Below are 72,089 nucleotides of genomic sequence, written 5' to 3'. Positions count from 1 at the left end.
ACTGCATCAAGATTCCCATCAGGTACACCTCCGTCCGCCATATTGATTGCACGTTTAGTTGCACTTCACTTGTGCGCAGCTTGCAATTTTGTCATCAATTACCCTCGAGAGGTTCGGAGATGCAGGCGAGCCGGAGATCATTGACTTTTGACCCGTTAATTGAGCTGTGACGTCACAACTGGGTGTGCCAGGGTTGTATACGACTCAATCAATAGCAATCAATTCAATCACGACAAATTTGGGAAACCAATCAAATCAATCAAGTCAGAGCAGTTTTCGGGAATTGATTCAATCGACTCAAACGCGACAATGAAAGGAATCAATCAACTCAATCAAACGACTCAAACCAAGATATACATTAGGTTTTTTGCCCCACCAACTTGGAAAAGTGTCCATAGCAGTCTGGTGTACCTACCTACCTACCTACCTACGGAAGAAACAAAAATATTGTCATTTAAAATTATAAATTGCCATGCCATTCAAAGTTTCTATGTAATAAGGAAGGATACCTAGTGATGGACAGGTGGATCATGATATTGAGGTTCAATGGGTAGAATTGGAGCAGAAGTTTCATTTAATGGGTGCAAAATAACCCAGTAGTTGACTTCAACAAACGCCCCTTAACCCAAATCGCCACCTTTCACCTAAAAGTTGTCAATTTAATTTTGGCCATATTCCAGCTAAGTCATCAGGCCATCTACCCCATGTAAATTGTAAAGCCCCCGTCTGTCTCTTATGTGAGTTATGCGGAGCTCTTCTGAATTGAGCCCTGAACATAATGAACCTAGCTAGGTTACATGCCACACTGACACCATATTGATATGAAAGTGTTGAAAATGTGCTATAAATTTGACAACTTCATTAGGTATGCTTTATGAAGACAGCAGGAAAGCAGGTAGGTCGCTACTTACCTGCCTAGATGTGTCACTGGCTACCAACAGTACCAACGAAGGTAGATAGGTTATATGTGAAGAATTCAAACATTTTATTGCAATACAATTTGAAACTGTTAGGACTGGGGGATAGGGATGAGCATTAAAATATATTTAAAGGAAATGGAAAGGACAGGGACTCTGGAACCACAGGATAAGTTAAGGACAAAGGAAGAAGAACAAGGAAAATTAAATGCCGTTGGTGCGACTGCGAAAAAAACAAAGAAAACGTTTTGCCAAGAAGTATGCTAAGCTTTTATAAATCCTTGTTCTTCGTCTTTTGATTTTTTGGTAAGATGACGTCATTGATTATCATGTAGTATGGTAGATCATCATAAAATAAATCGGTTGTACAACACCAATTTCGTTTTAATTATTATTTCAATTGAAATAAAACCACTTAATAATATTCGGTAAAATATCTTAAGGAAAATGAAATATATTAAATATGTTATGCCTAGGCTCTCAGGAGAAAAGGATCAACAAACGTTCTGCTGCAAATTAAACAATGCAGCAAATTATTAATGTAAACGTAATTAGCGAGACGAAAACGGCGCTTTTGTTTCAGTTATTTTTGTAGGGGTTTCAGATATTTATAGAGTTCAGTGGGTTGTTTCTGAGGAGATGTGGAGATGTGAATTAGTAATTAATCACACTTTATTAGTATATAGGGCCTTGCACTTTATCATCTGGATTAAAAAAAAAATTCCTGCTGAGTGCAGAAAGGTAGGTAGGTGCATCGCCACCGCCAGGTTCTATCACAGGATTGGAGCAGTTATTGCAGTTGAAAGTCAAAGTTGGCTGTTCATGTTTAGGCCCTGTTCTTTATTTGGCCATCTACTCCATATTGCAGTTGTGATGACAAGCAGTTTTCAGTGTAGTTTTGTGATCTTTGATGTCATCAATTGGTGTCATTATTTTTCGTCAACTAAAACTTATTTCAACTTTCCATTCAATCGACTCAATCATACGAGTCACTCTAATTTTCGGGAATCAAATCAGTCAACCAGTCGCTAAAGTCAAACGAGTCAGTCAACCAGTCATCTCGAAAAGTCAATCGACTCAATCCAATCAACTCAAAATACGCCCTGAATCAAATCAATCAATTCAATCGACTTGATTGGTATACAACCCTGGGTGTGACGTGACGTCACCTTTTGCTGATGTAAATTGACTTCCTTGCTGACTAGCTTTTGCACTTTTTCATTGAAACGCTTTCATAGGAACATCGATTTGCTGTAAACTGCTATTTCTCATGTTTTTTTTTGCACATAGACTGTTATCCATCGGCTGGTATTTTTATTGTTTCTGTTTATGCATTGTTCAGCATGTGATGAAAACGTATGGCTCCCATCCCATAGTCTCGACCAATGACCTCACACCAATGTAGCCAATCCGACCGGGAGGGATCGGCCAAATTGCATAATCGCTGGTACGTCATGCACAAAATTAGGCTGCATGCTGGTATGGGCGGTGTGATAGACAATGCAAACATTATGCAGTGGCGGATCCAGGCGGCATTTTGGGAGAGCATGTCACCGCGGCTCAGGATCGCCCAATAGTGCTAACTGCTAAACATTGGTAACAAAAGAGAAAGCAACTGCATTTTACTGGCGCTCGGCTGACCTATGCTTTTTAGAAGATATGCGAGGTGTGAATTTTTTTTACACTTCTCTGGAAAATTCTGTCCACATCTATTGGAGGCGCACTTATCTCTCTCAAACTTCCTCAGCCATATTACCGTTGAAACGTCTTCTTATGACCGCCACCAACCCCCACGTTGGTTGAAACTCTAGTTCTCCTAGCGTAGCTCCGTCAGCCGGCATACATTCCCAAACCACTGCAGGCGCGTAGCGCACCCTCCAAACCGTCCGCTAACGCCAGCCCCAGGCGCTCGAGCGCTTATCTCTGCACCACGCAGCGGCCGCCGGGCGGCGGCGTAGCCGATGACGTCACGTCCGAGCTCCAGTGACGTCATGCAGCGACCGGAAGCCGAGTTTCCGGCGAGAATTTCCGGCGCTGCAGTGGACCTCCTGGTCTGAGGAGAGATAAAACTGGTCAGCGAGATCGCCGAGACCTCTGTAACGGTGTAAGGTGACGGCTGGATGGTGGACATTTTAGGGTTACTTTTTGTCATACCTAAGTAGTTTTAGTTCAAGTCATACACCCTAAGCAGTTTTAGTTCAAGTCATATACGTCCGTTGCATTGTTCTCTATATAGATTGCGTTGCAATATGTCTCTCCAATTCGCCTTTTCGTTTTAGTTAAAGGGACCCTCCCACCTTAACATTAGATTTGAGTTGAGATAGCCAAAATGGGGTCCCTGGCTCACAATTATCGGTTTCGGCACTCACAACATCGAGAAATGCCTTAAAGGGACCCTCCCACCTTCAAAAAAGTTAATGAATTGGCATGAAAGTGATGTCGCTCGGTTCAGAAAGAGCAAAAACGAATATCTACCAAATTTCATCGAAAAATATTCACCGGTTTTCAAGATATTAGACTTTTACTTTTGTTTACTTTTTGGGATCTCCGCTGTTCCTAGCGACTTTATTTGAAAGTGCGGCATTTGTTGCGCGCAAAGCAGCATATACCACCGCGTACTACAAAACGTTTTAGTCAAACATTTAACGGACGTTCGAAAGCCTGATGACGTCATCAGATTCCCGTAATGGTTAAGAGATAGGGACCACGCTGGTCCCACCCTGCAAGTAAAGGGAAGAAATTTCTTGAACACCATAAAGCTGCGGGGGTTGCGACCAGGATAAATGGTGGTTTCTGAGCCTGGCCGCAAACTTGGCTATCTCAACTCAAAACTAATGTTAAGGTGGGAGGGTCCCTTTAAATCGGAAATATTGAATTTCAAAATTGCAGCATTTTGATTCAGAGGGGCTAATGCATAGGAATACCCCTCTGAATGTGTGACGTCAGCGCAGATATCTAACGATTTTTAAATGTTTGACTAAAACGTTTTGTAGCACGCGGTGGTATATGCTGCTTTGCGCGCAACAAATGCCGCACTTTCAAATAAAGTCGCTATAGGAACAGCGGAGATCCCAAAAAGTAAACAAAAGTAAAAGTCTAATATCTTGAAAACCGGTGAATATTTTTCGATGAAATTTGGTAGATATTCGTTTTTGCTCTTTCTGAACCGAGCGACATCACTTTCATTCCAATTCATTTACTTTTTTGAAGGTGGGAGGGTCCCTTTAAGGTGCTGCCTGTTCTGCTCGCTCAGGCATGTGATCGAGTTCAAAGGAGAACATGGTTTTAAACTTTTGTCAAAAGTTCAATATCGCCTTGCATCGAACATTTTATTTTAATAGTATACCTTGTCAATATACAAACGGTATACTAAAGCAGGTATTGGCGTTGGTCGGACATTCTGAACCGTGATACACTAAAGCTGCAAATGCAAGCACCTATACCTTTATGGCTTGCGGCTCAGAATTACGTGATGGATGCACAATTCCACATTGAGTGGCATGTGATGCCTGAGTTAGTATGATGACACATCGCTTGCGAGGACAATTGATAACACATAATGACTCCTGATGATAACTATCATCTCACGATGAAAAATAGATGACACCGTGTCCGAAAACCGCCCATTTGGGTACTTGGCAAAAAACACCCAATTGGGTACTTGGCTACATCGATTATGGCAACATACCCGGTCATGATAAATGCTGCGGCTTGAGCAGGCGAAATACCAGGCTGCAGTACATGCTACCTTCCCGCAGTCTTTCCCACGGTCACGTGATCACGGCATTCCCTTTAGACGTTTGTGGTTGTGGTTTGCGACTGTCCAGAGTGGTTTTCTTGACCTTGATGCTGCTTTACATGCCGACACGCTCTTGTCTGTCCAATGAATAATGAATGGCGCCCGTGGGCGGATATGAATGAGTAGCTGGAATCATAATTCGCAGAGATACAATAACCGACCGCACTTACGGTAAAATTTTGATACCATTGTTTTACCCGAATCTTCTTCAGCTGCTAAGTTTGTGACAAAAGGTGCATCAGCTATTGTGCTTGTATTTCCCCAATTTAAGATCCACTGAGGTCATAGCTAACGAATCATATTCATAATCCACTGCGTCCATTGTTGCGTTCATAACTGCCGAAGCTTCAGTCTTTAAAACCACCACACGCGGTTTTGCTACCGACGCCTACGTCCCACATTATCAGTTTCAGTGTCATGTCATTTACCGCTGCACTCGACCAGTGGCAGATCCAGGAGGAAGGGGGGGGGGCGTTTGGGGCAAATGCCATCCCTCCCGCGGTGCCCGAAATCGACAACATTTTGTGATTTTTCGAGAACAAAAAGAAAACAAAACAACTTTTATTAGGAAAAAATGCTATAAACTGCTCGGTAGTGCATAAGGGATCGAAATCCGGGAAGTTTTTGGAAACTGGAGAATTTTTTTGGGGTGTGCCGCCCCCTGCAGCGTCCAAGCCCACCCTTCTGGATCCGCCCAGATCTGCCAGTGCACTCGACTGCAGTTCTACTGCGATAATTCCGTCACCGCACGTGCGCTATCGCACCGTTCGCCGCGCAGCCATGACGCAGTCACAACAGCCACATTCAGCACGAGGCCAGTCCATTTGCATATTCAGTGGTGTTTGCTGACTACATTTGCTCACTGCAGCGCAGATAAAACATGGACGGGTGCATAGACCGGAGCGTTACAGGAAAATCCCCAGACGTTTTGCCGATGGATAGCTAAAATAAACTGTAAACACTGCACACAGCAAGCACACCAAGCAAACGTGCTTTGATCTACACTGAAAAAACTTACTCCCCATTTTCTAATTTTAGAATGCCAAAAAGCACTCCTGCAATCGAATAATTTTATGACCTGGCATAAGCGTCTAAAATGGGGAGTTTTGGGGAATAAAACTAGCATATAGAAAATATTTAGTATCCGAACGCTTATATTATTCGTGCTAGGGAGTAATTTTATGGCGGAGGATAAAAGTATGCTATCTTTGGATAAAATTACACCAGATGATAATTTTATTAACTTAACACTAAAATTACTCCCATTCGGGGAATAATATTGCCATGCCAAAAAGCACTCCTTTTTCGATAATTTTACCCCGGAGTAACTCCCCGGTAAAATCAAGCCCCGGTGTAAAAGTACCACCCCTGATAATGCGGGGTGATGTGATAATATTATGACCAAGTGTAAAATAAGGAATGCATTTAAACAATGTATTGAAACACCAACAATTGATTAACGAATGGTACCTGAGCATCAGCAGGTACATCTTAGTTTGGACGCACTTCCAGTGATGGCGCATTGCGGCCAACAGGGACGTAATTTTGCTTCCTAGTTGAGAAGCGGCGTCTCAACTGGGAGGCAAAGTTCGTCTCTGCCGGCCGCAATGCGAAATCACTGGAAGGACGTTCAAGGTCACAACTCACAAGGGCGTTATGGTTAACACTGAGGCTAACGAATAACATCTGCGCACAGAACCACCGCCACGGATGGCAGATAAAACGAGCGTGTATGGTTAACACTGAGGCTAACGAATAACATCTGCGCACAGAACCACCGCCACGGATGGCAGATAAAACGAGCGTGTATGGTTAACACTGAGGCTAACGAATAACATCTGCGTACAGAACCACCGCCACGGATGGCGTATAAAACGAGCGTGATCTGGGCTATGAAAGACGTACTGAGACTCATTGGCGTACTGAGACCGCCGCAGCTGAATTAGTAATAATACAGAGGCTCCAGTAGTGTGAGCCACACGTTGCGAATCACTTGAGCCACAGGTGAGCCACAAGTCACGAGTCACTTGAACCACAGGTGAGCCACAGGTCGCCAGTCATTCGAAGTGGGCATCTCCGATGCTGGTTCTACACTACCTGGGTAGCCTCCCACACCTTCTGTGATAAGCCAGATAGGTTTACATCGAATCCCACACTCCGGTAAAGAATCTCGAACAGGGCCCTGCAGGGCCCCGTGAACTTTGTGTAGAAGACAGCGTGGGCGGCCGTCATTAGGGCCACGGTCTCCAACCTGGTGGCCGGCAGTTGGCAGACCACCACACCGTCCACCGATAGTTCCTCACCTGCCTGACGAACCCCGTTTCTCGGATCCGCCAAGGTGCCAATGGTTGTTCCACAACCATAGGCAAGTAGAGCTAGCAGCTCGTCGTCTGCCGTGAAAAAGAATATTGCAGTCAGTTGGCATCAATGCATATCGTACAAATAAACGTAAAGAAAACCTAGGAGAGAAACAAGGAACCGCGTTCGTACAGTAGCTGGCTATGCCATCTACAGTATCTGGAGACGATTCTTCGCTTCTTCCTGATTTCTTTTCACTCTCAAAATCGTAGTACGATGCGTAGTACGTTTGCGTAGTACGATACACTCTTACAACTAAACGTGGTGCATAATTACAAAATGATTATACGTCGTTAAAATATTTCAGTGAAATAAGAAATTAGTACCCGATGTTCCGCTGTCATGGTTAAGTATGGAGTGCAAGTACAGGGTGGTCCAAAAAGGATGGAAACATTTTGAACTCGCATAAAACATGCATTATTGTATGCATTTAACTGAAAATGGTACCAAACGAGAGTACATTTCGTGGAAATTCATAACGGCATCACTCTCATCTCCTTTCCTTCGTTTTCAGTCTCTCACAGCAAATGTTCGAAGAGACTACTTTCGCGAGACAGGCACAGAGCGGCCGGTCTGGTGGCTGACGCGATAGCCCGACGACACATGTTCGCTGGTATGGCTCACACAGTCTTGGTGATCGCTCTCTTCAGGTCACAGAGACCTTCCTTGTAGACCTGGTCCTTGAGATGAGATGATAGAGAAGTCACTGCACAGCAGCAAGGTCACCGAAATGGTGTGCCCTCAGCGGAAAATGAGTCGTGGGTCCACTTTGGTTCGAGGAAGGGAGCGGCGACACCGTGACCGTCAATCAACAGCGCATACAGGCGGCGCTGAGGAAGTTCTGAGAGTGAGTCCAAACGAAGCATGGCAGCCTCATCATACACCTTATGTGGTTCCAGCAAGACGGTGCGCCTCCTCACATCGCAAAAACAACGCTCAAGTGCATCGAAAACCACTTCGGTGACCGGCTGATATCCCGCGGTGCCAGTCGGAACTGGCCTACCTGCTCATCCGACCTGACCCCTATGGAGTATGGATGTTTTACTGTGGGGTCATCTCAAGGGCCAGGTCTACAAGGAAGGTTCAGAAAGCCTCTGAACTGAAGAGAGCGATCAACAAGGCTGTGTGAGCCATACAAGCGGGCTATCGTGTCAGCAGCCAGGCTGGTCGCTCTATGCCTGTCTCGCGAAGGTGGTCATTTCGAACATCTGCTGTGAGAGACTGAAAACGAGAGAAAGCATATGAGAGTGATGCCATTATGAATTTCCACGAAATGTACTCTTGTTTGGTATCATTCCCAGTCACGTGCATGCAATGATGCATGTTTTATACGAGTTTAAAATGTTTCCATCCTTTTGGTCCACCCTGTAGGTATCAAACTGCATGTAACTGTGGTATATTTGGAGACAATGAAGACAACCATGAATGGAGACAACCTGAATGGAGACAACCATGACTTTTCAATATCACTAGAGTTAAACAACACTTTTTGACTAATAGCAAAACCAACGACGATTGCCTGTCCAAAGGTGGGGTACAACATGTTGTCCCGCCCGTCGTTAAAGTGCCACCTTTTTACGATTTTCGGTTTTAAAACGGTTTTCAGTAGACCTGACCCACCTATGACCTACCCTGAAGTCCGTTTCCCGAAATTCGTCCTAGTTTTCGAGATATCCGCATTCGAACTTCACATTGATGCCATCACAAAAAGTGTGGGAGATGGGATTCTAACATGGTAATGTTACATTCCCATATTCCACATATTTATGATGGCTTTAATCTGAAGTCCAATTGCGGATATCTTGAAAACTAGGCCGAATTTCGGGAAACAGACTTCAGGGTAGGTCATAGGTGGCTTAGGTCTAGTGAAAACCGTTTTGTGTAAAAAAGGTGGCAGTCTTCCTTTGAGCCAAAAAAAAAAATCATCAAGAAAATAAACAGTTGTCCTGCCCTCTGCTATTAATGTATTACGCCATTGGGATATGTGAAACGTCATTTCTCCATCGTGCAGGAAGAAGCATGCGTGGGAAATACCTTCCTACACTTGGTCTTGGCTAATGTTTTGGCCTGACCTCGTATTTATCGAAAATACCTCGGGCCTAACTTTACATTTGCTAAAAAAATCAGTCGGATCTAAACATTATTCCAGCCCTGGCCAGGAATATATTGTCTAGGTACGATGATCGGCTCCAGCCCAGTTACATAGAAGAAGAGTATCCCCCCCCCCGGCACGATGTGTTGCTAGCGGAACACCTCATCCGAAAAGGTGTGCTTGTGCCCGTTCAAAACTCACCGTCTTTGTCGGCCGGCTCCACGTTTATCATCGTCTGGGCATACTTCTTCGCGGTATGTCTGATTTTGTGCAGGATATGCTCCTTCACGTCCTCCTCGAGCCCGGAGCCCCATGATCATTCCCAAGTCAGTCCACACCTGGAAACATCGCAAAATCACATTAATGAATGGAATTAACATCAAGCAACATCAAGTGAACATTATATCATTGTGGAAGGTCAGGTCAGGTAAGTTACTCCAGCTCACAAAAAGTTTGAAAGCGCGCCACGTCAAGTGTCAACCTCTGGTGATCTTTTACCTGATAAAAATGACTGGAATGCTTTCGTCATGGTTTGTGACAAGATTCCCAACTCCGCCTTGAGCGTTTCGTTACGGTTACGTTGCTATAGGACCCGCCAAGTTAGATGGGAGAGGGGGGGGAGGGACTTCCCAGCAGGCGGTAGAAAAACCAGAGGGAGTGGGTTAAAAATTATACAAATTTTCCAGATGTTTTCCTATCCAATTTTGTTCCCTGATAGCGCGGATATAAAATGGTGCCACTAATTATATAGTTAGTTCAGTTCAACCATCCCCCGTTAACGAGTTTCAAAATTCCTTTACCGTTACATCACGCTGCCGCGCTGGCGGGAAAAAAGTTCCCATACATTCATAATACATAGGAACATGGTGATCATCTGGGTCACCTGGCCAGCTTATAATTGGGAAGTTTATAAAAAAACACGTTTACATGAATGTTTGAAGCCCCGTTTCTCGATAATCCACCCTTAAAAGGCACAGGTGTCAAATGTGACATTTTAACTACACCACGCTTACGCAAAGCCACTGTGACGTCACCGTGGCGGTCAAATTTTCCTACTGAACTACCCTGTTAGTAAAGGAATCTCGAGTTCAATCACACATAACATTAGACAAGACTTTTAAATACCGAATAAAGCAACACTTACGGCAGCTTCGCTGTACATATCCGGGAATATCTCCTTCATCTCCTCGCCAGTCTTCCGGTTTCGGTTGCTCGTGAGGCATATCCGCCGAGCCTCGAAGGATTCTTTGAGAACAGATGTCTTGTGAGTGACATCGGCGTGCTTTAGCTTGGCACTGAACTTGGCGGTTTCGGTGCAGATGTCTAGCTTCGACTTCTTCGTTTTGGGAAACATCCCCGGCATCCCCTCTTCAGCTGCCGCACGCTTTTTCACAACGATGCCCCTGGCTCGTCTTTCCGTGTCGATGACGGCGTTGCTCAGTGGCTTTCGACAGTTCTTGAATCTGTTCCGAAGTTTCTGTCGGAAGCTGTTCTTCCGCAGAGTCACCTTTGAGAAAGAAAAGAACCGTTTTTTTTAATTTCATGGACAGCTTTATCAGGCAGTGAACACTGAACAAGATATAAATACGTTCATTTAACGTGTTTTCTTCTATCGTGATATTGGGAGGATAGAAACAACAAAAAGTAGATGTCCGGATATGACCGTTTTAATACGATAGGCAATGGGCACTGGACGACTATGGGTAACATCGACCACAAGACAGGAAACATCAACGTGACACAGGAGGAAGCTCGGAGGACCCAATACGTAGCGGCCATGGGTGACAATTTGTCTTCCAGAACTTCATCATCGCGGAAATCTTCGTCCGCAAATCTACGTCAACGCATTTCTTGGATTGTATGGTCATACTACGGATTACTGTAAAGACATACTAACAAAACACAAAGTATACAGTAATTTCAGCTTACCTTCGAGGACTGGGATGCTTGCTCGGTTCTCTGACAGAAGGCCTTGGTTCTGACGACTTGAGCACAATGGCGATTATTGGCGGTCGCGAATGGTCGCGAACTGCAGAGACATTCCGAAAATATTATTCTTGGAATAATACTGTGCTGGACGAATAGATTAATCACTTTTAGATTAGTTATGTCACAACGGAATAGGATTATCAAGAAAGTGATACAGTATTGCTTGAAATACGCTCCAGAATACTCCCGAAGAATAATGTTAGTAATGCTACCACATAATATTACTCCAGGGTTATAAAATTATTGTATGGACATGATAGTTTTATCACGAAGGAAGTAATTTTTACACCTACATGAGAATAGTTTTATTCTGTCGCGTCAATTTATCAGCCGTAATGGAGTATAAAAATTACCATAATTACTCCACAGCGGTTTATTTTTATGCAGTTTTGATAAAAATACTCTAGCTGTCAATTTTATTACCATCTAATGGGAGTTCAGCACAAATATATTCCAATGACCTTGTTTATCACTGTGAAATAAGCTAAAATTACCCCATGCCTCTTTGACACTGATGTAAATTTATAACCCGAAAGAATAAAAAGGACATGTGATAAAATTAGAAGATAAAATCAGCACTTGCTAAAACACAAAAGAGATGATTATAGTACCAGGTTTAAGAATAACTTTCAAAAACGCCCTTACTGCAATGCAGAGAGTAACAATACGCTACAAAACATAATCATTATATGCCATTGGTGCGTGATTATTCGCCAAACTAGAGTGGAAAAACTCCAAAAATAACTCTCTAGGTGTAAGTTTTTTTCAGTGTATACCTGCAGACCTGGCGTTGGAGGCTGGATGTGAAGCTTTTTTTTCGTGGCCATATAGACACATTGGGAATTGGGATACCTATATAAATGGCAACGGGACGGTTGAGTATACAATTATGCATGAATACTACATAGATGAAGAGGTGAACAAATAGTAATATCTTTCTAGTTGAGGTTTATTTGCCATTGGGTCTACAGTGCAGGGATATAGAGGATTCTTCATGGCTCCGAGTGGAAGATAAGGATATCTTTTCCAAGCGGGTTACTGAAAAACCGAGCGACGAAGGAGCGAGGTTTTTCTGTAACACGCGAGGAAAAGATATCCGATCTTCCACGAGTGAGCCATGAGGAATCCTATATCTTTCTATGTTGAGGTTTATTCTTAATTAATAAAATATTATATTTAAATGCATTCATCTATGTAAAAATAGATTCAGAGTAGTTCGTTCTTATTTCATAAGTTTCGTCCATAAACAACCATTAAAAATGTCGTTCGGTTATTGACCCATCATCACATGAACTCTTGATTTTTCGCTATGAACCCTCGAGACCTTATCTTTGCATCTCAGAGGGATGCAGATATAGCAAATTCTTATCTTTGCATCTCAGAGGAGTGCGAGATAGAAATATCTTTCTAGTTGAGGTTTATTTGTCATTGGGTGTACAATGCAGGAATATTTCTATCTCGCACTCCTCTGAGATGCAAAGATAAGAATGTATTATCTCTGCATCTCTCTGAGATGCAAAGATAAGGTCTCGAGGGTTCATAGCCAAAAATCAAGAGTTCAACTGATGATGGGTCAATAACCGAACGGCATTTTTAATGGCTGTTTATGTATGAAACTTATGAAATAAAAACACACTACTCTAAATCTTTTTTTACATAGATGAATACATTTAAATATAATATTTAATTAATTAAGGATAAACCTCAACATAGAAAGATATGGGATTCCTCATGGCTCACTCGTGGAAGATCGGATATCTTTTCCTCGCGTGTTACAGAAAAACCTCGCTCCTTCGTCGCTCGGTTTTCAGTAACCCGCTTGGAAAAGATATCCTTATCTTCCACTCGGAGCCATGAAGAATCCTCTATGTGAACGAAATTCAGCTGTGCATTTCTTCTGATATGGGTATTTAATATTTACGTTGTTCGAAATACAGTGTAACACGACAAATAACTTATTGTGACTGGTGACGTTCAGTTCGCTGTTGGTGTGCCGTCGAAAATAAACACGAGAAGAAACTCGCTGATATGACTTTTATTGGTCACTGATACCAGTATCACTGTCATCGATATCACTATCACTACTCACACACGGAAGTTTCGAAATCAAAGTCCCGCGAACAGCGCATCCCTGATTATCGAATTTTTGTTTAAATATTTTTGATGGCGATGTTAGCTGATCTCATGTGTTATTGTGACCTTAGGTGACCTGGAATGACAATTTTTGCTTGTTCAACGTGAAAAGCGTATGTGGTAAACTTATGTGCCACATACGCCAATTGGCACTCTGCTCCAATCCTTATCCTCAGTCAAGTGTTGCTCTTCAGCCACACAATATCCTTGATTTTTATGGACTGTGGGAGACATATCGCACACTTGCTGACGATTTCCGGGCTGTTGACAACCTTTCTACGCGACTCTCGAAAACCGTTCTTCACTGTTGTCTATCCGTCGCCACCGGCCACCGTCGTGGGCCGTCGTAGGCCACCAACATGAAGTCTTTCACTGTCGCTTACTGTCGCCGGCGCCGACTGCGCTGTGGTGTGCCACAGACTTACTCCGACTGTCGCTAAACGCTAACCGTCGCCGGTTGTCGCTAACTGTTGTATACCACATAAATACACCGCTCCACTGTCACTGTCGCTAACTGTCGCCCACTGTCGTGTGTTACCGACATTCTCCCTACTGTCGCTAGCCATTGCTGACTGTCGCTTAGTGCTGTACACCACATGCACTCCCCCACTGTCGCTGACTGTTGCAAATTGTCGCTAACTGTCGCCAACTGTCGCCAACTGTCGCTGACTGTCTATAGCTGTCGCTAGCTGTCGCCAAGTGTCGCTGACTGTCGCCGACTGTCTATAGCTGTCGCCAATTGTCCCCCACTGTCCCCTACTGTCGTTAACTGCTGCCAACTGTCCATAACTGTCCCCTACTGTCTCCTACTGTCGCCAACTGTCACTGACTATCTATAGCTGTTCCCTTTTGTCGCCGACTGTCTATAATTGTCCCTGACTGTCGCTAACTGTCCCCTTCTGTCGCCTACTGTCGCCGATCGTCATGTGCCGTCGCGTGACCCGTACACGCGGCGACGACTGTGTTACTTTCGCCGCCGATGCCCCACCAACAACATTCTCCGTCGGGCCGGCGGCGCCTCCCAAACCGGTCCGGAGGCATTCGCCCGACGCTCCACCCACCAAAACATGATCATGACGGCAGTGCAAACGTGCACAGTGCACAGTGGACGGCGCACAGTGGGTGATTCAATGTGAAACTGGGGTCAAAGTGGTAGAGTGGGCAGTGGACGATGGACCACTAAAGGTAGAGCTTGAACTGGAACAGTGGATATTTATAAATTTATTATGCATCTTTACTCGACAGCGCACAGTTGATGGTGCACAATGCACCATAAGCTATTGGCAATGCACACTGCAGAATGGATTAGACGGTGCACAATGGAAAATCTTTTGCATTGTGCACTGTGCAGTAATGGAGGCAGTACAGAATAAACAATAAACCGTGGGGTGTGGACGATATACAATACACAGTAAGCAGTTACAATGCACCGTCAACCCTGAATAGTGCTTACTGCTTACCTAATGGACAGTTTGCATTGCAGATGGACTAGACATTGCAAAGTTGACAATGCACGCGAATAGTTAGAAAGTAGTCAAAACTACTTTCTAACCTTTCTAACCTTTGAAGGGACCCTCCCACCTTAACATTAGTTTTGAGTTGAGATAGCCAAATTGGTGGCCATGGCCTGCAAATACCGGTTTGGGCACTCACAACATCGAGAAATGCTTTAATTCGAAGATATGGAGTTTCAAACTTGCAGTTTTCGGATTCTAAGGGGCTAATGCATTGGTATCAGTGGCGCAGCCAGGATTTGGTTTCGGGGGGGTCATCGCCTCCAAAGCGGGCCCCCTAGTGTGCGGGCCCCCACCCATTTTTTCAGAATCTTTCCATATTTCATACGCATTCTGCTGAGCGGGCCCCCTTTACCTACACGATAACCCTGAGCGAGTTTGAATCGGAAAATTTTGATAGAACAATGGCTCGGTAATCACCCGACCGGTGTTCAATTTCTACGCGAATTGACCATGACAGAAATATGTTACTATGAGGTACGAATTCGTATCTTTCGAGGCCGAAATGTGCCCCTTCCGCAATATGCATAGCATATACGCTAACAGAGCTGTTGCCTGCTTCTATCGGACAATATTTAAGTAGTCCCATTTGCCTGTCCTAAGTCATCTATTGGCTGCATAGTAGATTGTATCGACAGAAATATGTTACTACCAGTAAAACGCCTTTTGGGCGAAGAACGAGCGAGCGAGATAGTGAGCCCTGCACGTGCGGAAGGGCGAGAGGGTACTTCCAACAGGCTTGTGCATTTGCAAAGCACCCTTCTAACCGGTCGCTAGCGGTGCGCCAAATTTGAACGCGATCGGCCCAGCCGTTCCTGAGATCAGGAAGCGGCATTCTGCACTGCGCACGTGCGAACGGGGTCCAAACTGACTTTTGCACGGCACCCTACTAACCGGTCCCCAACCGTGTACCAAATTTGAGCGCAATCGGCCCAGCCGTTCTCGAGATCTGGAAGCACCCCGCTGCACGTGCGCACGTGCAGTAGCACCCTAACCGCAACACATGGGATCGCATTGCCTGTTGGGTGCCTACCTGTATGCCAAGTTTCAGCGAAATCGCCCCAGTAATTACCGAGTTATTGGAATGGGAACAAATTTGGCACCTCTTTTTTTTGTATTTTGCACGTGCAGTGGGGGTCACCCACATAGATCAACAGTACCCGACCTTTGGTAGAAGGGATGCAGCTACCCTACAAAAATTACAGCGAGACAATCGCCCAAGCGGCCCAGTTCTCCCGGGGCCCCGGACCCATCCACGGGAAGCCCGGGCCCTATCTGCAAAGGGGGGCCCGGCCCCGTTCTCCCAGGGGCCCGGGCCAGTTCTCCCGGGGGCCCGGGCCCGTTCTCCCGGGGGCCGGGGCCCGTTCTCCCGGGGGCCGGGGCCCCATCCAACCGGGGATCCGGGCCCCGTCCACCCGGGGCCCGGGCCCCGTTCTCCAGGGGCCCGGACCCATCCACGGAGCCCGGGCCCCATCCACCCAGGGGGTCCGGGCCCGTTCTCCCAGGGGCCCGAGCCAGTTCTCCCGGGGGTCCGGGCCTCGTCCATCCGGGGCCCGTTCTCCCGGGGTTCCGGACCCATCCACGGGGGCCCGGGCCCCATCCACACAGGGGGTCCGGGCCCGTTCTCCCAGGGGCCCGAGCCAGTTCTCCCGGGGGCCCGGGCCCCATCCAACCGGGAGTCCGGGGACCCCGTCCACCCGAGGCCCGGGGCCCGTTCTCCCGGGGGCCCGGACCCATCCACGGGGGGCCCGGGCCCCATCCACTCAGGGGGCCCGGGCCAGTTTTATCGTCCGGTTAGATTAGGACCTCTCTCCTCCCTCCCTCCCTCCCTCCTTCCTCCCTCCCTCTCTCTCTCTCTCTCTCTCTCTCTCTCTCTCTCTCTCTCTCTCTCTCTCTCGAGCGGGCCCCTGACAGAAATTTCGGGGGGGTCAGCTGACCCTCTGACCCCCCCCCTGGCTGCGCCACTGATTGGTATGCCCCCTTAGAATTTGTGACGTCAGCGGAGATCTAACGATTTTTAAATCTTAGACTAAAACCATCGTTAACACGTGGTGGTATACGCTGCTTTGCGCGCAACGTCTGCCGCACTTTAAGGCTGCCAAATTATTGCTTCCAAATAAAGTCGCTAGTGACAGGGAGATCCCAAAAAGTAAACAAAAGTAAAAGCCTAATATCTTGAAAACCAGTGAATATTTTTCGGTGAAATTTGGTAGATATTCGTTTTCGCTCTTTCTGAACCAAGGGACATCACTTTCATGCCAATTCATTAACTTTTTTGAAGGTGGGAGGGTCCCTTTAAAGGGACTATCCCACCTTCTAAAATGTTGTTAAAACCAGTTAAATTGTGCCCGACTTTATAGATTGGATGACCAGGAACACGGTTCTGGCATTTATTTTTCATTAAACATCTTAGGCTTCCCATATTCCAAACACAAACTTTCAAATATGTGACGTCACAGCCCAAAATTACCTCCTTCCCCAGGCCACCTTACTGTCATAAAGCTGATTCTTTTTACTCTGTAGGCACCACAACAAAGTTCAGACCAAGTTTTAAGCGATTTTTCAACGAACAAACCCATTTAAATCAGAATGAATAAACGAGGTGACGTCACACTAACGGTCGCTCCATGTTGAAGATAGGGCCTTGTACAAGGCCCATTTTCAAATGAAGGGAACGAATTTCTTCAACACCAAGAGGCCGCGGGGGTTGCAACCTAGATAGATAGTGGTTTCTGAACCTCGCCGCAAACTTGGCTATCTCAACTCAAACCCCATGTTAAAGGTGGGATAGTCCCTTTAACCTACTTTCATACCTGGTCAAAACCAGAGATGATGAAACAAGATAGTGATCAATCTTCAGGTTTTTTGTTCCACCAGGCATTTCCTGAACCAATGGTAAAATCTCGTTTACAAAGATAACCTACTCGGGCGACAATATCAAAGAATGTTGATGCAATATAATATCCATCATAATACAAACGGTCACTACTCACTACCTTAGTCTTTTCAGCTTCCAGACAGCAGAATCGGCAAGGAAAAGTAACCTTCTCACTCCTATTTCCATCGCTAGATGTCACTAGTTTAACACTATTTTTCCTGTTCTGCCGCCAGGTGTCTCCCCAGTCGACTGCCGAGCCGCCTGCAGTGATACAGAACGCCATGGCGACCAAGGACAAGAAACCCTTCAGCTACCTGCCCGTGGGAGGTTTCAGCGCCACGGGGCTCAATTCTGAACTCAGCATCTCAGAGCAGCGACTCACTAAAGCTCAGGAGGAGGGAGGCGACGGAACGGACTCTGCTGCGGGTGTTGCCTCTACGTCAGGTGACGACACTCGCGTTGAGTCGGGAAGCGGAAGTGACATTGGAGTGGGAGATTCTGCACCTGTAGGTGGCGCCCCTCCCCCTCCGCCCCCACCCCCTCCTCCTCCCCCACCCCCACCCCCAGCCTCCAATGCCAGTGTCCGAAGCCAGCGTTCAGTTCCCTGGGCTCAGAATCTATCCCGTCACCGCGGTACTGACGCATCACAACCTACAACTACAGCAGCAACTTCAACTGCAAGTGCCCCCAAGGAGAAACCTTCTCAGCGCTGGGGAGCTGCTCCAGTTCCGACAGAGGCGCAGCTTCAGACAGCACTGAGGCAGACATCAGCCGGAGAGACTCTACGCAGGGAGGCTGCGGCTGCGGCTGCTGTTATTTTGGCACGGACGGCGGCAGAAGAAGCGACGCAGAAAGAGGCTCAGAGAGAGACGCAGAAAGAGACGACGCCGACGACTCGGATGGTTCCCGCACCGGCATCATCGCTGCAGCCGACGCAGCCGATGGTGAAGGCGAAAGCAGCGACGCTGCAGCGTCGGGTAGGACCCGCGTCGTCTTCATTCGATGGAGAGATGAAAGCTGGAGGATTGTCGCAGAGGAACAACACGCTTCCGAGGCAAATGAAACTATCCAATCAGCATGACTCACAGGGACGGCAGGGAAAAATGACAGCGGCTGGACAGAAGAATGTCGCCTCGAAGCAGACTCCGCCCGTTTCTGCGTCAACTCAACCTAGCTGGACTGTGAATTCTGCTGCCACTCCCACAAACTCTCAGCCGAATGGCAGAGGCGGAAGGCAGTCGACCTCACCGTCCGCTGATGCGCAGGTGGCGCCACCAGCTGCAGCGGTCACTGGACAGGTGGCGCAGCTATCGCAGCGCTGGCCGCCGGCCGCTGCGGGTCAGGCCAGCCGATCGTCGCCCCCTAAGGCGGATCAGGTTGTCCTGAACCAGACTGCTGTGAAGCAAACGAAACAGAAAAACGCCAGCCAAAATCAGCGAGGTGTGCAGAAGACTGAAGCCTCGTCAACTACAGCCAAACAGACCTCAGCTGTTCAACCCGCTTCGAGCCACGTAGCCGCTACCCAGGCACCCACGGGCCACGCAGCCACAAATGGCCACTCTGTACCCCACCAGGTCCCTCTCTCCCAGTCAGCTCTAGCCGCTCTGCAGCAGAACGCCGACCAGACAGCAGTGAAGATCGCCGCCCATCCTCCGTGGAGAGTCACCAAAGGCAGTGGTAGTGCTGCCTCGGGAGCATCGGCACCCGCCGCGACCCCGACCCCTGCTGTGGCTTCGGGTCAGACTTCGGCTTCGGCGCGCGGTCAGCTTTACATCCCGCCCGTCTCAAAGCCAGCGTCGGCGGCAGAAGCGCTGGCCTCGCCTCCGCCACGCGCCTCGGCTGCGGCGCCCTCCTGGCGGCAGGTGCGACCGGCAGGTCAGGCGGGGTCAGCGACAGTGACCTCGGCTCCCGCGGCGGCTCACACGGGTGGAACGCTGAGGTCTCAGACTAAGGCACGGCCGGCCGGCGGGCAGCAGCAGCAGCAGCAGCAGCAGCAGCAACAGCAGCAAATTCCTATGGCTGTCATGGTAAGGACCAAGGACTAAATGACAGTGCTTTCTTTTCAGCTTGGTGTTCGCTTTTACATCTAAATTTCAAGGGGCCGCCTTATTAGGGCCCAATTAAGTCTCTTGCATAAATATTGCGATCGTTGTTCATGAGTTTGATTGGATGCTTTATTGAATGGATGCTTTGTGAGCTAATGCTTTGCGTGTCATGAGAAATGAGTGGTTACTTCTCAATAACTATCCCTGTTTTTATATATGTATGTGCTGACTGACTTCTTTCATTACAAATTGGTGCCAAACATTGTTTAGTAATTAGTTTATACTTTCTTGCATCGCTTGCATCCAGCTCGACCGTCTAAATATCCCCGTCGTAGGCACGCCACCCAACACACGCGGCCGTCACCCGAAGCTAAGCTTTCCGTCTCTGCCGACAGACGTCGCGTACAACTACAATCCCCCTACAGATGAGAATGGGACCGGACGGAAAGCCCCAAATCAGCATCGGCGGACGTCCACTGAAGGTCACTGACGAGGGTGTACAGTTCCCCGTGGAGTTGTTCTTCCCGCCAAACGGCGGACAGCAGAACGGGACCAGGTATAACTCGCGCACCTCCTAATACGTGCACGTGCGCACGTGCGAGTGTTTGGAGCCAGGAGGGGGAGGAGAGTGACTTTTTACAGCTGCAACGTCCTTTTTGAAAGTGACGTCACTGTAAATAAACTGCGATATAAACGCAGTGTGTACTGTGTGATGCGTGGTGCTATTACGTACCGGACCAATTAAACAGGTCTGGGGCATGATGACGTCATAAACTGCTAGTGACGTCATCGGGCCTATACTGCTGCTTCCGCGAGACTGTAAAACCGGCTGTCTTATGTGTGCGTGTGCTGACTTTACTTATCCGCTTCCCTTGTAACAGGCTTCTTTTAGAGACACCCGTGTCAAACGAAGTGCTAGTGACGTAATGACATTGTTAAAATGGTAATCGCAGGTGACATTGCCTTTTTATTTACGCATGACCGTTTAAACAATGAAAAGTAAATATGTAAGGCGGTTTCATTGAATTTCACTTATATTTCGGCGGTTAAATCAAAACTGGCACATGTATCGTGGAAAAACCACGGCAGCAAAGGTTTTGCGGACGGAAAATCATTACGCCGTTCGACCATATGCGGCGGAACGGGGAGGGCACCGGGGTACCGTGCGCCACTTTCATTTTGGCATTTTAACCTTAGCCCTAGGTCGTTGCGTGGAAAGCATGGGACCAAAAGTGGGCAGTGCCCCCCCCCCCTTAATTTAACCCTCGCCCGTAAACGGCGATCTGCCACCTTCGCCCATGCAGGGGGGGGGTTGGTGCGACCCCCCCCCTTGGCGTTTGAAAACGGAGCGTCGTAGAGCTTAGCGGAAAAAACCAACGGATTGCTCTCGCCGAGATCTCGCGATTGGTGGTATATTTTTTGGTCCTAGGTCAACATTTGACCTACTTTTGACCGGTCAAAGGTCAAATTTTCGGAAAAATAGACTTTTTTCAACTTTCCGCGGCGATTGCGGCAAAACGGTGGGAGATATCGACTTCAAACCTTCACTATCGTGTTCCTTGATCAATTCTCTATCGTTTGGTATGTATTTCGTTTCCCTAGCTCTAAAAATGGCGCGTTGGGAGCGCCGGAAGTCGGCAAGGTCACAGTTGGCGGCAGAAATTCGAAAAATCAAAATTTAAATTTTTGAAATCTGATTGTATTTTTGGATTTGGAAGGTCCATTTGCTCCCTATAGAAGCTAATATTGCTGCATATTCCCATTGAGGTGACAAGAATTAGCAAAATAGTGGTTCGGGCGCTTTTCAAAAATAGTACCGGACGCTGTTCCTCTTGTGACGTCATAGATCCGTGACCTGACCTGACCCGGTCAAGTTTCTTATACCATATGATAGCCAATACTTGCCCCAACATGCATGGGAAGTTTCATCACGATCCATCAACCGATGTCCGTACCACCGGCAGGAAACCTCGGGCGTTGGCACTCAGTTTGTGAAAATCCGGCCGGAGGCTGTTCCCTTTGTGACGTCATAACTCCGTGACCTGACATGACCCGGTCAAATTTTTTTTATCAAAAGATGCGCAAGGTTTGCCCCATAAGGTACCCAAAATTTGGCGGCGCTGCGCGCCGCCGTTTTTGCACTATTTCCGAAAAACCTCAGGGGGGGGTTGCACCAACCCCCCCCCCTACATGGGCGAGGGTTAAGGTGTTCCGCCGCTACTGCGTTCGACCTGAACAAATACCTGCCGACTTCGAATGACAACTCACGGCAGGTGGTGACTAAGATGGCCTGCTTTTATGTTTTCTGTTTCACACTGTGCCTTCAAGTTTTGCGTGATGGAATGTTCTAAGAGTAATTTTAGGAGTCAAACTGTTTCACTCACTACCTTCATAGTTACTACAGGTAGGGACATGTGGCTTTCTGTCTTTCAAATAAGACGATGTAGAGACAATCCAGGGTGTGTGATTTGCTATAATGCTGCATTAGTAGTTAAGTCTGACGGCAATGAAGCTTTCTTTTACTGTTCCAAATTAAGCGATCATTCAGTTACTGGCACCTTCAATTCGACCGCCTAAGCTATTAGATGATTCTTTTTAGATGCCTGTAAATATAATATATCGTTTTATGAGTGTAACACTGTATAAGAAAAGAGCGTATTGTGATATATGTTTGGATGATCTAATTAAGCGTGCCATGAGGTGACTTTCATTTGATAGAATGTAGAGACTAGAGACCGCATCACAAGAGGAGTGCTGTGATTTTTCTGACCGAAACAAAGCGAACTGTTTTACCGCGAGCGAATCCGTGAATTCGGTCATGATTTGTGTACATATTTGCATGTAACTGCCTGCGAGTGGTTTGTATCATTTACTTGGCTATGCTGGCGAGATATCCGAAATATGGCGTGTGCTCTTTGCTGACGACGCTATAAGAGAATGGCTTCATGATGTGTTAAGCTTACTAACCTACCGCTTCTCAGATTGCGTTCAATAAACGTACTTTTTATTGTTTCGAATTTCTTTTAAGAGATTTTAGCGTTGTGAGGAAAATCATTATGATGATTATGAACATATTTGATTGACCGAATCCTCAATATAATCTGAATAAAATGACAATTTAGCCAAATTCGGGTATATTCGATCACAGATCTTTGTCATTTTATTCAGATTATATTGAGGATTCGGTCAATCAAATATGTTTCGAATTTCGTTGCGGAGTCGTTTACTCGTGGGTACAGTGTTTTCATCGTGGACGTGATCTACGCTGGTAGTCTCACTCAGAGACCCGAGACCTTTCTGGTGGGTCTGAAGGGACAGGCCGCCAGATAATTTTGACGCACTCGAGTTAAAACGTGAATTCGCCGTTTTACCAACAGGATACGAGCCATAAGCCACTCACACTGCGTAGCCTCATCTGCATTCACGGGAAATCCGCATACACTGCATTCATCTTTCAACGATAGACCATGCATTAATGCTGGATTTTTCCCTGAAGCTAAAACTCTTCTAAAACCCCCGAAGCTAAAGCAGCTAAAAGATAACTCGTTGAAGGTCCAACATTTAGTAATAAAGTAAAAGTCATTCAAATAAACATACGACATACCGATTCAATGAAGTTGGATAAAATGCTGTACATCGTAACACTTCATTGGGCCACACCGTTGCAGCTCTGCAATTCGGATTGAAATTTTCCAAATGTCCTGGATATTTATTCGCAGTTCATTTACTTTATGTCCAGTTTTGTCACCTGAAAACGTCGCCCTCTCAGCAGCCGATGTCAGATGGGCGATTCTGTGCCATTTGGCGCTGCCGGAGACAGGCAGGGCCAGGTGCGTGCTTTTGGGTCAACCCGCCCAGATAAAACCCGATGGCCTTGGGGCAGACAGGTGACAGCGAGCCGGATAAATCACCACCACCGCTGTCAGAAACTGCGCCAAAACCCTCTCCTCTCTAAGAGTGTAGTTTTCCGCAATTCTCAGCGATAACGAAAAAAGAGTTGACCTGATGACCCGGTTAGGTCGACTCGAGCGTGGTTCTTTTTTGTTGTGGGATAAGAAACAGGTCTGTGCTACGTTTGGCCAGGTGCCACTATGTGCGCTCTGCTTCCGTGGAGTGACAGTTAAAGCCTTAGAACCAAGTGCAACTAAAATCAGGCTTGTAGGTCCAAGAGGCATTGGGTACATTTGCTCCTCCTTCAGCGTCAATTTAAGAAATTGAGCCGTTTTCCTTGTTTATGTAGAAGACTAAACAACTTAGACAAAATGTTTCCTCTCAATTACAAATCAACACACAAGGAATCATAATTTGACATAACCTGTAAAAGCGTTTTGAACTGCTAATGTGTGGGAGGATCAGGCCCCTCAGTCGTTTGGCCCCTGATTGAGCTAGAGCTTCACGAAAAGTGCGAGCGTATTGCTCGTGCCGGGAAGAGGCCGATGTTGCGTAGTTATATGGTCCAACTCTATTTACTGAGCCTGTCCCGTAGCTCAGTTGGTAGAGCGTTGGACTCCGCGTGGTAAGAGCACGCGTCCCGGTTACAAAAAACCGGGTTCGAAGCACGACGGGCGCTTGACGTTTATGAGCCTCCTGACAGGTATGGTTACGGTTGGTGGCAAGCCGTAGCCAAACGAAGTTAGTGAGGGGGCCAGCTGTGCGCGGCTATGTGCTCACGTTAAACTTTGGACTTCAAATTCTGTTATAGAACCGGCATTGCGCGATCGGAAGGTAAAGCGCAGGGTCACCGCAACAAGCTTCGCTTAGCGTGGGCTCTGTCCTTGTAAATCCTTCCATTCAAAAGATTTGTACCAAAGTTACAACAAAAATAGCTTGTAGGTCACCGGCTGACTTCCAGGTCATGTCAATGACCCGAATATCCGTGAAACGCTTGTAAAAGTGTAGCCGTGCAGCCATCCAGGCCTGTCCCGACTCGCTCTCTCGCGCTGCTTGGAGCGAACTCGACCCCCAGCGCGCGGTCACCCGCTGGTGACGTCACGGCCCCTCCGGCGAGGTCAGGTCAGGTCAGGTCGCCGCCCTGCGCCGGAGCTAACCGGCGTGGTTCAGAGATGGACGGGGGTTGGTAGGAGCATGCTGCACTTCTGATGCGTGACATTATGAGTGACATTTACTGACCAGCAGGATACGATATACAAAGTACACAGGTAAGGAATTTGGGAGTGTCTCAGTTAAGGACTTTGGATGTATGTCAGGTAAGAAATTTTCGAGCATAGTTCAATGCTCTATTTAAGATTGGAACAACTTTTTGTATTATCAATTTAGGTGTCAAAGTTTGTTGCTAAAGATCTTTCTCACGTTTTCAGAAGCAGCTTGGAGCAAAAGAAGAAGCTGCCAACACCTTCGACTGGTAAGTTCAGCTATCTTCATGTGATGCCTATCCAGTGCGATAGCATATTGATAGCTAGCGCATTACACATGCTTACATTTTGACCCTAGGATATTTAAATATAGGCACTTGCACCATTTGCATATGAAATATACCACTAGCACTAAACCGATAAAAATCTTCATTATTGTTGCTTGACAGCAATCTTTTACCATTTAAGGGTGCAGACCAATCTGAATAGTCACTAGGCCGAAATTGCGGTCTGGCATCATTTTACCACCCAAGTCCAAGCTAATCGCTGTGATGTTGGCGCACATACCCGGGTATTTTGGTCATCGTTACGCCCATCCACATTAATTACCAGTAGCTGACCTCATGGGCCGCGTCATAAGCGTCTCGCGGCCGTGCGGGGGGGGGGGGAGGGGGGCGAGGGGGCGATAGACCCTTCAGAGACCGCCCTTGGCAATGGCAATGATCGGCGGATCGGCCACCGGGGGGTGGGGGGGGCAGGGGTGTGAGTGACGGGGGAGGGGGCGTCACCGACGGGCCCCCACCCCACGTGAGGGCGTGGGGTCAGCCAACATCCACATGGGCGCAGATGGGGGCGGGGAGGGAGGTGGGGAGGGGAGGGACAGACGAGACAGACGTGTTGCGTCACAACCGGTCAGGTCGGGTCAGGCCAATGACCCGAATAAATTGATTGGGGATGAGCCGCCGGCACAGACAGGGACATTTGAAACAGAAGAGAAGGTCAGGGAATTGAACGGGGTTTAGCTTTTCGTGAGCCGTTTATTGCGCATTATTTGCCTCTGGAATTGTGCCGACGTGCGAGGTTGAAATGCATCTTCCGCTTTCTTTATTTTCAGTGGGGTAGGATATCATAAACAGCAGGCATACCTACATGCTTCTGAGCTTTCATTTGATGCCGAGGGCTTATTCTGTCACTGACAATAGTTCATTTCTAGAGACGATTAATTGTCATTTTGCCCTATTTTCAAATGATAATCTACTTGCAGTTTATTGATTCATATCTTTTTTAACTTAAAAATATTTTTACAGACAGGTTTTATGTTTCGCCCCTCCACCGCCACCGCCCCACAGCTCCCAGACATTATCGTCTCTGTTTGCCACACCGGGTCACCGACCCGATCGCTGGCGGGAACAAAGTCGAGGGGTGTCGTCTGAAGGGGAGGGGGAGGAGACGAGGTGGCTGGCGGGTGGGCGGGGAAGGGGTCGGGGAGGGGTAGGGGAGGACGGGCCGGGGCCAGGAAGGGATGCAGGGGCTGTGGAGGGGGGCAGTTGTTACAAAGCCGCGAGTTCAGTGCTGACAGCGAGGAAGCTCCTTAGCGAGCTTGAGATGCCGTTTGTGAACATGACATCAGGACTAATCGAACACCAACTCAGTCCTTGGGAGGTGGTTACTGGTTACCAAGCTTAAACGAGCGCCAGGTCACTTCTTGGGAGAAAGGCCTGATCGCAGATGAGAAGCATGTTCCATAAAGATAATCAAGTTGTAAGTGTGACCAAATCTGATTTGTGCGGGAAGCTGTAACTCAGTGATAGTGGCGCATTATATTTCTTTAGGCTGGTTTGACTTAAATAAATATAGCTGCTTAAATTCATTTGATTTACAAGTAAGCCAGCAAAATTACTAATCAAATCAAGTCAGGACCAGCCCCGCACATTTAATTAATGAAAAAATTTGATGCCAGAGGTCAATCGATTTGACGTCGATTCGATTTATTGTAATGGTAAATGCATACCTGTCTTAGACGTTAATGTGATCAATTGACCTGAATAGTTGAATCTTTTCAGGCCTCTTCTCTACAGAGACATGTGTAAAGACGACTAATAAATTTCTGTCAGTGTCACCCCTCGGAATTAGAGCCCCCAGTGACAGTGGCGGCTGTTATATAACATTCATGGGAGGGGTGAAATTCACCCCTGATGGATCGGTTCTATTTTCGAGGACAGTCAACAGGCTGTTTGCCGCGTGGAAATTACACCAACGGGCCTACTCGAAAAGCGACAAAATCACGTTGCAAAACATGGATGCGGAACTGAATGTCGTGCGATTCCAAATTTCTTCTTTATGAAGAACGATCTTTGGATGGTTACTGGATGTTCACAAACAAATAGTCAAGTTACTTACGGCCTGTTATAAAGGATAACAAAATCTTATACTAGTTTATCATTGCTAGAAATAAATCGCGACCAATTTAACATACGTTGTCATTTCTGATGTATTCATTTAGTCATGGTTTTTATTCTGCTGGTATGACTCTGAAATGCTGGATATGTTTAATTGTTTTCATAAAAATGACAGCAATTCATTTCGCTCACATGTTTTCATATATCCCCATCTAAACTGGCTGAAATGTTACGATGCTGCTTGAACCAGCACACATGTGAAGACTACGACTCGCTCACATGTTTTCTCTGTCCAATGCCGCCTCTGTATGACCCTGAGTGACCTCTGACAGGTCAACCGAAGCCAGTCCGTCGCCATTCGTCCGGTCCCGTCCCCGTAGACTCGGCAGGTGACCCGATACCATCCATGAGGAGCGTGCAACTCTCAGAGGAAGACAGACAACTGATGGCAGCCTTCAGACAGAGTGGTAAGTCCATGAAACCTCAGAGGGTACCGTAGGCGTAGATTCTTTTTGATACTAGAATTAACCCTCGCATGTGTAGGGGGGGGGGGGTCGGATGGACCCCCCCATGGTTTTTCGCGAATAACTCGCGTAAAAAGCTGCCGATCGCGACGAAACTTTCAGTACCCTCGCATTGATCAATTTTACACCTACCCTGAAAATTTCATGACCCTGACCCAAATGACCTTTGACCTGTGACCTCTTTTCCGAGACCATGTTTGGCCGGAATCGCGATTTCGCGTATGTCGGCTCGCACTAGCCGCGTGTTTGCAAGCTTTTCGTGGTTTCAAACATTCAAACATGTGATTTGATGTTACTCCCGTGTGTGTCAAGGTCACCTGAAGGTCAGGTCAGGTCATTGACCTTTGGTGACCTCGGGTGACCTCGGGTCACTTTTTCGAGTTTTACATGTTTCTAGGCTAGTTTTTGGAGCTGAATTCGAATTTAGCAACCATTTGAACATTTACGAAGTAGTTTTGGTGACTTCGTAACATGTTACGAAGCTGTCAGAGGCGGTTGACACGTACTACGAATACCCGTCACGACGCCTACTGGTTGACCTGACCTGACCTGACCCGACCTGGTCTAAATGCTTCAAGATATCATCTGTGATCAAAACTAACACGATATTCGTGATCAGCACCCCGAAAAACCCCTTAGCAGCCACACTTTACGACTTTCTAACAGGTCCCGATTTTCCCGACTTTGGGTCATTGACCTGACCTGGAAGGTCAACCAATGACCTAGGACCTTAAAATTGGGTATCATCGGCTTCCTCTCGTCACGGGCAACACGCTCGTTTTTTCCGCGAAGCTCTAGCTCGATCAGGGGCCAAACGGCAAGGGGGGGTCCAACCGACCCCCCCCCCCCCTACACATTAGAAGCTGGCAAACGCCGCACACATGCGAGGGTTAAAAACAAGAAAGACAAACCTGCTAATACACAACATCTGGCTCACGCTAGCCCTGATTATGTGTTTAACATAAATCAAGCACGAACGTCGACACTAACAATCATATACTGACTAAGTGCAACTTATTGCATGAAATACCGCCAAAGAGTCATGGCCTCCGTTTACCCGCTCCCCCTTTTAACAAAGCTAACATTGCAGAGCACGATAATAGATTGAAACACCTGATCATTAATTTTGGCTGCTGCCCATCCTCCCTTTTGAGCCACGGTTAGGTCCGCTAGCAACGCTTTGTAACTGCGAAGTCTCGCCAAAGTCCACATCCAAAAAGATCTAAGAATTCTTACGCAAAAGAAACACGCAGTTTTAGGGATTTTGGAGCAATTTCAAGCATTCCCTTGCGTCTCATAACATGGCTCGACTCCGCTTCATGAGCCGGTCAGAAGGTTCATAGACGACCGACGAAACAAAGCTTCCTTCCAGGTAACAACGGGCGTTGACCGCCAGCTTCCTTCCCGGTAGCATTCTTTTCTTGGCCCTCTGCGTCCCCCTTGGCTCTGTTTCTTTTTCTGACTCTGTCTCTGTTTCTTTGTGCATTGAACTCTCCTTTTTCCCTCTCGGGATGTGTCTCTGTTTTAGTTTTTGTGAATGTCTCTGTCCTCATCTTAGTTTTCTCCTTCATCAACTTGTATGAGTTTCCTTCTCTGCCCTGTTTCCTCTTCTTTTCTGTCGTCTTCCCTCTTCTCTTCGTGTCTCACTGCCAAGATTGACCGAGGTACTTATTTTCTAGTTTTACGGACATGTGACGATGTGCTCCGCGACGTTTAATTGTGTCAAGTACCGCCTTGCCCATAAAACGCAGCTTCACTTTCTCAGGTCACCAAACAAACTAAAATCTCTTCACCCCGCGACAGCACTTGATCTTACCCAGTTGCGTTTGTTTTTTTTTCTGACCACCCCCAAACCAACCCACATCTCGATTCAAACGGCTGCCGCTCCACACGTCACGTTGAGAGTATCAGACGGCTTCTGACGTGCCGCTGACATGTCAACTGACGTGCCGTGACGTTGGATGACGTTATGGGACACGATTCGGCGCAGAGGGACGCGGTGTGGCGACGAGCAAAGTGGTGTGCCGACCGAATAGGAATGCGGCAAAGGCGGCTCAGGGGTGCGATTGTGGCGCGTCTGAGGCAACAGCGGCGTGCCACGTGGACAGCTGGTAATGTGACCGGGTGGGACGAGGGCAGTGACCTTTGGAAATTAATTATCCTGTCCTCAGTCTTGTAACGTTTAACACTGCAAAGTAACGATATAACTATACCTACATCATTGCCAAATGCGGTAAAGTGGGCAGCACTGCATGCAGCGTGAGCTGGTCATTGGTCAATTGTCCTTACATAAAATATGATCAAAATGATCAGGATTGCATCAAGGGTAACCGATGACAGTCAAGACAGCTCATATTCAGCATCGGTAACCGAACGGTGGCCAGAGGTCTTTGACCTGCAGAAGGATTGCCACTTCGCCCTCTGTTGCTTTCATCCAGCACAACACAAAGTATCACAGTGGGACCAATGTGCAGCGTTGTACTTCACAGAAGATTCTAGCTATGTTCACATTTATTTATACACAAAACTTTGCGAAAATCACGCTAGTCTTGTTCTGAACAATGAGCTATTCGTGTGCTTTGCTATTATAACGTTTGATGTTCGCGCGTTGACAGATCTTCTTGCCAGTCCGGTGACACATTTGCCTAGTTTGAAGACTTGTGCCCCTCCGCTAGAAGTACGGACAATTTAGAATGAGTCAACCACCACATTGTCCTGGAAATGACCAGTCTTGCTCTTTGATCGTTACCGTGAACTTCCACGGAAGAACGTAGTAACGTGTAACGAGCATGTGGGTCACCTGGCTATTTTTGAAGTCCCAGAGACAGAAATGGCTGACAGGAGACATATTTTTCACTGCTTCCGATCCAGAAACAGATCAAAGGGAGTCCTGAAAACAATGATGGTTGGTAAATGGAAGGTTTTGTAGGAGTATGCGACTCTTTCCAAGTTGTAATTTTAGCGTGGCTTTATTCGCTGGTTAGTAACACTATTGAAAAAGAAATGTCTTGTTTAAATCAGATAGTTTTTAGGCCAGCTATTTTTGCATGTGAAACATCAAATATTCGACGTTCATATTAGGATTGGATACCTTCATTCTGGCCACATGAGTTAAATTAGTGGCTAGGATAATAAATTGTCACATCTCATTAGTCACACAATCATGAACATTAATTCTCAGTTAAATTTATGAACATTGACCCTAATCACTTGACGTTGATAAAACTATAGAAAATGAAAACAGTCTACGAAGCATATTCTATGTTGCTGCTGCACTGCAAGAAAACGCGTTTGTTTGTTTTTTCGTTTCTTATTCTGAGCTAGCTCCTTCCGTCTAATAAGAACATTCAAGAGCCACGAGATATTAGGAGTTAGGGGTGACATTGGCCAACAAATGGTGATCCGTCGGGGCTGAGCCCATCACTGTGGATAGGTCACTCAGTCCCACTAACGGTCACCCCACTGCACGATGGGCCTGCTCGTGAAGAGTTACTCACGTTGGATAAAGGCAATCTTCCACCTTGAAACAGGGGTAGTAGTTTTGGGAAAAATATTTCGTGCGTCTTGGGGAAAAATCAAAGGGATCGGCACGACAACAACACACCAGCACCCTGACTTTTATTTCGATGCCTCTGTTTCTAGGTAAGCAGTGTGCTAATGTTTTAACCCTTTTGACAACAGACTAAACTCGTTTGCGAACACAAGTGGGTCGATCTGTCACCTCCAAGCGCCCTCTCCCACACACTGAGCAGGGGGTCTCGGCTGGGTGAGGATCGGTTTCAGGTCAGCCCGTCTAGTGAGAACAACCCACGCCTCCCAGACATGGCTCTGGCACTGAGCCAACTTCCGCGAGCCGCATGTCAGCGCTGTGAAATCGCCCCCTCTCTCTCTCTCTCTCTCTCTCTCTCTCTCTCTCTCTCTCTCTCTCTCTCTCTCTCTCTCTCTCTCTCTCTCTCTCTCTCCCTCCCTCTCTCTTTCCCTTACACGCCCGGTCATTTTTATGACTCGTCTGAGCATTGTCCTGCTCCTATTTTTAATCCTGTCCATAGATGGCAGGGCGGTCGGCGCCTGAAGGTAGACTGTACCGCATGACATACCTACCTAAGCGCTGTCTCGGCGCCGCTCTCCACTCCACAGTCCACGGTAGCGTATTTTTTTTTCGTGGCGATGTAATTCTTATCAAGTACGAATACTTGTCTGCAATGTCAATTTTCGAATCGCTTGTATTTTATTCTATTTCAAAATCTACCAAATATCAACCAAGTTGAAATATTTGCAATGCACACATCCGCTGAATGATAAAACGTCGCATTTAATCCTTCCACCAAGTGTCATGAACAAGCATCACTGTGCTGTCACCATGACAGCCCAGCTCCGCCCTGACGTCAGTCCACGTCAGGCAGCGCACGTCAGACCGCCAGTGACGTCAGCAGGTGTGCTAATGACGTCAGCAGTCGGCCCGATTCTGTCGTACGAATGAGCGGGAGAGTTTGCTGAAGGGGTTCGCTTGACGTCCAGGCACTTGATGGTGGTGGGGACGTCATGTTTGCACCGAAAAGAAAACAATCACGTGATCGGGGCGCCTGTCAATATTGGAATGAGGCGATGGTATTCGATATTTTATAGTCTTTCAAATAACTGACTGGCATCTTGGCAAGAAAAGCATCATTGGAGGCTGGAGCAATGAACTGGTCCCATTTTTTCATATGCCTACTGCTAAGTTTAATTGGGTGACTAAGTTGAAAATGACATAAATTGCAGAAGTGCCTATTTCTTTAGCATTGTTCATTGCCCTTGCAAAGAATATAGCCCAATGGCATTAATGGTTTCCCTGATTGATATGCACTTCGATGCATGTGTAAAAAAGATGACATGCTCCCAATCTAGCATTCTATAGCATCCTTTACAATATTCTGAAAAGAGTTGCCCGGATGGACATATAAAAAACAACAACGAACATTCCCGTTCATGCTGTCAGATTGTTAAACTGAGGGAGGTGGGGGTTTTAAGCATAAAATGTTGTAGGAATGTCGAGAAGAGGATAAGGAATAAAGAGGTTTCAGGAGTGCAGGGGGGGCGGTGCAGGAATGTAGCGGCACAGGCGGATAATTTGAAGGGCTTGAAAAGGTGGATGTATGTGATCTGTGAAAAGGATGGCATAGGGTCTGTAGGTATGTATCATGTGAAGCGTAAAATGTAGGGGTGTAGGAGGGGATGTGGGGAACTGTAAGGTGCAGATTGAGGAAGGGGTTAGGTAACGGCATGTAGAGGGTACAGGGAGGACAAAGTACAGAGTAAAGAGGATACATGAGGGAGCGCTGGATGGGTGTAGTACGAGTAGGGCACAGGTCAGTGGGGTCAAAGGGAGCAGGAGTGAAGTCGAGTAAAGGCAGGTGCTACAGTGGGAGGGGTAGAGCGATGTACGGTTCGGGGGAGGGGGCTCTGTCTGAGTCCAGATTGACCCGGTGACAGTGGGGGCCAGCCGTCGGTACCGGCGGCCAAACACAGCAGGCCATGAGCGGGTCGCCGTCTGCCGCGCCTCGCGACACCGGCGCGCGGCGAGCTGCCAGATGCGCGCTGCCAAATCCACCGCGGCGCGTGCCAAAACATTTATTTTAGAATGTCTCCCCGTTGCCGGAAAGTGTGGCCGCTAAGGTCGCTTGTCGCGTGGCCGACGGTCGGCCGATGACCCTTACTGACCGGACTCCAGCCGCCGCTGCGACCGCTGCTGCCCCTTCGCCATCGTCGTCGCCGTCGGCGGTGCCGGCGGTGGTGGATTTTTTGTCGTCGGTTCAGTCGCAGGGCCGACCGTCGCGAGACTCGCCACCTCCGCCGCCGGTCGCTCCGTGGCCCGCGGCGCCGACACCCCATCTTGTGACCGCGGTGCTCTCTCCATCGTTTGCGACTCAACTGATCGACTCCAACTCCAACTCCAACTCCAACTCCAACTCCGACTCCGACTTCGACTCTGCTAGCGGTAAAGCTCAGCGACGTCTCCCTCGAAGACTGCCACGCCGTGTAAGGGTAAAAACCCCGAACGTTCCGCTGTCGCCGGAAGAAGGTGTCGTTAACGACTGAGACAACGGTGTCGGCGTCGACGTTTCTTGCGATGAAGCAAAAAGCGTTCGGCGCGTGACCGCAACAAGTCTGTCAGAAGACGGTGAGACTTCTTGCAACTACCTTATAGATTCTTATGCTTAATAGTGCCTGTATTGATGACGAGTAATTCATACAGCATTAGATAATACGGGTAATTGTAGGCAGTTGTGCTGTTTTGGAACTAGATGCGGCAAAGATATAATTAGAAAATGGTAGGAATCTGTACCAGTATCACATAATATTGCGACTGGAATTGCATAGTGCTAGTGCCGGTACTGGGAGCTGGATCGAATCCAGCCTCTCGGTACTGACTACTGAGAGTCTAATGCTCTGCAAAAGTAGCTACGGGAAAGCCTTAACCCTATTCCTGGCGGGCTCCGCCGGGACAAGAAACTGGCGGGGGGGGGGCCGATTCGGCCCCCCCCCCTGAGATCTCGAGAACGAAGCAAGATAGCGACAAGCGGTAAACGGCATCGGATACGCACGGCCAAGATCTACAATTTTTACTAAGGTTATTTTCAGGTCAGGTCAAAGATGACGTCACAGGGGTCGAAAAAGTCAAAATGGCGGCACTACAGGGTGGAAAGTAATTACGCGAACATACTTTTTCGTCTTCTAGTAATGAAAAAACGGCGGTGATATAAAAAATATAAGTTTTACTTTATCCTTATCTAGTTGCGATGCATTGACATAGGCGTTCCGGCATGATTTACATCAGCATGTGAAGATCTGTTGGCCAAAGCTCAGCCCACACCTTATGGAGCTGTCCAGTGAGGTAATCGGTATTGGTGGCTCCTTGCAGCTTTTAGACGGTTTCCTGAGGAGTCATCTGGAGATTTTTAATCGAATTGAGGCCCAGGCGTTTCCCAGATCAGCTTTTGTATGTCCTGAAGAAAAACAGGTTCTCACAGCACCAGTATTGCGTTTTGTTGGCCGCGAAAGTAAGGATTTCACCAATCACGAAGAGCAGTTTCTTTGCGTCAGGCACAAAAGTGCGCTCAGTAATTTTGCCCCTTTCGTTGCACGGTGGATTAGACAGAGACACTCGTCTTGGAGGATGTTCCACCGGTTGTATACTTTATTTTTAGTGACCTTTTTTAGCGCTACACGCAATTCTGACACCACCCGGGGGCTCGTGACCCACTGATGTGTTCCTTTGCCGGATGTTTGAAGGTTGGGACGGACGGGACATAGGACGCAACAGCAGCCCTCAGAGCAGTTGTTCTGCAGGTTTGACGGATGAAACAGTTTCACAGATGTCTCACCCAACCACAAATCCAGCTGCCTGTCCTCCTCTGTCCATCTTTGATTGTCTTTGAAAAGCTTCAATTAACAATTCTGCTGTTAAATCGTGAATTTTGGTCATTCCGAGGGTTTGTACGACTTAATTTTCGAATTTTTGCGTATTAATGTGCGAATCGTGATATCCTAGATCGGGTACCCGGCCAGAGTAAGCTATTTTGCCAGTTTTCGGGTCGACTGGCGTCGTTTTGTCGCCGACATGGTGACCACCCGTCCGGCGACAGAATTCGCCGAGGGGCTGCTGCCGCGGACGGCTTTGCTTTTTAAGTCCTCTCAAGTGTTATTATGTTAAAAAAACGTATAATTGTGCAATGCTGATGCTGAGACCGCTACGAATCCCTTCTCCGCCAGTCCAGCGAAAATAATCACAAACGCTTTCCCTGGCAGCTCCAAATTGAGCTCTTTACCCATTTCGGTCTTGTGCAGCGTATGGTGTCTGCACCATTTTAAGTCGAGAGGTGTTTAAGACCTTCCAGGTCATTGTTCAAAGTTAGGTCACTTTTGGTAGATGAGGCGACAACAAACACGACCAATTATGTTCCATGACAGCCCGTACTCATAAAAATGCTCCACTGACGGTCAAAATTGTAAGAAAATACATGTTCGCGTAATTACTTTCCACCCTGTAGATATGGAGAGAGTTTTTCTCGAATAACTTTCGAATTAGTCAAGATAGGAACAAACTAAGGGCATTATCGTGATCCTCTCGTCAATCCGCATCGAATGATATATATGTTGACCTCGAAAGGTCAAGGTCAAAGGTTGACCTCAGGTCACGTGACCTCGAGGTCATCATGTATATCATTCGATGCGTCTTGACGAGCTGAACACAATGAGACCATCCACGCGTCTGTATCTTGTTCCTGTACGGAGTTATTGGCCAAAAACCTTTGGTGACCTTTGATGACGTCACATGACCTCACAGCTGCCCAACAGCAAAACAGACCTCAAGGTAGTGAAGGTTGATCGTATATGAAGTCATGTATGGTATATGGGGCCATTCCGACCCGTTTTAGTGGTAAAAACAGGGAGTTGATTTTTCCCCCATTGACTTATAATGGGGAGGTCGCGAAATTGACCTGACCTTAGGTCACCGATATCAAAATTCCGAGATATACAAATTGCACATACTGGTACCCTAACTAAACCCTGAAGAGAAGAAATTGATCGGTCAAAAACTCTAGCTCTGGCGTGATTGCAAACTTTTCTGAGGTAGCGTCACCAAACCGCCTCTGGTGACCTGACCTGAGGTCAGATCAACTCAAAATTTTCAGACATGTTGCGTAGAAGCCTTTTAGGAAAAGTCAGAAAATTTGAGCTTCCTAGCTCAACGCGTTTGGGAGATATAGCCAAAAAACCTCAGGGGGGGGGGGCTCCTGAGGCCCCCCCGCCAGGAATAGGGTTAAGTTTTATTAATTTAGGGATAATGAAAGCCTTAAAAGTCCATTTTATCTTATATATATTTGAAAATAAGCCAATTTTTAGATAAAAACAAGGGATATTTTTGTCAGAAGGAGTGTAAGCGTTTTGTTTTGAGACATTTAAACGTTTTATTTTATTCAGGTGATATCAATGACAAAAATGTCTGGCAGAGCATTTCTGCAAATTGCTAACACTTTTATCGAATTACTAAATTTTGCTACCATTTTGACCACTATCCGCCAGTTTTACCCTACATTTTCCCTTAAACTGACCTTTGCCCTACGCATCGTCCACAGAGGACAGACCGACGCGTAGTGCAAACTGCAAGACACAGGCACTCCTTGTAAATACTACCTAGCATGTACAGCAAGATAACTACTATGGACTTTTGACCTAATCGAGAGCTGAGCAGCTACTAAAACGATCGCAGCTACAACGGTAACTAGTTAATAGTCCAAAGATGTAGTTTATTACAGTATGGAGTGCTAGAATGTAGTAGTTTTGTATATGACTCAAAACTATCAGCATTTTGACTATCAAGTAGTACCTAGCTTGCGGTATCTATTCTTATGTCTGCATGTTGTCATGCTGTTTTAGCATCATGTTGCTGACGAGACTTGATGTCTTCATTGGTCACAATTTTTAGCAAGCGGCATCCTAGCAGCTTGCAATTTTTTCAACTAATAGTGTCCTCTAACTCCAGTTGACGGCGACCTTTAGTTATCCCTGCAGCTGAAGCCTGTGGTAGTTGGATTCCTGCAATTGACCATAAACCCATACTTTGCTAGCCCTTTAGGTACAACATTTTATATCCACATCTGACCGCGTTTGGTGTCCCCAGTGGATGGTGACGCCTCGTGCTTTGTGTTCCCAGTCGATGGTGACGCCTCGCTGCACTCAGAGTCGGACCCCCGCTATCGAGGCGGACACATCCCTTCTCGAACGTTCCGTCTGCTGCAGGCCGCTACCGGCGAGACTGGACCGGGTACGTGACCTTTCGTGACCCCAACCCGGACCTAGGCATGGTGACTGCAGTCCAGTTCGATGATTGAGTGTAAACGAGGTGAAACATAAGTAGGCCAGAATGTCAAACATTGCGTGCTTTCTGTTATCTGCCTTCCGAATATCTTAAGCTCATTAAAACATGTTTTTTAACATTTTAAATTTCATGTTTTTTTTTTTAAACATAAACTATAAATGATATTTAAAGTCGGAATTTACCAATAATAAAAAATGGTGAGTACAAAATAAAAATGTAAAGAAATGTAGACCAGAGAACAGTGAGGTAGTGTCGGTAGTGTACTGCTGTCGGCGCGCGGAAATCGCGTGCTCGTTTTTTTGGCACCCAGCCGCCAGAGCCGCGTGGAATGCTGACCGCAGTTATTCCTCAGACGGGGGATTTGACGGCTCAGACGAGCCGTGTCGAACGACTGCCAGGCCAGAGCGCTACCGTCTTCCGTGTTTTGTTCCGTGAATTGATGTGATGCTGTACTCGATGTTGGTGGGCCTTGGGCTTCATAGGATGTACTTTGTTCACAGGATGGACTTTGTTTAGTTGGAGATTCGTTAGAAAAGATCTTTAATCAATTATGATGAGCTTAGAATGCGATTGCCCCTGCACCTCGTTCTTATGTGCCTATGTATTGTGCGCAGTTTCAGTTCTACTCAAGCGAACTTCGGCGAAAGGAACTTTTCATACTACTCCAGACAAGTGAACTGTAAGTGCGGTTACCATCTCTGGTTTGTTTTCCCAGTTTCGGGCGGCAGAGTCCACGCTGAAAGGATCGGAGGGCCCGGACCCGCCAGAGCTGTCCTTATCAACATGAGGTCTGGCAGACCAGGTGAGCTGGCAACGCTGAACCATTCCGTCTGCGGTAGAATTAGGTTTTCGAGCCGTGGAGAGGTCAGCCGTGGCCTCTGACAAGTTGCAATGCGAAATTTCGATAATGCACCAACCTGCCATTAGCTGAAGGGCCACAATGAAATTAAGCCGCTCTGACACTAATGAGTTGAGCGATGTAGGCAGCTTACCCATCCCATTTTCATGCATGGATCTGGGCTCATTTTTATGTCAGGCGAATCTTCCCGGCGCAAATTGTATGGCAGAGAGCAATAGGATATAGTCATCAATTTTTAGTCTCTATTCTATTTTTCACAGGCACTGGAATCAGCAGCCCGGCGGCGCGAAGTCCTCTATCTGGGGCCCCTCTAACGACGAGAAAGTATGTGCCGACCACCGGTACACGCACCTTCAGAGGCTCAACTTCGACCTCCGAACAGCTCGGTAGGTATACGGTATAACAGCAGTATAATGTGACGTAGAATTAGTTGGATAGGCTACGTAGAATATTCTGGTAGCTAGGGACCATAGAGTAAAATCAGCCTGATATGCTGCGTATATAAAACCAACCCGAGAGAGGACGCTGAGCAAGCGTGGTAAGTTGTGAGGAATAGTTCCGGTAAGTGGAATAGACTCTGTCGAATAGATGGCGTGGAATAAAAACTGGTAAGTGTTAGAATCAATTTGGTTGACAGGGTAGAATTAGTCGGTTAGGTTAATTGTGGGGAGAAATCTTCCAGCAAGTGGCGTAGAGTAAAAAAAAAAAATCGATAGGTGCCGTCTGCGCCGGACTGACGTGGTTAGACCAGGCATAGATTTTGGCTAGACTATAAAAGGATGTCTACCTCTTTACTGTTCTGTTGGCTGAATGCTGTCAGTTTAGGCACATCCCTTCAACTGACTGAGTCACGCATAGTGGTAGCACTTTCTGTTGCTGGGGGTAAAATCAACGATTTACGCAAAGAGCGTATTACAATCCCTTATTTTCTCTACCGGGTTGTTATGCGCTATTGTGGTATTATGGTGGATGCCTATATTTCGTCGTCATCACCCGGTTCAAGATTTGTCTATTTTTTATTTGTACTATTTCACTGTCTGCACGTAATGGTGTGCACTTAACGTTAGCCATTTTAAATATGATAATGGCTCTGGCTGTTCGCTGCCGCTTTTAATAACTTTCAATTAACCTTTGCGCAGTGCCTATTTCTTTTGGTTTAGCTAAGTTCGCTGTTTAGATATCATTCCGTAAGTCAAACTGTTATTTCTCAGGCATGCACAGGTCTCTCTCTCTCTCTCTCTCTCTCTCTCTCTCTCTCTCTCTCTCTCTCTCTCTCTCTCTCTCTCTCTCTCTCTCCGCGCTGCCGCTGTATGTATGCTACCTTTTTGCCTCTTTCCATAGAGCTTGCTCGCCTGGGGCTGCCGTCGGTTACATCACCAGTCTGCCGACGCACGACGCGCGCCTCTCTACTGCTACTGCCGTCTGAATCCAGCTCTAGCATCGTCGCCGAGAATCCCACATCTACTTCAAAACATCCCACTTCTGCCACCAAGAGCGTCACCGCCGCAACCAGCGTCACGCCGACACGCGCCGGCCGGCCCGCCTCGTGCCGCCTGTCGCGTCTTCTCAGCGATCTCAGCACCCCTAGTGGACGCACGCCGAGTCTGAGTAGCGTGTTCAGTGGAGCCAGCTGCAGCAGTGGCTTCGCGAGCGGAAGCAGCGGCTTTGCCAGTGGCGGAAGCTCCAAGGCCACCTCTGAGGCGTCGGATTGTGAGCTGTCCCTTGATGGGGACTGTGACTCGGAGCCTGGCCAGGCTTCGGTCACCGAACAATCCAGAGTCTCCAGCGGTCATCACGCGCGGGAGGAGAAAGACGGGTCACGTCTGACGCCTGCGCTCAAACGAGGATCGGATTCCAGTGATGATACTGTGGTCGAACGGCGGCCGCAGCCGCGCGCGGCCAGTCCTGGTCGCCTCACCGCTCGCGACGTTCGAGACTCATCCAAGAAATCTCCCTCCAGAGTTGATGCCAGATCTCCCGCCAGATCGGTGGAGAGGTCGCTCAGCAGATCACCTGCAGTGTCCAGTGTAAAGTCGTTTTCAAAGCGGGAAGAAAGTTCGGGATCATTAAAGTCCACAGAAAGATCGCTGACCAGGTCGTCAGCAAGTCCGCGTTTGGAGTCGCCGGTCAGACTTGATTCCAAAACTATAACGAGATCTCGTGCAGACGCATCTCCAAGTCGGTCTGACGCGGCATCTAAGAAATCCAGTTCCAAGTCAGGAAAAGTTGCACAGAAATCCTCAGACAAAGCATCAAACAAACATGTTCAGCCCTCGATCCTCACGAAATCAAGTCCTAGAACGGAGAAAGTGGACTCCGAATCAGAATCAGAAGAACCGGAGACCGAACAAGAAACCTCGAAAAAAGATCTGTCTCCCAGAGGCAAGCGACACGGGAGACGAAGTTCCAAATCACCTCAGATTATTCCGAAAGAAACTGTTTCCGAAAAATCCACCTCCGCAGGGCCAGCTCCCGCAGAAAAGAAGGCTGTGGATGAATCCTGTGATCCCACAGAGAGCATCTGGCCTGAGCTGGCGAAAGAGGCTGGAGCAAACGACGGAGAGCATCTCTTCGGAGCCAACCGCGAAAGACTGTTTGACGCTTGGCTGGCGAACCTCGAGAAGCGGAACCGGTGGCTAGTGGAAGGGCAGCTTACGGTCCTGCCACCATCGGCGTCCGATCCCCCGCCAGGAGGTGGCAGTGATATAGGAGTGGCAACAGGGGAAAGTGACAGTACGAGTGGCCAAGGGAGCACCTGTGCCCAAGGGAAGAATGGTGATACCGCAGCCAATGAAGATTCCAGTTCGAGTGATGTAAAGGTGTCAAAATCTGCGACGTCTAAGAAGGATGAGGTTGGGGAATCAGAGCAGGGGAAGATGTCTTGCGTTGGGAAGGACGGTGATAAAGCTCTGAAGGGCGCTGAGCGTGAGGAAAAGACAGCTCGGTCGAGTGGAGCCGTTACCAAACAGATCGAACTTGAAAATGGCACCAAAGTCGAAGTGAAAATGCGGAAAAAGAAAGTGAAGCAAGACAAAGACGGTACAGGACATAAAAGTGTAGCCGCTAAAGTAGCGAAGTACCAATCACGCCAGAGCTTGCCAGTTGTCACTGAACAGAGCAAGCCAAAGGTCGTTGGTGCCACTATGAAGAATGGCACAACCACACAGCTCAACCCCAAAAGTTCCACTAGTTCAATCTCCAAAAAGGTCGAGGGTCCTGTCATTGAAGGGAAGCTAACAGTGGCGCTTCGAAAGACGTCTCCGAAAGAGCCGGTTGTGGACAACTTGCAGACACTAAAACGGAACACAATCCATCTACCGAACCTCGCCAAGGGGAGACCCGAAGTGCCTGACCCAGTCGAGGGCAAACCGAAGCCAGAGCCTCCCAGACGGGGTCACGTCACCTTCAAGTCCGCACTGCGGTTCTTCCAAGAGACGGTAGGCTCGGATCCTGAGCCGTCCGTGGAGTCTACCCCAGAACGCACTATGCGACCTGTCAGTTGTGCTGCACTGCTTGGGAACGTAACCACCAGTTGTGAAGATGAAAGTCGTGTTGCCGGCAGTGGCCCTGTGGCGGAGGCTAGTCCCGTGCCGCCACCTCGTCGCCGCACTGCTGGACGAGGTCAGCGTGCGTCAGTGTCTCCGCTACCGTCAACGTCGTCGCCCTCGGTTCCGCCGACTTCTCAGCCTCCCTCACCTCCTCAAACGTCACCGCCACCGCCACCACCACCTCCTCCACCTCCGCCTCCGCCTCCACCGCCTCCAGCGCAGCCATCAGCGACACCTAAGGTGTCCAGCCCATCCTCATCCAGTCGCGCCAGCCCTGCTACCCAGAGAAGGGACAAGAATGCGAGCGGTGCAACGAGCACATCACCGCGTCTAGCGGAAAGGGGCAGAGCCTCGTCGGGGGCCTCATCACCTCGCGCTCAGCCCCCCTCAGGAATGGACTCTGTTCTGGCGGAGCTGAAGAACTCACAGCGGAATCGTCTGACGGCCATCGAAGGAGGTCGAGTTCCGCGCATCGTGTGTAAGGACACAGTCCTGAGTGAGCTTCAGGGCGTGCAAGAGGGACGTTTGGAGCGACCGAACCGACCGACAGCGGCGCCGTCACGGCTCTTCCGTCGACTTCAGTGCGAGTTTAACGATAATTCTTCGCCGGACGAGTCCACTTGCGCCGTCGAGGGGAAGTCACATGGCGAGGGCGAGTCCACTGAGGTGGAGGGAAGGTCGATGACTGATAGCGGGATCTCCTCCAAGAACAGTCTCTCGACCGAATCGGGATTCTCTGAAGATGAGCCGACGTAGAGTTCTCAGTTCTCGTTGCGAAAATAAGCCATTATCCACGGGTGCGCTCCCTTTGTTTAGGAGCTTTTTTGTTTTGTTTTATGGCTCCGTGCCTCGAACGGAACCGGTGATCTTATGTGTTAACTGTAGACATGTCAGCTGTGTGCTAGTGATTTCGTGTCTTCTTGGAAGTTATGTGGTTAAGTTCAGACCGCTGGTAACTGCCTCAATACTTGTACTGCCTCTGCATAGCCTGCGTTTGGCTTTGTTCCTCCTTTCGTTTAAAGTCTCTTTGCAAGTAGCAAAGAAGCACTAATGCAATGTTTGCAAGTGTGGCCTGCCTAAAGAGCTTTGCTCCCTTGGCTTCCTGTCACCTATTTATTACTTTCCTTTCCTTACCACGCTGTATTTTTGTATAAAGCCTGCAACTGATCTGTGTTTGAAATGGCGGAATGATTAGGAGAACGAGCGACTGAGACGTCAAACTGTAGAGGCAAATGATGGGATTTCTAGTGGCCATTTTGATGAGCATAAAATACTAGAAAAGAAGTTGACACGATGATACTACATGAGACGCTTTAGCACACGACGAAGTACAGGGTGGGCCAGAATAAGTGTAACAGTTTCTAACGCACATTATGTGCATTTAATATTTCAACTCTAGACATATTTTGTAAAAATACGAAAGCCAACAGTCTGCCAAATGAGTAGGAGAAATAATTACCTCTCTATCAGCAATGGTTTTCTTACCAGAAGAAAAAGTAAAAACCATCCATTTATGGTATGAAACAAAATCGTGCGTAGCTGTTAAACGTCGTTTCCGGCAGGAGTTGGGCTGTCACTCATCACAGGTACCTTCGAACACGGAGATCCATCGATTTGTAAGTCATTTTGAGAAGGAATGGAGTGTCCTAAGGCAGGCGAAGGGTAGATCCGGTCGTACAACTGAGGTGACAGGAGATGGGGATAGGATTGAGCAGGTCCGTCAATCCGTTAGTGAGTCACCGAGGACCTCTACCCGGTATCGCTGCCAGGAGCTGGGGATGGCACGGACCAGTCTCCGAAAAGTCCTCCGCAAGAACCTTCGGTTCTTCCCATACCGGAGGGACACCACGGAGAGGGTGGGAGCCAGTTTCCTCGAACGCGTGCACATGTGTTTGCAGGCAAAGGTGCCCTCTTTGAGCACATGCGCAAATAAAAGAAAACACGCAAATGTTGTTTTTTATTGATGACGATAATCTTATTTTGCTAGGATTTTTTTTTCGAGGTAAATATTACTATATGATTTGGCAAACGTTTTTCTACTAGCTGTCAAAATTTGATTTTCATATCTTTTACCAGTCTTGAGAAAACGACGTTAGAAAGTGTTACACTTATTCTGGCCCACCCTGTATACAACAGACTATTGCAGCAGCCAGCAACAATACGATTTGTTCATAGACCACAAGAACCAGCTCCGAAAGTGCGAATGTCGCCAGGAGCTGTTACCAGCACTTCAGTTGACAGACACCGCTTCAACAATAACCACGTCAGTCACATGGCACTTGGAGCGTAAAAGTCGTAAACGGCGTTTCAAACCACTCGCGCTTCATCACCGGCTTACCGATGCGGCGCTGGGACCACTGGAACTACTTCAAAGCGGGCGTAATATGACGATGGCGCCGCACACCGACAAATAAACGAGCCACAACGTTTTTAAATTTATGCAGAAACTCCTTCTCGAGAGAGAGTGTCACCTGCGATGGTCCGGCCAAAGCCAGTAGATAAAGTGAGCGACACAAAATTCACGTAACATTACATAAAACATTGAGTGTATTAGTTCATGGTGGGGAATGTGTTACAGTTACTACATAAAAACGGCTGATGGAATCATGAACACTAGGGTATACTTTTAATTCATACATGAACGTTACTACATGCGCCTGCTCTAAAGCTGAAAATACAACAATAAAATCGGCTACAACCTTCATTATCAAAGGTCGCCTCGATGCAGTAGTTACAGACCTACCCACAGAGACGGTTTAGAACGGAGAGATGCATACCTCCGCAGAATAAAAAAGCAAAAAAAAAAATCGGCACAAAATGCGGTGCGACGTAGCGAGAAACGGCAAATGACGCCGGCGTGTTCTCAACAAATTATGCCCTAAGTACCTACGCTGCTATTTTTTTCGCAAAGCTCATGAAAAGACGTCACCAGAGATCATCGAAGCTCAATTTATGTGGTTCGGGGTTCCAAAGCGATGCCAACAATAGCCGTAGCCAAGAGGGAAATTACAAAAGGAACCAACGGCTCAATGAAAGGTTCAAATATTGCGAACTACTTGGTGCAATTAAAGGCGATGGCGGGCCCGGAATGGGTTATGTTGCACAGTTTATTATTTAGTATAACTCCGCCCGTGGCCCACGCAAGAGCGGCGCCTCGATAGTAACATATCGATGCGGGGATGGGAGGGGGAGGGGAGTGGGGCGTTAACAGGTAAACACGCTCCAATGTGGCTCCAGGGCTATGTACGCTCGTACATACTGCGTAGCAACCAGACACTTTTTATTCGGCATTATCCAACACTCTTTATTTTATTCCACTTCGAAGCAAATGTCTGAAAATACACGTTGTAATTAATAGAGCGATAAAATAGCTCATTATTTTCCCATGCTTTCTTATTCATTCATTTTTTAACCCGGCAGTTGCTGGGGTATTTCGCCACCCACCGTTTGCTGGGGGGGGGGGGGGGCGTTAAACGCCCCCAGCCGATAACTCGAGAACCAATAGGCGCAGCGAAACGCACGAGGCGGCAAACGAAAGAACGCGACGAGACGCTTCAGATGAGTACTTTAAAGTTGAATTTTGAGGTCACAGGTCAGGTCAAGGTCAGGTCAAACACCTGAAATCGGGCTTTCAGTAGCATGGACTTCAGGACTTCGCAATGGGCGCCTCTCGTCATAAACTCTGTCAAAACGGTGCACAATCCATCATATAAGGCCTACAAGAGTGTCAGCTCCATGCAGGGGTCAGTCAAGCATAGGTCAGGGTCAAGGTCAGGTCAACCGGGCAGGCACATATCCCCGAAAATAAAAACTGATATTCGCAGCCTGTGACACATGTTTTATGGGTAATTTGGGGCGTAGAACACGATGGTGACATTCATTTTATCATATGTGTACGTGTTTGGCTAAAAAAGTTCAATTTAAGAAATTCATGTATCATGGTCGTGAAGTAGTCACGAGAAATTGCCAAGATTCAGTTCAAGATTTTGGAAAATGCGGAACGATAATCAATAATCGAAGATAGCCATTTGATTCTCCATGGTATTGGCAGTCTAATGGCGTTTACGGCATGTCTATATGTCTATTCTGTGATTTTATATGATTTTTTGAACATATGCCGTTTTTGGTCGAAAACTCAGAAATCATGACGTCACTAAAACCTCGATATCTCAAAAATGTTCTGACCAATTTTTTTGAAACTTTGTCACAATAAACTTCAATCAATTCCCTACAGGTACCCAAAATTTGGCGCGCCTGCAGCGCGCCGTTTTCATGCTATGGCCCGGCGAAAAAAGTGGGGGCGTTTAACGCCCCCCCCCAGCAACTCGCGGGTTAAGCAGGGGCTTGCTCTCTACCTCGCTCGCACTACACGGCTTCTTGGCCCGCGCTAGTTGAAAACTTCGCCGACAGATGGCGGGGTATGTAGCGCCTGCATCTATACTGTTCCGCCGTACCTGCGCGCTGCGCGGCGCAGCCTACCTATCAGTCTATCAGTCACGGCAAAGCGGACGGGGAGGGACAGTCCGCTCTGCCGTGTTGCTCTTCTAGAGTGGTGATGCTTACAATCGAGCATCCCCCACATCGAGGTGCGGAGGGAGGGGGCGGAGTAATGCAGCTCCCGGTCCGCGTGTAGCGGCATTCGGTTATCGGCGTTTGAAAATGCATCAAACATCATTGCTGTAGCAGGTATGTACTTTGAGCATTATTTAGGTCAGGTAATATTAACCCACGAGTTGCTGGGGGGGGGGGGGCGTTAAACGCCCCCACTTTTTTTCGCCGGGCCATAGCATAAAAACGGCGCGCCACAGGCGCGCCAAATTTTGGGTTATACCTGTAGGGAATTGAGTGAAGTTTATTGTGACAAAGTTTCAAAATATTCAAACACAAAGTTTTGAGATATCGAGGTTTTAGTGACGTCATGATTTCTGAGTTTTCGATCAAAAACGGCATAACGGGCATATGTTCAAAAAATCATATAAAATCACAGAATAGACATACAGACATGCCGTATACGCCATTAGACTGCCAATACCTACCATGAACAATCAAATGGCTATCTTCGATTATTGATTATCGTTCCGCATTTTCCAAAATCTTGAACTGAATCTTGGCAATTTCTCGTGACTACTTCAGGACAATGATACATGCATTTCTTAAATTGAACTTTTTGAGCCAACCACGTACACATATGATAAAATAAATGTCACCATCGTGTTCTACGCCCCAAATTACCTACAAAACATGTGTCACAGGCTGCGAATATCAGTTTTGATTTTCGGGGATATGTGCCTGCCCGGTTGACCTGACCTTGACCCTGACCTTTGCTTGACTGACCCCTACATGGAGCTGACACTCTTGTAGGCCTTATATGATGGATTGTGCACCGTTTTGACAGAGTTTATGACGAGAGGCGCCCTTTGTGAAGCCCTGAAGTACAATGCTACTGAAAACCCGATTTCAGGTCTTTGACCTGACCTTGACCCGACCTGTGACCTCAAAATTCAACTTAAAAGTACTCAGCTGAAACGTCTCGCCGCGTTCTTTCGTTTGCCGCCTCGTTCGTTTCGCTGCGCCTGTTGGTTCTCGAGTTATCGGTTGGGGGCGTTTAACGCCCCCCCCCCCACCAAACGGTGGGTGGCGAAATACCCCAGCAACTGCCGGGTTGACGCCACACCATCGGGTTGCTTTGTAAGAAAGGCTCACGAGGTCACTAAAGTGACGCCATTTATCTGTTTCAGAGTCGTGATGGACGACAGATGAGCATCATAAAACAAGAAGGCGCTTTTGTAAATGCAAACTCAAACAACAGTTCGTGACAGCTTGTGCATAGTTATTCGGTTTGACTCAAGCTGATATCAGTTTGTCTGAACAGCTCAGCATTAGAGAAAGGCCAGTTTGTCTTTTTTTCTTTGCATCGTGTAATCACACATATGATATTTCGATAAATTTCATTGAAAAGTCGCAGTGTTGCGCGCTACTCACGTGTTGTGTGTTTGTTTCGTTCTGTTCTGGTGTATGTGAGATTGCATGTATGTATGCTCGCATATATACGACTGTAAGTTGTGCCCAAGGCAGCATTGAGCACCGATAACAAACTGCTATTATGTTCCGAAAATATTGCACTGCTTCGACTTTTTAACGGGTGTGATCATGCATATATCCTACCTGTTCGGACTGTTAGTTTGATGAACATAAGCAAGTAAACTCGAATTGCAGCATTAAGTTATACCCGTACTGCTCTGTTTTGGGGGTATTTTCCAACAAACGATATTGTTGAGCTCTGTTCTTAGCTCATTGAACCTGTTGACGTTAAAAAGATGCCAGCGCAAGCTTATTGCATTGCAATGATTTGGTAAATGGCGGTGAAATATAGACGCATGTGGCTATTGTACGCATATCAATGTTGGAAATGCTTGAAATGCACGGGGCGCCACTACGCAAGTCGAGAGTAGAAGCTCACACTTACCTATAGGCAGTTCGAATGCGCCTTCTCGACTTTTGGCACGCGGCACGAATGTCTCTCTCATAATAAGCAGTGGATACCAACGACATTTTCAGTTCTCTCTTATTTTAAACGTGACGGAAAACGTAAAGCTATCCTCCGCCTTTGACAAGAGTTACTTGCAGTCGCAAAAACAAAGGGATATTTATCCAATGCCCCCGCCACCAAAGTGCGACGGTTAACCATCCATGCGTAGCCTGTCCACCGACTAAGATCTATCTCAGCGAAGGTACGCAAGCAAAGGTAACCGACGGAGACATGTGTCAACCACCGACGAGTGGCAATACACCGTCAGATCACCATCCCCTCCCGTTGCTGGCGGATGTGACGGAGCGACCGGGAGGAGAGCTCATCAGGTCACGGTGTCTGGACCACAACGGAACACAGATCTGCAGCAGACATTGTCAAGGATTTTGCTGGGAGTTGCCGGTAAGTGAAGAGGAAGTGGCCGAGTGTGTGGGCAGAGACACGTTCCTACAGCCCCCTAAGATGAAGTTACTCGGTCACGGTCAGCTATCTGAAGACTCTAGCTCGCGATCTGTCCAGACGCCTGTCGTACTGCGCTGTGGGTAGCGCTTGGCTGGACGGACGGTCTGTGACAACCTATTGATTTGTGGCTGATCTATTAGAGTGTCCGTCCGAGAGCCGTACGACGGCTGACAGAGCCTGGGGGTCGCGAACTGGTGTGGTAACCGTTACGCCCACCTGGGACGCCCGAGTCGGTACGGCACTTGCGGTGTCGTAACCGGATCGGCGGGAACCAGCAGAACGCTGTTGGACCGGCGGTGAAAGTCGGAACCGAGCACTCGCCCACCAGTGGGGCGTCTGGTCGAGCAGGTCTACCCGCTAAGGCAGCCTGAGCACGAACCAGTGGCAGGGTCCGATCAATGACCGTGGTCCGACCAGGGTGTCAGCGCAATGGCCAGTCAGAGGCGTCTTTAAGGGCGCGGAAGCCCACCTCGGTCGACTGTGGCCGGTGCAACCTAGTCAGGTCGTTTGTGTGAATCTCCGTGTTCTTCCCTCGCCTCAGAGTAGCCGCTCTTCTCCAAATGCCCGAGCCGTTTTCTATGTGTATTTGTCTTGTAGCGAACAGCAGAGTCGAGAAACGAATTGACAATGTCGCCGAAAACCGCGGTCATATGCTGGCCGTCCCTAGTACTACCAATATGCCCGCAGGCGCGGCGAGAGACAAGCTCAACGTATGAGTCACCGTCCGGCTGCCGGGAGAGCCCCTACCGCGACCTTTGTCCACAGTCATGACGTCACGACAATGGGCTCCTAAACGTACGGGCAGCGGCCGCCTCAGGGGTGCCGCCGTGACCTTTGCACGACACGTTCTATAGCGTATGGCACAGCGGTTACTAGGAAGGTTGAGGCCAGCGGCAGGCCGGTTTACAAATAACAAACAAACTTGACGCGCAATTGACAACAGGTAACAGATTGATTAATAAGGCGGTGACAATATAAATAAAAATGACAACATGAAATGACAAATCGCATAGATGACAAATCGCATAGATGACAAATCGCATAGATGATCTCTACAGTACCCCCTCGCCAGACATGTCGCGGACAAAAGTGACATGGCGATATCTTACCGGAGGTCGTATGACGCGGCCGGAGCGGGTCGTCCGTAGTATCGGCCGAGGCTGCAATGGTGCAGCGTCAGCCCGAGCGACGGCTGCAGGGCGAATTGGTGCGTCACCGTAGATCAGAAGCTCCGGGCCGCTGGGCTCATTGCTGAGCGGTGGCGCGGCCGGCGGGCCGCTGGACTGAGTACCGTGCGGCTGCACAGTCGGCAGGTCAGGCTGTCGATGACCGGATTCATCTGGCGTCTCCAGGAAGGCGGCCTTACACCGGTCGATGCTGATGACCTCCTTTTTCTGTCGACGGTCGATGGTGATGGTTTTGGTGGTCCTTTCGGTAACCGGGAACGGTCCGTCGTATGGAGCGTCCAGCGGGTAGCGGTGACAGTCCCTGCGCACGAAGACGTGTGTCGCCGTCTGGAGTGCCGTCGGGACGTACGTGGCGCGCTGGACCGGACGTGGGAGTGTCGGCCGCACCTGAGACATGGCGCGCTTCAGGTCTTGTACGAAACCGGCCGGTGATGCTGCTGAGGCTTGGCTGCTGATGAAGAACTCGCCGGGAAGCCGCAGTGAGGAGCCGGTATTGCTGCTGTTGCCTCTGCTGCTGCTGCTGCTGCTGTTGCTGCTGTTGCTGCTGCTGCTGCTGCTGCTGCTGCTGCTGCTGCTGTTGCCGCTGTTGCTGCTGCTGGACGGTCGAATGGTGCCTTGCTGGAGCATCTTGTTGAACTCGGCACGTGCGATTTGAAGGCGCTCCGGCGGGAGGCGTCGTGGCCGCTGGTACACCGGTGGACCCTTGGTGACGATGTGGTGCGTCACGTTGTGCTTCACCGGTGTTGGTCCAGGTTTTGGTGAGGTCACATCCGGGTACCGGGCGAGGACAGCTGCGAAGCGAGCAGCAGCCTGCTCCCGGACGAGACGCACTCCGATGGAGCACAGCCTTGACCGCTCGGCGCTGGCGCAGACGGTGCCGTTCCGCAGGAGACGCTGGTTGGCAACGTCCACGACGAGGTGATGTGCGGCCAGGAAGTCGGTGCCCAAGATGGGTGTGGTGACGTCAGTGACGAAGAATCGATGTTTCAGGCGGTGCTGCTGACTCAAGGTGACGTCCAGCAGGTAGGTGCCGTGCACCGCGATCGGTGAGCCGTTTGCCGCGACGAGCTGCTGGCCGACAGGAGCAGGGGTCAGCGTAGACCCGTTGGGCAGGCAGCGGCGAGGCAGCACGCTGACCTGCGCCCCGGTGTCGACTAGAAATTGCCGGTTCGTCTCCGTGTCCCTCACGAAGAGGAGTGGCGCGGCAGGAGGGGCGCCCGTGCTTTGCGCCATCAGCACGGGGCGCCTCAGTTTTCCGAGGCGATCCAGGAGCACGGCAACTTGCATCGGCGCGCTTGGGCGCCGAATCGCTGGTGGTACCAACACAGCGTGTCGTCGTGCGGCGGCGTTGAAGGACGAGCCGGTGACGGGCGGCGAGACTGGCGAGACGCCTGGCGCGGCCGGGAACGGCTGCGGTCGCGTCGCACGGCGTCCTCGAGTCGTCGGTTACTGGCCTCCAGGCGCTCCATCTTAGCGACCAGGGAGGCGATGACGGTGTCCAGCGCAGGGGTTGCAGCTGGCGCTGGGGCTGTCACTGCAGCAGCGATGGGCGGTGCCGGCTGTGTGTACGGCTGTGCCGCGATCGCTGATAGCCGTGGGTCCGGTCCGCTAGCTTCCAGGTACCGGTCGGCCGCTTCTGCCAGTGCGTCAAGCGTGCTGTCGGCTGGCAGGAGGGCGAGGGCAGCACGGACGGGCTGCGGTAGCCGTTGTTGAAATAGGGTACGGAAGAGCTCCGTATCAACCGGGGCGTCCCCGGCTGCGGCTAGCTCGTTGCGCATTGAGCGCAACAGCGCCGTCGGCTTCTGATCGCCGAGCTGCTGGCGGCCGAGCAGGGCTTGTAGTCGGTCGGCGCGTGACTGTGCCAGGCGGGCTTGGAGCGCTGCACACAGCACGTCAAAAGACCGAGATGACCGGATGACGTCCTTGACCTGGACGGCGATGTTGGCGGGGAGGTTTGCGACGAGGAGCTTAAACCTCAGCTCGTCGGAGTCGACCCCGCTGACGTCGAAAGCGCACTGCACCTGCAGTAGCCACAGGTCGGGCTCTTCCGGAGAGTATGGTGGTAGCCGGAAGCTAGCCATGGGCCGATGAGTTGACTCAGAGGCTGAAGCTGGAACGCTGGCTGGGTCTTGAGCTGCGGCGCCGGACTGTGCGCTGTCCGCGGGCATGACGAGAGGCTAAGGTCGAACAACGGAGATCACGTCGGGGTCACCAATTTGTCGTACTGCGCTGTGGGTAGCGCTTGGCTGGACGGACGGTCTGTGACAACCTATTGATTTGTGGCTGATCTATTAGAGTGTCCGTCCGAGAGCCGTACGACGGCTGACAGAGCCTGGGGGTCGCGAACTGGTGTGGTAACCGTTACGCCCACCTGGGACGCCCGAGTCGGTACGGCACTTGCGGTGTCGTAACCGGATCGGCGGGAACCAGCAGAACGCTGTTGGACCGGCGGTGAAAGTCGGAACCGAGCACTCGCCCACCAGTGGGGCGTCTGGTCGAGCAGGTCTACCCGCTAAGGCAGCCTGAGCACGAACCAGTGGCAGGGTCCGATCAATGACCGTGGTCCGACCAGGGTGTCAGCGCAATGGCCAGTCAGAGGCGTCTTTAAGGGCGCGGAAGCCCACCTCGGTCGACTGTGGCCGGTGCAACCTAGTCAGGTCGTTTGTGTGAATCTCCGTGTTCTTCCCTCGCCTCAGAGTAGCCGCTCTTCTCCAAATGCCCGAGCCGTTTTCTATGTGTATTTGTCTTGTAGCGAACAGCAGAGTCGAGAAACGAATTGACAATGTCGTTTTTTTTTTTTTTTTTTTTTTTAATTTTGTCTTCCCGGCATGCCTAAGGCAACCGCCAGGGAAGGGGAAATTACTAAGGCTGGCAATGAGCCAGATCTTTCGTTTTACTTTACTTTACTGTCAGCTATTTAATTCTGACCCAAGCAAGAGAGAGAAGCAAACTTTACTTTAATTCGGCTCATGTGGCGTCCGATTAACAAGGCAAGGGTGTCCAGAAAGGGGTAGAATATTCATACTTGCTGCTGTAAATCTTGCTGCTGATGGTGTGAGGTGTTGCAATGTGTGATGTTTGTTGTGGGATGTATTTACCAGGAAAAGTCCTAACTAGAAAAAACCTGGTGCCTAAGTCAAGGGGCAAAAACTGTCGAGTACAGTAAAAATCCCCGCAATAGTTACGTTACGTTATATCTCTAATGTGGACAGTGAAAGTGTGATTGCGCAGGCTGTTCGCAGGGATCGGCCAAAATAAAAACCGGCCTACCGAGTGAGACAGCCAGCGGGTTATGGCAGCCGGTGTGACCCGGGTGCCCCAGTCATGTCCCGCCCGTCTCAGGGGTACAACTTTGACTGGAATTTGGTGGCTCTGGAGGAGTAGCCGTGAGGCATAGCTCGACTCCTAGGCAGCGATGTTGGTAGGGCTAGTGGTTACCCGTTGGAGGAATTCTCTGAAGGAAGATACGGCGTCCGTGGTGAGGGGGTCCGTCAAAATAGAAGCCAGCCACGGCTGCCCTGTACGCTTTGGATTCTGGGCGAAGGTCAAGGTCGTATAGTCGGATTTCATGGTCAAACCAGTAGAGGGTGGAGGGAGGGTAGGAAAGTCGCCTGCCGCTGGCGTACTCAAACTTCAGCGACCCGATGTCAGGTGGAGGGATCTCACCCCTGGGACGTCTCTTCGGGATCAGGTCTGGATCGGGATCGTCGGTGTCGTTTCGGGGGCTGTCAGGCTGGAAGCTCGCCGTGTAGCCTCGGGTGAACGGCCTGCTTCGAGAGCAGCCGAAGTCGTCGGGGTCCGTGGTTGGTGTCGGTGAGTCGGGGGTGTCAGTCTGGACTTCGGCAGAGACCAGTCGGGCGGGTCGAGTTTGAGAGGTCGAGTCGAAGGTGGTCAGTTTGGTCGTTTGGGTGCTGGCGTCGGTCGTCTGAGAGCTGGCTGTCTCGGTCTGGGTCTGAACAGGGACTGCGGTCGCCTTAGGGGCCATGACCTCACCATCTGTCTGGACAGAGGCGTCTGTGCGAGCCGGAGGGGGCTGCATCGTTCGGTGCTGACTCTCAAGTGGAGGCCAAGCTGTGGAGTTGAGCGGCGGGGGTTGGAATGGCGCTCGCTCTCGAGTGTCTCGTTTGGTGGTTTTCCAGACGGGGCAGCTGTTTCGGTCCCATGCTGGGTGTGGACCAGAGCAGAGAGGGCACTTTGGGACCGAGGTACAGTCACCTGTGGGGTGGCTGTCCCTGGCAGAGCACTGCCCGCAGACTGTCTCTTTTCGTCGGCAAGAGCGCATGGAGTGGCCTAGCTTCCAGCACCTACGGCATTGCCTTGGCAGCTGGATCCAGGGTCGAACAGGGACGGAGAGGTACCCGCAGAGGAGCTTTCTTGGGAGATCGAGTCCTTTAAAGCGAAGTCGAATCAGGGGGTTTGGAGTTCGGTCCTTGGATTTGAGCCTCTGCACCTCGATAACACCCTGCGGGGCTAGTTCGGTGAGGAGCTCTTCGTCAGAGAGGTCGCTGAGGTCCGGACAGTGAATGAGACCCTGCGATGACATCAGGTTGGTTGCAAGAACAGCCGAAACAGGTTTTCCGAGCATGGTTTGGCAGGAGAGAAGGGCAGAGCTTTGGTCTTTGTTGAAGGTCGAGATGAGAATTTTGCCAGATCCGAGTTGTTTGGTTTTTTCGACTTCCGAGTCACAGATCGAGCGGATTTCCCTGATGATGGCGAACGGGTTCCCTCGCAGTGGAGTGCCATCAGGCCGGCTCATCAGGATGAGAGCGCGGCCTTCTGGTGGGTCAAGGTCGGGTGGGAGACGCGCCCCTGGAGGCGGTCCGGTCGAGTCCATGGCCATGATCGGGGTCTGTTACAGGCAAAGATAAATAGTCCGGTTCGTTATCACCGCTAGGTTTCCCCCGGACTGAGCAGTTATCCTAGATGACCTACCTACAGTCACATAGAGCAAAAAGAGCTGAAGGCTTACTCAAAGTTAGCGACCAAGGTCGTCCATGGACGACCCTGGAGCTCAGTGAGGACACCGTGCGCTAACTGACGTGAAGCGTCGAACTGGTGCGTGAATATCGAAGAATCCAAGGTTTGCGCAGGAAGTCGAGATCCGCGTCGACAATGTCGCCGAAAACCGCGGTCATATGCTGGCCGTCCCTAGTACTACCAATATGCCCGCAGGCGCGGCGAGAGACAAGCTCAACGTATGAGTCACCGTCCGGCTGCCGGGAGAGCCCCTACCGCGACCTTTGTCCACAGTCATGACGTCACGACAATGGGCTCCTAAACGTACGGGCAGCGGCCGCCTCAGGGGTGCCGCCGTGACCTTTGCACGACACGTTCTATAGCGTATGGCACAGCGGTTACTAGGAAGGTTGAGGCCAGCGGCAGGCCGGTTTACAAATAACAAACAAACTTGACGCGCAATTGACAACAGGTAACAGATTGATTAATAAGGCGGTGACAATATAAATAAAAATGACAACATGAAATGACAAATCGCATAGATGACAAATCGCATAGATGACAAATCGCATAGATGATCTCTACACGCCTTCTCCGTCACCATCTTACACGCCTACGGAGAACAGTTTCTCCCCTCTGCACTCCTCCCCTACGCTGCAGACTCTCGTCAATCCAGCGCCTAACACCAGCCTAACTGCCTCCGCTCCAACCTTGGAAACATATTTCCTCCCACAGAACGTCTTCTCGGCCGGGCCACTCTCCTTGGACCCTCTCACTCCCAGTCAGCGCTATCTGGCGCTGGTCGTCATCACCATCATCCTTGCCAGCGTCTTAGGCAGCGTGTTCTTCCAGCGAGCGATGCGCCGTTGCCGGGCTATCCCCACAGTCTTCAACTTCCTGCTGCTGCTTCGATCCCGGGTGCTGCAGGTGAATCTCGTCATAGAGCTGGCGATCATGCTCCAGCTACTGCTGCCGCCACTGCGGCTGCACTGGCTGCTTTGTGGGTTCTTCAATGGTCTTAGCGGTGTGTTGGCCTTCACGATCACCTACCTGACCTGTTGGCTGGGTCTGGTTCGTTTACTTCTCCTGGCTGTGGCTCGCTGGGCTCCGCGACACGCCTGGAAGCTCACCAGTGGAGTCGTCTACGTCATCATTGGGCTGATCTATGTCGCCTCGGTCTACATCTTCGCCAGCCTGCTGCAGCCGGGCGTGCCCTTCCTCATCTGTGTCGGCCTACCGGTGGACAAGCGTCCCAGTCCCAACACCACCGCTGTGGGAGTCCTGCTGCTCATCTCCACAGCGGCCAACACGCTGCTCCTCTACGCCGACGCCACGCTGCCGCCGGCGCCGCCGCGCCACCGCAACGTCATCTCTGCGCGCTGTTTCGCCGTGCTGACGCTGTGCGAGCAGCTGCTGATCCTTCTGTGGGCCCCAGCCTCAGCGCTGACGGCTGGCGTGACGCGCTCGCTGCTGACACGGGTGCTGATGATCGGTCAGGCCGGTCTGATGGACACGGTGGGGCTGGCGCTGATCTCTCCGCAGCTGAGGCTGGCGCTGCTCGGAGGACGACGAACCAGGCCGCGCTGTAGGCGCGCGAAGAAGGTGGCGCCAGTGCCCATCATACGGCTGGAGCTCATCTGAGCCACATACTCCCCTCTCTATCTGTCTGTCTGTCTGTCTGTCTGTCTGTCTGTCTGTCTGTCTGTCTGTCTGTCTGTCTGTCTGTCTGTCTGTGTCTGTCTGCCTGTCTCCTTCTCTCTCTCTCTCTCTCTCTCTCTCTCTCTCTCTCTCTCTCTCTCTCTCTCTCTCTCTCTCTCTCTCTCTCTCTCTCTCTCTCTCTCTCTCTCCCTTCAGTCAGTGATAAATAAGGAATGTTTTGTTGGCTGTAATGTCGAATATCTACCTCATAGTCGGAGAGCGTGGTTGGATGAAAAAAAAAGTTGTGCGCCTGAACTTTGAAGACTTCGCAGGCTGTATGTCGTGCTCTAATCGTGTTGGTGTGATGCTGTTACTTCTTTAGGCATTCGTTATTTTCAGAGATGCTGTGTCTAGTTACTATTTCTAAATGATGATACATGAATAAATTGGCTTTGAATTGAGCGACCACTTTTCGATAACGACGTGTTATATTTGAACTTTTGTTGCTCTATATCTTCTATTGTATTTTTTGTATATCTATATCTTTTTTATTATCAAATTATTCGGAGTATCTGAACACGTTAGACCAGGAATGATGCTAGCAACCGTGCCCTACCATGTCATTGGTCGCTGGTCAGAGTCGCTGAGCAGTTTGTCTGATTGGTGCCAGTCCCTTTTGAATTTGGATTTGTTTAGGGGAGGGTATGTGCTGGCCCGAAAATTCGTTTTTTAGAAAGTGTCCGCTTGCAACTACGGCCTTGATGCGCAAGACGTGACCATCTCAGATCACCTTATTCCTATTGCATCCCGCTGAAATGGTCATAGGGTGTGTCTGGGAAGTGCCAGGCCGCCTCCTAACTAATCACCTGTACTCGCATGTTCCTAGCTGTACGTGCGAGCATGGGAGCGGGATACACCTTGTACGTTGAACATATATAACAAGGTTACAAATACACACATATATAACAAGGTTATATTGAACCTACTTCTAACGTTCCGTCGTCTCATAACAAAATCTATATTACTATTTGAGGAGGGTGCGTCTGTCCGTTACTGAGGTCCCAACTTGGTGGTGCTTTGCGTGGACTACAGGCCAGACCGTTGCACCTAGCCCGGTGAAATTTGCACAACTTATAGATCAAGGATGCGCGACGTGCCTTTGAGCGGTCTTTTCTCGATCGGATTGATAGGGAGCGCGTGGCGCGTGCTCAAAAAGTGCAAATTCGCGTCATAGACTTTACATGTATAAATCGGCGTGCGAAATCGGGCGAAAACGGCTAATTTTGGCCGACACGGGTCCAGTTCCCGTGCGATATCTTGGTGACCAGGGGTCCGACTGGCACGTGGAAAACAGCATCGTGTACAGAATTGAAGGGGCTATTGAAAGGTGTGCAATGCAGAGGATAGCACGCGCCACGTGCACCGGAGAGGGCACTTTTATTTGAAAAATTGCGGTTTTTGAGGGATTTTGGAATTAATTTTATTTTTAGGTGACCGTTAAATGGAGCGAGTTGAATCAACGCCTATTTGCAAGAGAAAGGTACCGCCTCTCATATAAAAATTGTGAAAAGCTGATTGATCCAAATCAAGGTGGTGCAAATCACAGGAGAAAATGGTGTTTGTCAATTTTGTGCCACTTTATTAATCACACGGGGTTTGCTGCATAACCTGATACCTTTGGCAATTGAATATGGTACCATTGGATAGAGCATTCAATTCTGTCCAATATTCACTCTTCATTTTTGCATGATTAGCAACAGTATCCTTAAAAATGTAAATGTTCCAAACCATTACATTGTCATTTTTTAGCGAAATTCATCGATGGCCCTCAAAAGACTTCACGCCAGTTTTCGAATCATCCTAAAGTAGAACGCATGATAATACGACACGGGCACCTCGATGCGATGTATCTTTTTGTTTTCTTACAAAATGCTTGGCCGTCAAAAAGCAATCGAACGAAATGGATATCTACCAACCAAATCGACACAGACCAACCCAATACCCACGGGTCAAAAATAACCCTTCTTCGCGTTGCGGAGCACGCGGGTAACCCTAGTAGCCATCTAATCTAGCAGCCTGGAGCATTCTAAGAAGTAGGCTTCGTTTGATTATCCGTCAATAACCATAATGGAGACGTGGAGGTGCAATCACATGAAAATAAACAAATAATCCTGAGCATGCAATAGCCGATATATGTCGGAGGAATTTGTTTAATCATGAGAGTGGACTGCGCAGATGATGATTGCTCCACTCTGAAAAGCATCTTTTTCCGTATCACGCATGGCTACGCGGATAATGCGTGACGCACGGCAGCTGGCGGTCGTTGATTAACATTAAAACCTTATCTTTTTTCCATCCATAGTATTTCCCCATGATGCTAAAAAGCTGGGAGGTGACCCGAAAACAATAATAGTTTAAATAGCTCTGAGGCTAGTTTTACCAACAGAAAAATAGCAGTCTGCTGGAATTTTTTGCTCAAGGACCGCTTCACATACAGGGCGTAAACGGTAAAGCCCTATTCGCGTACGTGTTTATCTCATTTACGCTCCATATGTGAAGCGATCTTTAGGTAAAAAATTCCGGCAGGCGGCTATTTTTCTGTTGGTTAAACTGACTTCAGGTCGATATCAGCTTCTAGGGGTGGATAGTGGTACAAGATTTACTTGATTTTTTTTCTTTCTCTCCAGCCAGAGGTTATCAGCCATGCTTTTAAAGAAAGTTGTCACATACCTAACTCGTCTTTGTACTGAAATTTCTGATGCTCGTAATATGCATACTGAATACACGGTAATTTTGGCTCACAATAAATCTGTTGCTAGGACGAGGAGAGATCGCTATAAAACTCAGATATAGCAATAAGTACCACGTCTTTTTCCTGAACACCGATCTTAGAGACTGCATCCTGATAACAAATCAATCGTATAGAGAAGCTGATTTATTTGAGCGACAGGCTGATATTCTGATTGGTGGAAGCTTATGTCGATCCCAATATAGCCTGACATACCCGTTTACCGCATTATTACAGGTCCGTCCAATCAACTAAAGCATGTAGTGCTCGTTGGGAAGTTGTTCTTTTTTCATTTTAGGAATCCTATCACATCAGTGAATGCCGATATATGACTATTGACTATATAGGTACTCATATGCAGGCATTTTCACCAGTTGCGCTTAAACGCATTGAAATCGAGGCAAACTATGTGTATGTGTATTTGTGTAGGGGGCCTGATCGAACAATTCAGGAAGCATTATTTGCGAGACACAAAGAAATGCTTCAGTCATTCTGCTAAAAAAAAAAAACTGCCGTCAAATGTAGTTGAATTTCATCGATTTGTGAAATTTTAAGTTCGATAGCCAATAAACTTGTAAAAATGTAGGTGATAAAGAGACACTCCACAAAACTTTCTAAATATAACCGACCTGTACCTTATGGCGAGATTTAGGCAACTAAGTAAGACGTTTCATTTATCGGCTGGAAATTAAGGTATTCGAGTTGAAATGCTTCTGAAATTATGACTTAAACACGAAATTAGTTTTTTTTGCAAAAATGGTACTTGACTATTTAAAAATGAATCGAGCGTGGCGTCATTTATTGACAGTGCCGCGCAGGAACTACTTTCAGACTGGGGAGGGGGGGGGGGGGAGGGGGACACACCTGATACTTCCGGTGCCTAGGTCACCCTCAAAGCTAGTTTTCTCATCGGTTTTAGGCCACTTAATTTTCACCCCTTGGCCTGATCAACGAAAAGAACAAAACGAAAACATTAGCAAAAAAGTGAGGCATTATGTCTCAGCTGAGTCAAGGAACTACCTTTCTGGTTTCCTGCAATGAAGGTCTAAATCTGACACATAAGCTGTCGAGCCAGGGAGGGAGGGAGGGTATTTACTTTAAAGTGACTATCCCACCTTAACATAAGTTTTGAGTTGAGATAGCCAAATTGGTGGCCATGGCCTGCAAATACCAGTTTGGGCACTCACAACATCGAAAAATGCTTTAATTCGGAGATATGGAATTTCAAACTTGCAATTTTCGGATTCTAAGGGGTTAATGCATTGAGATGCCCTCTTAGAACTTGTGACATCAGCTGTGATCTAACGATTTTAAAACCTTAGGTATACATACTAACATCTTTGTAAAGCAGTGGTGGTATATGCTATTTGCGCGCAACATCTGCCGCGAACGCCGCACTTCCAAAATGAAGTCGCTAGGAACAGCGGAGATACCAAAAAAGTAAACAAAAGTAAAAGTCTAATATCTTGAAAACCGGTGAATATTTTTCGGTGAAATTTGGTAGATATTCGTTTTTGCTCTTTCTTAATCGAGCGACATCACTTTCATGTCAATTCATAAACTTTTTTGAAGGTGGGAGGGTCCCTTTAATTTTTTCTTCCACTCAGTTTTTCATTGTTTCCCATCACCCATAATTTAGGGAGGAAAAGTGCCCCGACGGTTCTTGGCCCTAAGAAAAGTTATGGGGTCAGGGCCCCAACAGCCCCAGATTGTGGGGGCAGGCTCCCCTACTGCCCCTCCCCCCGGTTCCCGCGCACGGTGTTTCTTGATAGTGCTGAGAGCTAAATTCTTATAGTCACAGAACTCGACCTAGGCTCCCATTACTGAGGAGTGCACTGTGCGCTTCCCTAATCGACGTCAGCCCTCCCTGAAACTAGATAGTGAAGAACAGCACTAAGGGCTCTGTCACCCTCTTGGACCGAAATTTTTATCGATTCATACCATGCCAGGATATAGTGTTACCTATAGGTATGCATGGGCCTGACCAGTGAACACAGCACTTATGTACTGTGCGGCATTATACCAAAGCAGCAAACGGTATTGTCCATGGAGTCTAGGTATCATATATGAGCAGGCCGATATGCACCCTCTCGTCCTGAGATCATCTTCTGGAACGGTGTGGTTTCTGAAAAGGCCGGCACGGAATCATCTTAGGCTGACGTGCACCTGTGGAGCCGATGAAAGCCCTCAGCGGCTAGAAAAGGTTTCTCAAACGTCGGCATTGGACCCTCAGGGACCGATCAGGGTCCTCAGACATCGACGTGGAGCCCGCAAAGGCCGCTGACAGTGTGTGGGCCTTCAGACAATGGCACGGGACTTTTTAGTCCGGGTGAGACTCACGGCTTAGCGGCTCCACCACGGTTTCAGGATGGGATGGGGGGGGGGGGTGGCCTACCCCAGAATGCACATTCTTATTCATTACGCTGCATTGCGGAAGGGAAAGCATTGGGGGGGGGGGTCCGAACCATCGCGAACTCCCCCCTCCTCCCCCCGTTGGTGGAGCCCCCGGTCCGGCTTGGGCCTCTGTGACTGGCATGGGGGTGCCAACTGCCAGCGAGTACCTAAGCATGATCTTCGAATATTGACATGAATTTCTCGGAATCCAGTGTGCAGCGCCCCAAGGGCCATAGGACTCATCGGGGACCATTCGAGCTCTCAGACCTCGAAGGACACTAAGAGACTGCCACGTGAAGCCCCCGTAGACCTGCATGAAGAGTGAAGACCCCTAGACTTTGGCATCATCTCAGCCCTCCTAGAGCCTGCATGTGCATGGAGGTCCTCGGAGGTAAGTGGGACGATCGAAAGAAGGATTGGAGTCCTCTTAGGCCGATGATACCCTAAAAGATCGCAAAAATGCAACACAGTCTGTATCACATCTCAAACCTTGAGCCGTGTACTGTGCAATGTGCATACTTTCGACATTGGAGCTATGCTAGAATCTCAAACTATTGTGATTTTGACGAAAGCTTTTCTCAAAACGTTGAAAAAGCGGAAAAAGCTGGAATATTACGGCAATTCTGGCGCATGCTCGGCCGGTGCTTGAATGAACGTCGGCGTTACTTCTGTTTGTCTGCGTAGGTATGCTATTTTATTAATTGAAATGCTCTGTTTTTATTGTTTTACGATGTCTGGTAGAAGTAATAAGGCTGTTGCTCCTTTGGTCGTGTGGGCATTTTCCGGGCAAGAGCTACGTCGGCTCTCGCGTTCGGGCTGCGTCGGTTTCGTGCCCTTGTGTGATACATGTTTTTCCTGTGATCTTTTTAATAATCATGTGTAAAAACTATAAAGACATATTCTTTTTGTTATTTTCAGTTGAATTTTTTATTGAATTATTCTCCGATTTTGTTGGTCTTGTTGTTGGTTGGGTCCAAGACTCCAATGAAACTAAGTGTCAGCTCTTTTCTTCTTTGTCAATGTCTGAGTTGTCAGCTGTGACATTGATTTGTGAACCATTGTGTATTTTTCACAGATGATGGACTCTCAGAAGTTTTGCCTCAAGTGGGATGGGTTCCAGAGCAGCGTCACCTCCGTGTTTGACCACCTCCGGCGGGACGGTGAGCTGGTGGACATAACGCTCTGCTGCGAGGGGCAGCGCGTCAAGGCACACAGAATGATGCTGTCGGCCTGCAGCCCCTACTTTAGGGATCTGCTGAAGGTGAGAAATTGAGGAAATTTGCTGATAACATATTTGTTGATAAACTTTGGAATAATCTTGTAGGCTGCTTGAAACATTGATTTCCCAAAATCTACTTCTCTTAAATGTTGATATGTGCAGATTGACACCCAGTCATCATCAATTATCCACCTGCCTTTGCTTATTTTAGTGTGATTTTGCACTCCTTTCATAAAAAATGAAACATTTTTATCACCTCAAGCATGCTTAAATGCCAAATATTTTCGAAGCACTTTTAAAATTATGCCTGCGACTTATGTAAATCAGTAAAATGATGGAGTTTGTTATAAGTTTGGGTGAATAGAAGAAATAATTCAATTACTCAATTTCCACTTTCTCAGTTGTTATCAGTCTGATGTTTCCTCTCAACACCGTGCCACAAGGGCATTGCTTAGACAGAAGACACTGACCACAATTTATCTGTCTTCGTGTTTTAGAATAACCCATGTCAGGAGCTGGTGTTCTTCCTGAAGGATACCTCAGCCGCCGACCTGTCTGCCATCATTGAGTTCATCTACAAGGGCAGTGTGAACGTGGCACAGACACAGCTGGGGAGCTTCCTGAAGACGGCTGAGATGCTGCAGATCAGGGGGCTTAGCGGGGAGGAGGAGAAGGTTAGTATGAGTTGGATGGTTATTGGGTAGTGGTTGCTGTCATTTAGAGTATCCACTCAGTATTATGCTTGATATGTCATCAAATAATCAGATTTGATATCAAATGTGTTAAAGTAAAATAAGTATCTCACCACATTCAGTTATTAAATAATTTCTGATGGTCAATTTTTTAGTGTGTGCCACTATGGTGTGATGTAATTTTATGCATACTCAATATGCATGATGCTATCTGAGCATCCCAGGGTGCGAATTAGGCTGTGGGATTACTTTTGTGACTTCAATCATCATCACCTCTGACCCTATGATGCTTGAGTTCGCCATTGATGCAATGTTGCATTGGCGAACCTCAACCGACGCATGAGGAGTTGTCCCAATGTCCATGTGCAAAATGTATGATGCTTTGAATAAAAATACATCTGACCCACTCTGTCGACTCTCCCACAGAACCCCTCATCTCCGGTGGACCGCCATCCACCGGTATCGAGTCGCGCCGGCAGACCCCGCTCGCCGCGACCTCCCCCGCCGCCCCCAACGGCCAAACGACGGCGCGTCTCCGACGGCACAGACACACCCGGTCGGACCTCACCTCCGCCGCCGCCGCCGCCGCCCGCGCCACCGGCACCACAACCCACACAGCAACCCAGTGGCTCGCCTGCACCGTTCACCGACTTCTCTGCTTCACGGGGTGACCCCGCATCTTCGGTTGTATCAGGCGGTAGTAGCGTCGGGAGTCCGTCAACCGTCAACCACGCGCCACCATCAGCTGGTGGTCGCTCCGGAGACCAACTGCCAACCGGTCCCGAGCCAGTAAAAGTGGAGAAGGTCGATCTAACTGAGGATGAGGACGAGACGAGTCTGGATGCCACGCTCGGCTATGTGGCGGAGTATGAGGGCTCCGGCTATGGGGAGCACTCTGCTGAGCTGGCCACAGTTGCCGCCATGGCAGAGGCGGCAGCAGCCAGTAAGTAGCGGGGTCGGGCTGGAAGGGGAGGGAGTGTGAACTGTTTTATTGAGCTTAATGTCACACCAATATGCAAACTCGCTCATACAATAGTCACGCTAAGCTGATTAAACAATTGAGCATCAAGTACTTACAGCTCAAAAACTGAGGGCTGCTTTGGGATGAAACCATTCCGTATGCGTGATTTCGGCAAAAAAAAAAGACTACTGACGTCCATGGCTAGACATTGGATGTTTATTGAAGGTTGGGTAAGACAGACCTCGATATTGGGATGTGATGCATCCCATCACCCTTCGATGTGCTGCAGAGTCTAAGTAAACTAAGTAAGACGTTTTCAGTTATTAGCTGGACATTTATTCGAGTTGAAATGCGTTCTGAAATATGATTTAAACACAAAATTAGTTTTGTTTGCAAAATGTAAAGATCGTAAGGCTACCTGTAGCGTAATGCTGTTGGGTTGTGTAAATGATAGAATGGGGCAATAACATCTAACCTCCGCCGTTGTTTCCGTGCATGCCATACTGCTAGGACGTGTGCACAGATGGCGCCACCATCCATCGTGCGCCCTCCCTCTTGTGCCCGCGTTTATGTCCAGTACTGTGTCACAAGGCCTGTGCAGTTCTGCACCCTCCAGCATCCTTCACGTGCCCCTGTGTCCATATATGCGCATGGTAGTACCTTGCACGTAGGTTGTGCTGTGCCTGGGTCTGTTAGTTCTTCCCCAGCACCCTGTGACTCCTATTTTGTCTTCGTTCTCAGTGCCGGGCGGCGCGGTGGCAGGACCCTCTCAGCGAACAGCCGGTGACGACTCGACTCCACAAGGTGGGTTCACTGTCTGCTGTGCACGGTGGCCGGGCGGCGCGGGATTCCTAGCTCCATTCTGTCGTACTTTCCACCCATCCTCGCCAACTCCTCGCCGTTCATCCTCACACAATGAGGGTTAACACTGAAGGTGGCTTATCTTCAGGCATATTGCAGTAGTTTTGTGTTTATTCAGCATCGTCATGCGACAAAAAAGAGATTCAGTCATACACACTTATACACTGCACATTATTCAGAAGGTCATCAGTCTGGGTAGCCGTATGGAGGCCTGAGAGTTGCCTGCCATCACCATTCACCAGCCTTAGACTGTCAATGGGACTGCTTGCTTGAATTACTGGTGCCCTCACTAAATCTTTATCGACGCGTACGAGTGACCATGCTCATGACGGCACCAAACATCGGCGTAGGAACGGCTGGAACATTGTGGGTGCATGGGTGCAGAAATCCAGCCATGGCCGGTGAAGCGGGGGGGGGGGGGGGGTAAGGAGCGGCGGCACCCGAGCGGAGGCTCATTGCGAGCTTTGAGGGTGTACCATGTCGAAAGGCACCGATGAGTGCATTTTGAAGAATTCATAATGTCAATTATTCACGCAACTGTGAATTGACTACCGCAAAAAGTAAAAGCGGCTGGCTCAGCCATTCTCGAAGAGATCGCGCTAAAACTTTTGACAGTGGGTCATCGGCATGTGTTCCGTTTCTTCTTTTTTTACTTGAGCACAAATGTAAGTTTTGAAGACCATCACAGTAGCAAATGTTTCGAAAGATGGATAGCGAGGAAAATATCCTGAATTTGTCGTGCTGCATGGGAAGTAGTGCTGATGAGAAAAGGGGTTTTTATTCCAGATTATTGTGAGTGCAGAATTCACTGTCTGCACCCACTAGAGAATTATTTTGGGTGCAACTGCATCCACTGCACCCACGGTTCCTACGCTTATGGCACCAAAATTATCATGGCACAACTAATAACATGGCCAATGAATATTCAACCGTCCAGTTGTTCCAGAGTGCGTCGTAAAAGCATATTCTCACAGACGTTTGTAGCACAATCCACTTGCTTTTGACACAGTTTGCAGTGAATGGCGAGTGACGACTAATCTGTTATCTGTCAATAACACACACTCACATTCACTCGGGACACAACATCGTAGTCTCTCTCTCTCTCTCTCTCTCTCTCTCTCTCTCTCTCTCTCTCTCTCTCTCTCTCTCTCTCTCTCTCTCTCTCTCTCTCTCTCTCTCTCTCTCTCTCTCTCTCTCTCTCTCTCTCTCTCTCTCTCTCTCTCTCTCCTCTCTCCTCTCTCTCCTCTCTCTCCTCTCTCTCCTCTCTCTCTCTCTCTCTCTCTCTCCCCCATTCCCTCCCTCTCCCTCCCAGGCGCTCCCAAATTTCATTTTCTCTCTCTCTCTCTCTCTGACCCCTTCCTTTCACGCCCCGATTCTGCGCCGCCCGCGCCGCTGCCGGTCGCCGTTTTGACCCATGGGATTGTCACCTCGCCGTCTCCATCAGCGACCAGCTCTGCCGATGCTAATGGTGCTAATGGTGCTAACTAATTAGCACTGCGCTGTCTTGCCAATGATGTTACCAAAACTGGTTTTCACTGTTATGCTGAGGACTGATCTATGGCCTATATGGCTGAGCTTAGCTACTCTCGGAGTATTTGGGGAGTTTTTTTTCTGCTGCTTTTCTGATGAGTAAATTTCTTCCAAAGAAAAAATGCTGCTTGTAGAAGTATTGATTTATCTATTAAATTAGGCATTATTAGCCTATGTTGCCCTAAATTTCGACAGGAAGCACATTCGTTTTATGTTTTTGAAATTAAGGGGACTTTTCTAGGTATCTTAATGGCACCTAAAATTTATACTGGCGACAAGGGACAACGTCAACCCAGATAACAATGGAAATCATTGTTGGAACAACGACAATGGAAACAACGAATATCGTGTTAGTTTTGATCACAGATGATGTCTTTAAGCATTTAGACCAGGTCGGGTCAGGTCAGGTCAGGTCAACCAGTAGGCATCGTGACGGGTATTCGTAGTACGTGTCAACCGCCTCTGACAGCTTCGTAACATGTTACGAAGGCACCAAAACTACTTCGTTAATGTTCAAATGGTTGCTAAATTCGAATTCAGCTCCAAAAACTAGCCTAGAAACATGTACAGCTCGAAAAAGTGAACCGAGGTCACCCGAGGTCACCAAAGGTCAATGACCTGACCTGACCTTCAGGTGACCTTGACACCCACCCTAATGCATGGAAGCAACATCAAATCACATGTTTGAACGTTTGAAACCACGAAAAGCTTGCAAACGCGCGGCTAATGCGAGCCGACATACGCAGAATCGCGATTCCGGCCAAACATGGTCTCGGAAAAGAGGTCACAGGTCAAAGGTCATTTGGGTCAGGGTCATGAAATTTTCAGGGTAGGTGTAAAATTGATCAATGTGAGGGTACTGAAAGTTTCGTCGCGATCGGCCGCTTTTTACGCGAGTTATTCGCGAAAAACCATGGGGGGTCCATCTGACCCCCCCCCCTACACATGCGAGGGTTAACACGCTGCCGTATTTTTTTGTGTATGCTATAAAATGTATTGGCGCGTTAGTGACGTTCGCAGTCCGGCAAGCCTAGTCTAAAACTCGTGTTACGAGTAATTTTATAAATGACAACGGCACCAACTGTAGCATTGGCTGGTTTTGTTTTGAGCAACACCCAGCAATATGAAACGTGTTTATCTGACTTGGCGTACTTTTTATATATAATAATTTGAATGTGATGTCCCTGTAATTTGATTAATTTACTAGAGAAAAGCGGCGTGTCTGTGCCACTTGGCTGGGGTTTGGCAGATTTCAATTACGATGGCAGAACATGGAGACGGTGGGGTGGCACATCCAGTGTCTCTCGTGTTTATTGTGTAACGGTTTCTGCACCTTGTTTTATCATTGTGAACTGTGTTGATCAGGATTTTTCGTGCTGATGTGTCGACCTGTAATATATCCATTTTTAAAGCATGTGAATCAGGATGCAGATTACCAACAAGTTTTAGATTGTTCGCGATTAGAGGAATGAGTTTCGAATGAAACATGCTTAGAAAATGTTTACCAAATAACCGCCGCTGTTCAGACTTTCTTTAGATGGCTGATGGATGGACGCATTCTTACTTTTGTATACCTAATTGAAATTCGACGTTTTAGAACCAAAAGGTTTGAAAGTATTCACGAAATTCTGATGAAGATCAGATCAGGCCATTTGTGGTATTTTCATACTATGCAGCTAAGCTTGTCTTCCTATTTAGCTAAGTAAAGATGATACACTTAACGATTTGGTTTTCGGTGTGGGATAAAACAGTTTTCGCTTCATTTATATTGTTGTGCATTTTAAAGCGATCGGCTACCAATACAACACATCGTTTTTTTTTTTTACTTCGTGAAGAAAACGGCTAAATTTCATGTAGTTGGGATATTGCAAGGCGAAAATGCACCAAACGCTGTTGTTAATGAGTCTCACTTAAGCTTTATTGTAACGACTCTTGACTTAAATCCAACTAGCCAAATCGATGTTAAGGCTTCAAAAATAGCAAGACAATGTGCAAATCTCCATCGGTTTTGATAGACAACCATTGTTTGGAATTTCGTAGTGTACACTATATAATTCTGCCTTTTCGTTCATGATATGGTCAGCTATAAATGATTATTTTTACCTCGCTGCTCCCCTGTTGACAAAGGCGTCAGAGTGAGAGAGTAGGTTGAATGTTTCCAGAGTATATGTTTTGCAAGGCTATTTACGCGGTTCTTTCGACGGCAGACGTTGGCTAATTAGTGAAAGTGGTGCGATTCAGTGACCAAATTGCCGATGAATTGTGGAACTGTTCTTCGTTTTGCAGGTGAGATGTTCTGAATATTTTAGTCGTCTTTGAAATGTTCTTATTATTGTTCAAAAGAAAACTGCTAACGAGCTCGTACATTTGTTGTGGACTTGTAGTCAGGCATGTAATTTGGATACTTCAGTTACTTAACTATGCCTAACTTTAATCCGGCTAATCACTTGCCAGTCACCTTTCGAAGCACGTTCTAAGCTTGCGATTTACCGGAGGGCTATTTCACCCCTCTCGCTCCCTGCGTTACGCTCTTAAGAAATTGAAATCCCTCAGCAGGTATCAACAACAAACCTGCCTGAACACCTGAGAAAGGCACTCAACAAATCACAATTTTACCCACCATTTTCACAACCACAATTTTCAGGAGTGCCAATTCCCTCACGATGGTGATTTAGTGCCTCTCAGAGGTAATATATGATTATTACAGTCTTGGACTTTTTCACCTGACTTAATCCCAATCTTCATGAAATCATGAGGATTAAAACAATCTAAATTACTTGTATAAAAAATGCGTGTACACGTCTTTCGTGCATGAGTTGCATGATCCAGTATTAGTTGCACGAACCAGTATCTATCCAGGTTTGAGTCATTAGATATTGCGACCTGTTATGGCCTGGCCAGGTATCTGTTACTCTGGCAATGCGTCTTCATTGGAAAGTATATTGTTATTGACACTCAAAGACACATGATGATTGAAATTGGCCTTTCATAGATCAATTTTAATGAGTCATCCAACGCCGTTGAGCTTTGGTGTCAAAATTCGTTCGGATAGTTTCGAACATTGGGAGACATAGACGTACTAGGTCGTGTTCTGAATGCTTCACATTGAGCAGCATACCTAAATAGTTACCTATAATGAATTGTGGTTGATCTATCGTTTTTTGTTCTTCAGTTTCAGGATGTATCTATGGTGTTTCAAAATGGATTGTAGATTGTTTTACAACTTCGTATGCCCTTGTAGGACTGTATGTATTGGTGAATTATGCATTCGCTCTCGTCATTTTTTTATAGCTTTTTAGTGTAACCTTTGACACAACAAATTGTCTGCAAATATCCTGCTTGGACAAGTATGGACCCGTGAATGGGAATCTCGAAGGTAATTTATTGGCTTAACACAATGTTTGCGAACGATCTCATGATAACCTTATGCTCGCTCTCTGCGCATTGATGTTTAAATATTTTAGGCTTGTAACTGGTGTAGCCCTGATGCCACGTCAATGAGCGTTACTTTCCAGGATGGAGGACCTTTCGTGGAATTGAGGCTACCATTCGCCCTTTTTGAAGATGTCTCGGACGACTGTGTTGGAGCGCTTTTTCAGCCAACGTTTCTTGTGCACGATTGGTAACTGAAAGTCAGCGGTGCATAGAAGCATTCGATTAATGGTCGTGCCCTCATAGAGCACACAACTTTGTGATTGTATTCAATATGCCTACTCTCTAAGTTTCTCTTCATATAAAGCGATGTCTTTCGGCCTTCTGGTACCCTTTTTTGAAAACACCGCTACATTCTTTCCTTGTCTCTTGTAAGAATAGCATGAGTCTTTTCCTGCGTTTGCTATTTTTCAGCTGTTTTCAAGTCCTACCAGTGAAAGTGTCTTATCAAAGTCCTCTTACCTCAATTTAAGTTCCTCTTAAAGTCATCTCAATTTGATGAACTGTAGACCACCCTTTGAAGTAATAAATAATAATTCAGCTAGTTCTCCCTTAAGCTGGCTGTAACATTCATAAAAAAGAAACAAGCAACAGAGTAATTGGCACCTAGAAGGTAGAATGCTTGCACTCTGCAGCGGTCCTCAGAGAATAAGGTGTAAATCTTGATCGATTCCCAAACATGTGTTCAGCTTGGTGTAACTTTAAAGGGTTCAGATCCGGGACGACCGATTGCGTGTCACCTGCAGTTCGACAGGGATGGATTGCGATGAACAGTAAGTGACTCACCAATCACCATTGTGTTAGGAAATGCTATGAATGTCGGTGCCCCCACTTGCCCAGGCTTAGTGTGAAGTGAACATGTGTTTGAGATATGAAAATGTTTGATTAGATGATTCCGAAAATAAATATGTTTTTTAGTACGGATCTTTATGTTGTGCACATTCACTGCAGATATTTCACGGTGTAATTGCTACGTTATTTATTACTTTCTTTTTTTGTAATGCATTGTAGTTAAACTGCAATGCATCAATAAATGCAAACCATGTTTGCGTTGCATTATTCAGCAGTGCCAAGTCGACCAAAGTCTTATTTGCTTGACATATTCTGGCATTGAAAATCAAATTGTTTGACAGGCTACCAAAAGTACGTCTTCTTTCAGAGTACTGATGGCTTGGAACATGCATGAATATGCATGGATATGCATAAATATGTCCAGTGGCCTGATTCCATCTCCGCGTGGCGTGATGAAAAGTTTTAGTTTGGTCGATGGCAGACATCAGTGAATGTTCATGATCTCAGTAGTTCATATTCGCAGCATATGACCTAACATCGCAATGCATTTATCTAATGATGCATTAGATAAAGCAATTCCAGGTTCGAAAATTTGTGACGTAATGCAACTTGAGATGTTATGTCCCTTGCCCTCGCGC

General features: G+C 48.1%; 2 protein-coding genes across 12 annotated transcripts in view; both read left to right on the top strand.

Annotated features, from left to right (window-relative positions):
- The first annotated feature begins 17,893 nt into the window (after nt 1–17,893).
- LOC122375864 (mucin-5AC-like) lies at nt 17,894–48,398 on the top strand. Its single transcript, XM_043355438.1, has 8 exons — nt 17,894–19,707; nt 20,121–20,281; nt 25,044–25,087; nt 27,550–27,684; nt 37,439–37,549; nt 38,319–38,405; nt 38,723–38,848; nt 47,749–48,398. Exons 1-8 carry the CDS (start codon nt 17,962–17,964, stop codon nt 47,754–47,756), a joined length of 2,418 nt encoding a protein of 805 aa, XP_043211373.1. The 5' UTR covers nt 17,894–17,961; the 3' UTR covers nt 47,757–48,398.
- Nucleotides 48,399–62,493: 14,095 nt separating this feature from the next.
- LOC122375862 (broad-complex core protein isoforms 1/2/3/4/5-like) overlaps nt 62,494–72,089 on the top strand; it is a 20,740-nt gene continuing 11,144 nt past the window's right edge. For 6 of the 11 annotated variants that reach the window (XM_043355435.1, XM_043355433.1, XM_043355427.1 and 3 more), the window contains exons 1-5: nt 62,555–62,644; nt 63,040–63,225; nt 63,681–63,857; nt 64,302–64,818; nt 65,578–65,640. In XM_043355435.1, the coding sequence (XP_043211370.1) occupies nt 63,040–63,225; nt 63,681–63,857; nt 64,302–64,818; nt 65,578–65,640 (943 nt within the window). In that variant the 5' untranslated portion in view covers nt 62,555–62,644. Of the gene's footprint in view, nt 62,649–63,039; nt 63,226–63,680; nt 63,858–64,301; nt 64,819–65,577; nt 65,641–72,089 lie in introns of all 11 variants that reach the window. The other 5 variants (XM_043355432.1, XM_043355428.1, XM_043355430.1 and 2 more) reach the window with 5 other exon arrangements.

This window comes from Amphibalanus amphitrite, unplaced genomic scaffold (genome assembly GCF_019059575.1).
Source record: "Amphibalanus amphitrite isolate SeventyFive unplaced genomic scaffold, NRLGWU_Aamphi_draft 001941F_arrow, whole genome shotgun sequence".
NCBI lineage: Eukaryota > Metazoa > Arthropoda > Thecostraca > Balanomorpha > Balanidae > Amphibalanus > Amphibalanus amphitrite.
The sequence above is the reverse complement of the archived record's forward strand: the minus strand, read 5'-3'. Positions and strand labels throughout refer to the sequence as shown.

Coding starts and splice junctions, on each gene's coding strand:
- LOC122375864 (XM_043355438.1), top strand. CDS start 17,962: ATGGCGACCAAGGACAAGAAACCCTTCAGCTACCTGCCCGTGGGAGGT. Junction 19,708..20,120: donor AAATTCCTATGGCTGTCATG/GTAAGGACCAAG, acceptor CTCTGCCGACAG/ACGTCGCGTACAACTACAAT. Junction 38,406..38,722: donor CATGAGGTCTGGCAGACCAG/GTGAGCTGGCAA, acceptor TATTTTTCACAG/GCACTGGAATCAGCAGCCCG.